General features: G+C 41.4%; 1 protein-coding gene across 3 annotated transcripts; it reads left to right on the top strand.

Moving 5' to 3' along the window:
* The first annotated feature begins 30,698 nt into the window (after positions 1-30,698).
* On the top strand, positions 30,699-51,537 carry INHBA (inhibin subunit beta A). 3 transcript variants are annotated; one of them, XM_086398402.1, is made up of 3 exons: positions 30,699-30,907; positions 35,648-36,204; positions 46,052-51,537. In XM_086398402.1, the coding sequence occupies exons 2-3, from the start codon at positions 35,817-35,819 to the stop codon at positions 46,939-46,941; spliced, it is 1,278 nt and encodes a 425-aa protein (XP_086254528.1). In that variant the 5' UTR covers positions 30,699-30,907; positions 35,648-35,816; the 3' UTR covers positions 46,942-51,537. The 3 variants fall into 3 exon arrangements, with proteins under 3 accessions (XP_086254528.1, XP_086254527.1, XP_086254526.1); XM_086398401.1 differs by lacking the exon at positions 30,699-30,907 and adding an exon at positions 32,973-33,215; XM_086398400.1 differs by lacking the exon at positions 30,699-30,907 and having other exon boundaries at positions 35,536-36,204.
* The last annotated feature ends 20,552 nt before the right edge of the window (positions 51,538-72,089 follow it).

Genomic DNA, 72,089 nt, shown 5'->3' with positions numbered 1-72,089 from the left:
TCCCAGAGTTTACTCAAACTCATGCCCATTGAGTTGGTGATGCCATCCAACCATTTCATCCTCTGTTGTCCCCTTCTCCTCCCACCTTCAATCTTTCCCAGCATCAGGGTCTTTTCAAATGAGTCAGTTCTTCACATCAGATGGCCAAAGATTTGGAGTTTCAGCTTTAATGTAGGTGCTTCCAATGAACACTCAGGACTGATTTTCTTTAGGATGGACTGGTTGGATCTCCTTGCAGTCCAAGGGACTCTCAAGAGTCTTCTCCAACACCACAGTTCAAAACCATCAATTCTTCAGTGCTCAGCTTTCTTTATAGTCCAACTCTAACATCCATACATGAATACTGGAAAAACCATAGCCTTGACTAGATGGACCTTTGTTGACAAAGTAATGTCTCTACTTTGTAAAATGCTGTCTAGGTTGGTCATAACTTTCCTTCCAAAGAGTGTGTCTTTTAAATTTATGGCTGCAGTCACTATTGGCAGTGATTTTGGAGGCCAAAAAATAAAGTTTGTCACTGTTTCCACTGTTTCCCCATCTATTTGCTATGAAGTGATGGGACCAGATGCCATGATCTTAGTTTTCTGAAAGCTGAGCTTTAAGCCAATGTTTTCACTCTCCTCTTTCACTTTCATCAAGAGGATCTTTAGCTCTTCTTCGCTTCCCGCCATAAGGGTGGTGTCATCTGCATATCTGAGGTTATTGATATTTCTCCAGGCAATCTTGATTCCAATTTGTGCTTCATCCAGCCCAATGTTTCTCATGATGTACTCTGCATATAAGATAAATAAGCAGGGTGACAATATACAGCCTTTCCCTGTTTGGAACCAGTCTGTTGTTCCATGTCCAGTTCTAACTGTTGCTTTCTGACCTGCACACAGATTTCTCAAGAGGTCAGGTGGTCTGGTATTCCAAACTCTTGAAGAATTTTCCACAGTTTGTTATGGTCCACACAGTCAAAGGCTTTGGCGTAGTCCATAAAGCAGAAGTAGATCTTTTTCTGGAACTCTCTCACTTTTTTGATGATCCAATGGATGTTGACAATTTGATCTCTGGTTCCTCCGCCTTTTCTAAAACCAGTTTGAACATCTGGAAGTTCACAGTTCACGTAACTGTTGAAGCCTGGCTTGGAGAATTTTGAGCATTACTTTAGTAGTGTGTGAGATGAGTGTAATTGTGTGGTAGTTTGAGCATTCTTTGGCATTGCCTTTCTTACGGATTGGAATGAAAACTGACCTTTTCCAGTCCTGTGCCCACTGCTGAGTTTTCCACATTTGCTGGCATATTGAGCACAGCACTTTCAGAGCATCATCTTATAGGATTTGAAATAGCTCAACTGGAATTCCTTCACCTCCACTGGCTTTGTTCATAGTGATGGTTCCTAAGGTCCACTAGACTTCATATTCCAGGATGTCTGGATCTAGGTGAGTGATTGCACCATTATGATTATCTGGGTCTTGAAGATCTTTTTTGTACAGTTCTTCTGTGTATTCTTGCCACTTCTTCTTAATATCTTCTGCTTCTGTTAGGTCCATACAATTTCTGTCCTTTATTGAGCCCATCTTTGCATGAAATGTTCCCTTGGTATCTCTAATTTTCTTGAAGAGATCTCTAGTCTTTCCCATTCTATTGTTTTCGTCAATGTCTTTGCATTGATCGCTGAGGAAGGCTTTCTTATCTCTCTCCTTGCTATTCTTTGGAACTCTGCATTCAAATGGGTGTATCTTTGCTTTTCTCCTTTGCTTTTTGCTTCTCTTCTTTTCTCAGCTATTTGTAAGGCCTTCTCAGACAGCCATTTTGCTTTTTTGCATTTCTTTTTCTTGGGGTGGCCTTGATCCCTGTCTCCTGTACAATATCACGAACCTCCGTCCATAGTTCTTTAGGCACTCTGTCTATCAGATCTAATCCCTTGAATCTATTTCTCACTTCCACTGTATAATCATAAGCGATTTGATTTAGGTCATACCTGAATGGTCTAGTGCTTTTCTCTACTTCAATTTAAGTCTGAATTTGGCAATAAGGAGTTCATGATCTGAGCCACAGTCAGCTCCAGGTCTTGTTTTTGCTGACTGTATAGAGCGTCTCCATCTTTGGCCGCAAAGAATATAATCAGCCTGACTTCAGTGTTGACCATCTGGTGATGTCCATGTGTAGAGTCTTCTCTTGTGTTGTTGGAAGAGGGTGTTTGCTATGACCAGTGCGTTCTCTTGGCAAAACTCTATTAGCCTTTGCCCTGCTTGATTCTGTACTCCAAGGCCAAATTTGCCTGTTACTCTGGGCAAATTTGTTTCTTGACTTCCTACTTTTGCATTCCAGTCCTGTATAATGAAAAGAACATCTTTTTTGGGTGTTAGTTCTAGAAGGTTTTGTAGGTCTTCATAGAACCATTCAACTTCAGCTTCTTTAGCATTACTGGTCAGGGCATAGACTTGGATTACCTTGATATTGACTGGTTTGCCTTGGAAATGAACAGAGATCATTCTGTCATTTTTGACATTGCATCCAAGTACTGCATTTTGGACTCTTCCATTGACAATGATGGCTACTCCATTTCTTCTAAGGGATTCTTGCCCACAATAGTTGATATAATCGTCATCTGAGTTAAATTCACCCATTCCAGTCCATTTTAGTTCACTGATTCCTAAAATGTTGACGTTCACAAGCTAACAAAGTGCTTCTTGTCAATATCTTTCAGAATTCCTTTTGTAAATGTAAAACCCGCAACATGTGCACCATGAGCTCCATTAAATAAACCATTTTTAGAAAAATTTCAGATGATGATCAGATCACTGTGAATGAGATAGGTTGAGTTCTCCCAGTTATTCTTACTTTTCCCAATAATAATTCCATTTTAGTTGTTAAAACAAAGCCCTACCAAGACCTCTGTGCTTTTTTTACTTTCTCTTGTTCCAGTAGAGGGCACTCAAAGCTCAAAGAAATGCATACCATCATTTTCACAGCAATGGTTGTTTTATCTAATTAAAGCTCATATTTAAATGAAAAAAAGAAATTCTGATTTAATAAGACAAATACCAGTCATGCTTGCACACGTCACTAAAATGAGATGAGATCTTAGAAGTGACTAAATGAGGACGTGCCTCCCCAGACAGGCTTCTTTCATTTCCACTCAGCACATACTGAAAGTAGAAAGGAAATCCTCTTGTCTAAGAAACAGGATGAGCTTTCAAAATTCATGTCTGCCTTGGACCCCTGATTCTCAGTTCCATTTTCATTCTCATGTGACTTTGAGAGAGGTTTTAAAGATGTCTGGAAATCATCTGGTGGACTATGGGAGAAATATCCTTCCATGGAATAATCTGAGAAAGAGCTGATTAGAGAGAAGTGACTTTAAAACCCGAGAAACCTCCTATTGACAATTCTGTATGACCAAACAGTGAGGTCTCTAAGACTGAGGTTGCAGCCTACTGTGCACGGCCCACAGAGCTTCTTAGGGAAGTTTCCAGAAGACCTTGTGCTCTAGAGAGTTATGAAAATGCAAGTATTGTGAATACTTGAGGGGGGACTATTTTCCAAGCAGAAGACTAACTTTGTGTGGCTCTTGTTGCCAATTTGGCAGAATGCACAGTGGAAGATGTGAACAGTGGTAACGTAGCTGTCAGCATTTCATCAAAGATTCTCCTGGAGGAGTTAGACCCTGGGGTCAAATGATTCTCCAGCTCTCTTCTTTGCCACAGAAGCCTGCCATGATCCAAACATAGCAGCTTTTCCAAACACAGAGGACCTTTTGGTTTGGCTTTACACATCCTATGTCGGAATGAGGGTTATTTGCAGGAAGTGAATGGAACCACTCCCAGCCTCCTGAAATGGTGGTGATCCATCAATACAAATTAGCTTCTTAGGTAGAGTTCAGGCTGCTAACAGGAAGTGAGAATTCACTCCAAAAAAGTCTTTTTGGCAGAGACAGTGGATCTGGCATTATAAAGAATATGTTATGAGTTTATGACTTATTTATAACAGATTTTGTAAAGCACTTGTTGCTAGACTCTGCAGCTTTACTGTTTAAACAACTCCCCTTTATCTGCCCCCACCCTCACCAGGCACACAGCCCTCACAGCACTCATAAACTCAGTCTTGTCTCCTCTGGAGTACCTTCACTCTGGGGCTCTTCAGTTGTGTTTTAAATGTGTTAATTCCCTTATGCTTGGGATGCAAATGCCAGTGGGGCAAAAGTCTCGTGAAGCTATGCAAAATGGAGATATTTTTAAAAGTACTTTCCCTTTCTCCTAATACAGTGGCAGTACAAGATAACGGATTTAGAATTTAAGACCTGGAGGGTGTGCACTCATCAATAATGAAAATCACACAACTTTAAGACCATGGGGTTAAATATAGAATGTGTTTTTATGGCTTGGTTCTAACTGTTGGGCATGTCTAACCTTGCCAGATATTGCTGACAGGTCAGGAGGTAGCTGTCTCATTTTGCATTCTTTTTTCTCAGTTTTCTGACATTTGCTTGATTTATAGTGGTAGGCAATAAATTATACTAGTTTGAATCTAGTTTCTAACCCTCTGGCTAAGGATTTCCCATTCCCTGGTTAGGCAAGCTAAATATTTTATTTAAAATAACATCAAAATCATAATAAGAAAATCATTCAAATGAAATTAAATTCCAGTGAATTTAAATAAGCAAGCAATTCCCTATATGACAGCATAGTAGAGTGGAAAACACATAGTCCTGTGAGCAATCTTGTTTCTATAACAAAGGCAAGCCTCATCTGAGTGCTGAAGAATTGAGGCTTTCAAACTATGGTGTTGGAGACTCTCCAGAGTCCTTTGGACAGCAAGGAAAACAAACCAGTCAGCCCTAAAGCAAATCAACCCTGAATATTCACTGGAAGGACTGATACTGAAGCTGAAGCTCCAATACTTTGGCCACCTGCTGTGAAGAGCTGACTCACCGGAAAAGACCCTGATGCTGGGTAAGATTGAAGGCAGGAGGAGAAGGGGACGAAAGAGGATGAGATGGTTGATGAGATGGCATCACCAACTCGATAGCCGTGAGTTTGAGAAAACTCTGGGAGACAGTGAAGGACAGGGAAGCCTGGCGTGCTTCAGTCCATGGGATTGCAGAGAGTTAGACACGATTTAGCAACTGGACAACAACAAGCCACATCTCTGAGAGTCTGAGTTACTCTTTCTCCAACCCAAACAAATAATATCAAGATTCTGTGCCTCTGGGAATGACTTTTGTGTCACTTAGGACACATTCAGCTGCAAATAACAAAAGACAGAACTGAAAGTGACTTAAAGATGTGTATGATCTTATGTCACAGGATGTCTGGGTACTGGCTAATCCCAGGAAAGTTGATTCAGTAGATCAATGATGTCAGCTGTCCGGCAACAGTCTTGGCTTTTTCTTCCTCAAGGTCACAAGGTGACTGTACCCAGTATCACATCTGAGTGACACTTAGAGACAAGAAAATATGTATTTTTGATATTTCCATTTTCTTAGGGGAAAGGAAAACTTTTCCAGAAGTTCCAGACTTTACTTACTGGCCAGAATTGTGCATTGGGTCCATCTTTTTGGCAAATCAGCAGTCCAGGAAAGAATGACCATGTTTGGCTGGATCAGTCAGCACTGACCCCTGTGGCAGGAGGAAATCCCAGCTTGCCCTGGAATATAAGGCGAACATGAAGGAAAATCAGAGTTCAAGGTTCAGTATCCCACTGAGGTGATAGCAGCAGGTCTTAAGTAGGTGCTGGGCAGTGTCTGTGGATTCCTCTCAAGCTCTGTTTGCATGTAACTGTGTACACAGACTCACTAGCTTGTAGGTTTCAGAGTAACTTGAAAGCACAGTAAAATTTCAAACAACAGATTTTTCTGTCCAACTAAATATACTTCCATTAGCTACTACACAGTTTGAAAACCCTCCTCTTTGAATACATTTGCTGTTTGTTCAAAGCACTTAGGAGCACGTATTACATTCTCAAGCAGGATCTCCTACACCCTCGGAATTTAATTGAATCCTTGTAACTAGCGACTGAAAATGCGTGGCACTCCCTAATATAGATTATGGGGGAAAACTGCTCCCTTACTATTCCTCTAGCCTTACTAAGTGGTGATGGTGAGAGAGGGAAGAAAAGTGCAGTGTTGCTTCTAGAACTCTTCATGGTCAAATTGTAAAGTTCACACAATTACGTTAAAAAACTATTGGAGTATAGCTGTTTTAGTATGTTGTGTCATTTTCTGCTGTACAGCAGAAGTGAATAAGCCGTAGCTATACATATATCCCCTCTTTTTTGGATTTTCTTCCCATTTAGGTCACCACAGAGCATTCAGTAGAGTTCAGTGCGCTGTAGAGTAGGCTCTCATTAGTTGTCTATTTTATACATAGTAGTGTGTATATTTCAATCCCAATCTCTCAATTCATCCCACGTCCCCTTTCCTCCTTGGTGTTCATTTGTTTGTTCTCTTGTCTATATCTCTTTCTGCTTCACAAACAGGTTCATCTGCGCCATTTTTGTAATTCCACATATATGCATTAATACATGTACGATATTTGTTTTTCTCTTTCTGACTTACTTCACTTTGTATGACAGTCTTTAACTCTATGTCTTTACAAATGGCACAGTTTTATTCCTTTTAATTTGCTGAGTAATATTCCGTTGTATGTATGTGCCACATCTTCTTTATACATTCTTCTGTTTATGGAGATTTAAGTTGCTTTCATGTCCTGGCTATTGTTGCCCTTGGCATTGGATAATTTCCTTCCAGGAAGATGTAGAAGATACCCTTTATGAGGTATTTTCTGTCCTTTCTGTTTCAGGGAGCCTCTTAGTTCAAGATGGTTTTGTCCACGACTAACGTGATGGTCTTTCTTCCCTTCTCTTCATGTGGATGGTAACTGTTAGGGAAATTAAAATGGAGGAACTCTTGTTCAGGCTTCAGGAGCAGGAAAGCAGGCCTCTGACCTTTCTTCTGGCCTGCCTGGACACTGCCCAGATTCAACGCCTGACTGTAAACACAGCTAGTCAGGTAGCACTTTAGATAAGAAAGGTAGTGGGCCCTGGAATTCTTGAGCCCCTGGAGGTCTGGTCAACCACACCTGGGAGTTTAATGAAATCCTATGACTCACAACATAAAACAAACAGCATTGTAAAAATGTTAAAGTAAAACCAGACCTTCAGTTTTGTGTTCAAACTGATGGTGATACAGTTTGTGGCCTGGAATTATAACAGGGAGCCCCCAGAATTGCAATTTGCAAACTCACTCATAGAATAGATACACTGCATGGGACTCTTTCCCAATTGGAACTCCAGATTGCTGTTATTCAGGACTTCCCAGCACTGTTTTTAAGTGTGGATATTGGTTGGCCTAATTTAATGAGGTATATGTGGTTACTTATTTCTGTTGTTTCTATTTCTCTCTTCTTTTAATGACTGTATATTGAAATTAAGTCAATTAATCCTCTGTTAAGGGCCTTCCTGTAGCTCATATGGTAAGGAATTTGCCTGCAATGCAGAAGACCCATGTTCGATCACTGGGTCAGGAAGATCCTCTGGAGAAGGGAATGGCAACCCACTCCAGTATTCTTGCCTGGAGAATCCCACAGACAGGGGAGCCTGGTAGGCTGCAGTTGGTAGGGTCACAGAGTCAGACATGACTGAGCAACTAGCACCACCACCCATTCTCTATTAAGTATTGAAATTGTTTATTGTGTGTAATGAGTGGTTTTCTTTCTTTCTTTCTTTCTTTTTTAATTAATCCTTTGAACCTGAAAGGAAAGTAAAACTTTAGGCAAAACAATAGTACCAATGAAACCAGGGATCATTTCTGAGCAGCATAAATGTCAGGGGACTGCCACCCTTTATTTTCATCACTGCTGCTGCTGCTGCTGCTAAGTCGCTTCAGTCGTGTCCGACTCTGTGCAACCCCATAGACAGCAGCCCACCAGGCTCCGCCATCCCTGGAATTCTTCAGGCAAGAACACTGGAGTGGGTTGCCATTTCCTTCTCTAATGCATGAAAGTGAAAAGTGAAAGGGAAGTCGCTCAGTCGTGTCTGACTCTTCAGGACCCCATGGACTGCAGCCTACCAGGCTCCTCTGTCCATGGGATTTTCCAGGCAAGAGTACTGGAGTGGGGTGCCACTACCATTCTCCAAATCCCAATAAATTGATGGAGTAAATTACTTGGAAGACCATTTTTACCTCTGGCTTTACTATATCGTCTGAAATATTTCTGTTCCTGGGCATGAAGCAAAAATGAGGCTTTTCTGCTGGCATGAGGCTGGAGTTCCTTCTCAACCAAGTCCAACTGAGATGGAACTGCAATGTGAAGTTCTAGGAGATGGTCATGCTGCAAGAGCAACTACGCTCATAAATGATTAGAGGGATGTCCGAAATACCAAAAGGAGAATCAGGCTGTTCTCAACATTCAGAGGAGTAGGGCAGAGGTGGCTGCCTGTTTGGAATGGATCCAAAAATTCATAGCCAATATAATGTGAGCAAGAGAAAGCCCACTAGGATCAAGGGCACAGGCAGAGAGAAGAGGACCCAGCAACTGTTGCTCATCAGGTCCTTCAGCCTGGTTTCACCAGGAACATTGTAGATTGAGTCTTCCAGATCATTCATAACATCAATTTATTGGGGTTTTAAGAAGGGCAGTGATGAAAATAAGACTACATTTTAATTTTTTAAAAATTTAGAGTGTTTCATTTGTATCATTTTTTTTAGATTCCACATATAAGTGATATCATATGGTATTTGTTTTTCTCTATCTGACTTACTTCACTCAGTGTGACAATCTCTAGATCCATCCAGATTGCTGCAAATGGCACTATTTCATTCTTTTTAATGGCTGAGTAATATTCCACCATATATATATATATATATATATATATATATATATATATATATATACCACATCATCTTTATCCATTTCAAAGGAGTAAGTCAAACCTGTATATTTTCACCCTGTTTATTTAACTTATGTACAGAGTACATCATTGGAAATGCCAGGCTGGATGAATTGCAAGCTGGAATTAAGATATTGCTGGGAGAAATATCAATAACCTCAGATATGCAGATGATACCACAGTAATGGCAGAAAATGAAGAGGAACTAAAGAGCCTCTTGATGAAGGTGAAATAGGAAAGTGAAGAAGCTGGCTTAAAATTTAACGTAAAAAAAACTAAGACCATGGCATCCGGTTCCATCACTTCATGGCAAATAGATGGGGGAAAATGGAAACAATGACAGATTTTATTTTCTTGGGCTCCAAAGTCACTGCAGATGATGACTGCAGCCATGAAATTAACAGACACTTTCTCCTTGGAAGAAAAGCTATGAGAAATCTAGACAGTGTATTAAAAAGTAGACACATTTCTTTGGTGACAAAGGTCCCTATAGTCAAAGCTATGATTTTTCCAGTAGTGATGTACGGATGTGAGAGTTGTACCACAAAGAAAGCTGAGTGCCAAAGAATTGATACTTTCGAACTGTGGTGCTGGACAGGACTCTTGAGGTTCACTTTGACTACAAGGAAATCAAGCCAGTCAATCCTAAAGGAAATCAACCCTGAATATTCATTGGAATGACCAATGCTGAAGCTGAAGCTCCAATCCTTTGGTCACCTGATGCAAAGATCCAACTCACTGGAAAAGACCCTGATGCTGGGAAAGATTGAGGGCATGAGGAGAAAGCAGCAGCAGAGGATGAGATGGTTGGATGCCATTATTGATTCAATGGACATCAGTTTCAACAAACTCTGGGAAACAGGGAAGGACAGGGTGCTGCATCCATGAGGTCACAAAGAGTCGGACATGACTGAGTAACTGAACAACAATAACCGTCAGTGGGCATTTAGGTTGCTTGTTTACTACTTCCTGATATTTTACTTAAGAGCTGTATTACCAGAAGTAATTCACTGAAGCCTCCCAAAGCCTAGTTTACTCATTCATGAAATGAGGACAACAGTAGGACCCACTCACTTCCTCAGAGTGGTGGTGACAGGGGAAGGATTGGTGTAAAACTCACACTAGGTCCTCCATGTTGCCCATGCTTTGGAAAAATTCTAAGCCTTAACCACATTCAATGCACTATTTTTTATTTATTACTGCAATCTCAAGATTTTCAAGGATGTATCATGCAGCACAAGGAACACAGCCAGTGTTTTAGAATAACTGTAAATGGACCATAACTTTTAAAATCATGAATTACTAGATTGTACACCTATGATTTATATCATATTACTATAGATAGACTATACATCAATAAAAAAATAAAATAAAAATTGACAAATTTTATTAGATAACTTTCTCATTTTATTGAATTTTCTCTTTCTTTGATTATGAGTTGGATTAAATAGTCTTTCATAAATGAAAAAAAAAAGATTTTATTACAGGGAAAATTTTACTTATGTGTTAGTTTTCAGGCTTCAGCTAACTTTTTAAAGAAAGTTCTGGTCTCTCTGTCTAGAAAAGCACTGCTTCCGTGAACACACAGTAACCTGTTCAGGGCACTCATCTCAACCATAAGCAGAGGAGCTTACCTGCTTTCTTTGAGTCTCTGTTCCCACATCCACCTCACTAGTTAATGGATGTGTGTGCATGCTAAGTCACTTCAGTAACTTCACTCTTTGCAACCCTATGGACTGTAGCTTGCCAGGCTTCTCTGTCTATGGGATTCTCCAAGCAAGAAAACTGGAGTGGATTACTGTGCTCTCCTCCATGGGATCTTCCCTACCCAGGGATTGAACTGGAGTCTCTTACATCTACTGTATTGGCAGGTGGGTCCTTTACCACTGAGCCAGCTGGGAAGCCCAGTTAATGGATATCAGTAGGAATTTAATTAATTTTAATATCAAGGATGTTTTCCTGTTGAGGAGTTACTTAAAAAATTCCTAAAATGTAAGAGTGAATTTCTCTTAGCCTATATTACCTGCCACTAGGAGAGTTACCTTGGAAAGGGAAGGCTTTTCAGGTCATGTCCAAGGTAAATCATTTTGGAATTCAGACATCCCACAAGGCTGATCCTATTATGCTGTAAGAGGAAGAACTCATGCTGGCAAAGAAAGCATAGAAACTGCTGGATAATAGATCCTAATTGATTGACTTTAACGTCCACCTAAAACGTGCTTTGCTTATATGTTGCATTAAAGCATCTGCCTACAATGCAGGAGACCTGGGTTCAATCCCTGGGTTGGGAAGATCCCCTGGAGAAGGAAATGACAACCCACTCCAGTATTTCATGCCTGGAAAATCCCATGGACCAAGGAGACTGGTGGGCTACAGTCCATGGGGTCACAAAGAGTGGGACACAACTGACCGACTTCACTATTAAAACGTGCTTTGCTTATATGTTGCATTTACTCACACCTAAGTGCACACACACTCAAATCCCTCTACATGGGCTCACGTGCACGAACATGTGCCACTACACTGGGCATCTTTGAAGAGCCTTCTCTCGGCAGAAGGGTGACTTTGGAAAGCCAGCTCATTCTCTTGTGGACTTCTTTGTTACTAGCAGCAAACTCAGCCACTGTGCAACCACAGAGTCGGAAAGTCTCTGGATCCAACCCTCTGGATTCGCAGTCTTACGTCTTAGCATAATTCCCAAAATTTAGGGAAAAAAATAGTAAGTGGAAAACAATTTTTTTTTTCCATAATGAATGGATGCAAACCAAACTCAACTTATACCTAGGATCCAGGAACATGTTCTTGGACTTGGTTACCTGGAAACAAGTCATGTGAAGCAGGGTCCTCCCAGCATGACTGCTTAACCACCATCACGGTGCGGTACATGTACAAGACAAGAGACTCACAAAGAAAATGGAAACATTCAAGGAGACGGTTGGAAAAATTTCCTTTGACTGTGCAGCCAGTCAAGCCATGGAATAAATTACTTGGGGAAACATCTGTGGCTTCCTAAATAGAGGCGTTCAGGAGAAAAGGGAGATGGAACACACACCCCCATTGTCATTATTAAGCAGCATTTATTGAGTGTGGACAGGGTACGCGGTAGCTTTCCAAATGCTGAGGCACCCCCAGTTCCTGTGAAAATGTCTGGAGAAGAGTTGCATTTTGGGCAGCCTTGGCTGCAGTGGAACTCATGACTCATGAAGACCCTGCTGGCTGAATCTGGGGCTCCATGGCAAGCTGACAAACTCTGAGATGCCTCCTGCTCAGAAAACCATGTCTCAGGCTGGCTATGAACACAGAAACATCAGTTACTATTGTGATCATTAATGGCAATGCTAATAATTAGGATACTTAGAATTGTACGTGTCATTTAACTTGTTGCCATGTTTTAAAACATTACTAATCTGACAAATATTTCCTCTCAGGTATTTGATAGAGAAAATTGTGATTGGGACTAGCCACTGAGTTGTGACAATCTCCTGAGTCATTGTGAACAGAAACAGGCCAGTTAACAGAAAATGGCATGAATACAGGGAATCCGCTTTACTTTAGAACCTCTTCACGGATGGAAAATAAAAACACAGTTGAATTGATTCATTGTTTCACAGGAAAAAACATGCTCCTGGTTCACTTTTTGGTTACCTTCGATACTGAAAGACAACCAAACCAAGAATCTGGGGGAGAGTTTCATTAACTCTGATTTCGCTGAGGCTTGATTGGCCAACCTGTGCACTGACCCATGAAATAAAGCAATATACAGAAAAAAGGAAAACATTTATTCCTCTCCAATGTTTGGCTCCTGGCTAGTCAACTGAGCACCCTCATTTTCATTTTCCAGTGGGGCTAGAATATTGCTTTCTTCCCTTCGTTCCTCTCCTTTTCTGTCCCTTTCACCTGTCTGCATCAATCTTGGGACTGTCACTTCTAGAAAACAAGGGGACAGATATTGACACAGTGAATCCTGAAAACAGTGACTCCCTTGGTAAAGCTCAGCCTCTCCTCTTCATTTTTTCTGAAGTTTTTTTCTCCACTCTTCTCCAGTAGCATATTGGGCACCTACCGACCTGGGGAGTTCATCTTTCAGTGACATATCTTTTTGCCTTTTCTTACTGATCATGGGGTTCTCAAGGCACGGATACTGAAGTGGTTTTCCATTCCCTTCTCCAGTGGACCATGTTTTGTCAGAACTCTCCACCATGACCCAGCCATCTTGGGTGGCCCTACATGGCGTGGCTCATAGTTTCATCAAGTTAGACAAGGCTGTGTGATCCATGTGATCAGTTTAGTTAGTTTCTGTAATTATGGTTTTCATTCTGTCTGCCCTCTGATGGATAAGGATAAGAGGCTTTCAGAAGCTTCCTGATGGGAAGGACTGGCTGAGTCTTGTTCTGATGGGCAGAGCCATGCTCACTAAATCTTCAATCTAATTTTCTGTTGATGGGTGGGGCTGTGTCCGGTCCCTGTAGTTTGCCCTGAGGCCAAATCATGGTAGGGGTAATGGCAGTTATGGTCAGATCAGATCAGATCAGTCGCTCAGTCGTGTCTGACTCTTTGCGACCCCATGAATCGCAGCATACCAGGCCTCCCTGTCCATCACCAACTCCCGGAGTTCACTGAGACTCATGTCCATCGAGTCAGTGATGCCATCCAGCCATCTCATCCTCTGTTGTCCCCTTCTCCTCCTGCCCCCAATCCCCCGCAGCATCAGAGTCTTTTCCAATGAGTCAACTCTTCGCATGAGGTGGCCAAAGTACTGGAGTTTCAGCTTTAGCATCATTCCTTCCAAAGAAATCCCAGGGCTGATCTCCTTCAGAATGGACTGGTTGGATCTCCTTGAAGTCCAAGGGACTCTCAAGAGTCTTCTCCAACACCACAGTTCAAAAGCATCAATTCTTCAGCGCTCAGCCTTCTTCACAGTCCAACTATCACATCCATACATGACCACAGGAAAAACCATAGCCTTGACTAGATGGACCTTTGTTGGCAAAGTAATGTCTCTGCTTTTGAATATGCTATCTAGGTTTGTCATAACTTTCCTTCCAAGGAGTAAGCATCTTTTAATTTCATGGCTGCAGTCACCATCTGCAGTGATTTTGGAGCCCCCCAAAATAAAGTCTGACACTGTTTCCACTGTTTCCCCATCTATTTGCCATGAAGTGATGGGACCAGATGCCATGATCTTTGTTCTCTGAATGTTGAGCTTTAAGCCAATTTTTTCACTCTCCACTTTCACTTTCATCAGGAGGCTTTTGAGTTCCTCTTCACTTTCTGCCATAAGGGTGGTGTCATCTGCATATCTGAGGTTAGTGATATTTCTCCCGGCAATCTTGATTCCAGTTTGTGTTTCTTCCAGTCCAGCGTTTCTCATGATGCACTCTGCATAGAAGTTAAATAAACAGGGTGACAATATACAGCCTTGACGAACTCCTTTTCCTATTTGGAACCAGTCTGTTGTTCCATGTCCAGTTCTAACTGTTGCTTCCTGACCTGCATACAAATTTCTCAAGAGGCAGATTAGGTGGTCTGGTATTCCCATCTCTTTCAGAGTTTTCCACAGTGTATTGTGATCCACACAGTCAAAGGCTTTGGCATAGTCAATAAAGCAGAAATAGATGCTTTTCTGGAACTCTCTTGCTTTTTCCATGATCCATTGGATGTTGGCAATTTGATATCTGGTTCCTCTGCCTTTCCTAAAACCAGCTTGAACATCTGGAAGTTCAGGGTTCACGTATTGCTGAAGCCTGGCTTGGAGAATTTTGAGCATTACTTTACTAGTGTGTGAGATGAGTGCAATTGTGTGGTAGTTTGAGCATTCTTTGGCGTTGCCTTTCTTTGGGATTGGAATGAAAACTGACTTTTTCCAGTCCTGTGGCCACTGCTGAATTTTCCAAATTTGCTGGCATATTGAGTGCAGCACTTTCACAGCATCATCTTTCAGGATTTGGAATGGCTCAACTGGAATTCCATCACCTCCACTAGCTTTGTTCATAGTGATGCTTTCTAAGGCCCACTTGACTTTACATTCCAGGATGTCTGGCTCTAGGTCAGTGATCACACCATCATGATTATCTGGATCATGAAGATCTTTTTTGTACAGTTTTTCTGTGTATTCTTGCCACCTCTTCTTAATACCTTCTGCTTCTGTTAGGTCCATACCATTTCTGTCCTTTATCGAGCCCATCTTTACATGAAATGTTCCTTTGCTATCTCTGATTTTCTTGAAGAGATCTTTCTCTTTCTGTTGTTTTCCTCTATTTCTTTGCATTGATCACTGAAGAAGGCTTTCTTATCTCTTCTTGCTGTTCTTTGGAACTCTGCATTCAGATGTTTATATCTTTCCTTTTCTCCTTTGCTTTTTGCTTCTCTTCTTTTCACAGCTATTTGTAAGGCCTCCCCAGACAGCCATTGTGCTTTTTTGCATTTCTTTTCCATGGGGATGGTCTTGATCCCTGTCTCCTGTACAATGTCACGAACCTCATTCCATAGATCATTAGGCACTCTATCTATCAGATCTAGGCCCTTAAATCTATTTCTCACTTCCACTGTATAATCATAAGGGATTTGATTTAGGTCATACCTGAATGGTCTAGTGCTTTTCTCTACTTTCTTCAATTTAAGTCTGAACTTGGCAATAAGGAGTTCATGGTCTAAGCCACAGTCAGCTCCAGGTCTTGTTTTTGCTGACTGTATAGAGCTTCTCCATCTTTGGCTGCAAAGAATATAATCAATCTGATTTTGGTGTTGACCATCTGGTGATGTCCATGTGTAGAGTCTTCTCTTGTGTTGTTGGAAGAGGGTGTTTGTTATGACCAGTGCATTTTCTTGGCAAAACTCTATTAGTCTTTGCCCTGCTTCATTCCATATTCCAAGGCCAAATTTGCCTGTTATTCCAGGTGTTTCTTGACTTCCTACTTTTGCATTCCAGTCCCCTATAATGAAAAGGACATCTTTTTTGGGTGTTAGTTCTAAAAGGTCTTGTAGGTCTTCATAGAACCATTCAACTTCAGCTTCTTCAGTGTTACTGGTTGGGGCATAAACTTGGATTACTGTGATATTGCATGGTTTGCCTTGGAAATGAACAGAGATCATTCTGTCATTTTTGAGATTGCATCAAAGTACTGCATTTTGGACTCTTTTGTTGACCATGATGGCCACTCCATTTCTTCTGAGGGATTCCTGCCCGCAGTAGTAGATATAATGGTCATCTGAATTAAATTCACACATTCCAGTTATGGTGACTTCCTTCAAAAGGACTTTTACCAGGCAACTCCCAGGACTATTGTATTCAGTGCCCCTGACCCCACAGCAGGCTACTGTCGACCCACACCTCCACCAGAGACTCCTGGACACTTACAAGCAAGTCTCGTTCAGTCTCTTATGGAGTCATTGTTCTTTTCTCCTGGGTCCTGGTGCTCACAAGGTTTTATTTGTGCCCTCCAAGAGTTTGTTTCCCCAGTCTGGAAATTCTATAACCAAATCCCATTGGTCTTCAAAGTCAAATTCCCTGGGCGTTCTCAGTCCCTTTGCTGAATTCCCAGGTTGGGAAATCTGATGTGGGTCCTAGAACTTTTGTAACAGTGCAAGAAATTCTTTGGTATAATTGTTCTCCAGTTTGTGGGTCATCTGCTTGGTGGCTCTATGGTGGGGCTAACTGCGACCTCTTCCAAAGAGGAGGCTAATGGACCATGCCACACAGCAAGCCACTGCTGATCCATGCCTCTGCAGGAGACACTCACACACTCAAAAGCAGATCTGGATCAGTCTCTTATGGGGTACCTGGGTCTTGGTGCACACAAGGTTTTGTTTGAGCTCTCCTAGCATCTCTGGGGTTTGATTCTAAACATGATTTTGCCTCTCCTACCACTCTTACTGGGGCTTCTTCTTTGCCCTTGACATGGGGTACTTTTGGGGTGAGAACTAACCTTCTCCTGTCGATGGTTGTTCAATGGTTAGTTGCAATTTTGGAGTTCTCTCAGGAGAAGATGAGTGCACATTCTTCTACTCCATAATCTTGAAGAGCAAGGAGCTCAGGAGGTCACATTTTTAAAATCTGTTGCTTAGATTACTGATCTGTGTCATCATACCTGAAGACTCTACACTGTGGGAGCAGGAGTGGCATTATTCTTTCAAGTGTATCTTAAAGAAATCCCTAAAGGAAATCAGTCCTGAATATTCATTGGAAGGAATGATAGCAAAGCACCAATATTTTGGCCACCTGATGCAAAGAACTGACTCATTAGAAAAGACCCAGATGCTGGGAAAGATTGAAGGTGGGAGGATAAGGGGATGACAGAAGATGAGATGGTTGGATGGCATCACTGACTCAATGGATATGAGTTTGAGCAAGCTCTGGGAGATACTGAAGGACAGGGAAGCCTGGAGTGCTGCAGTCCATGGGGTTGCAAAGAGTCAGACGTGACTGAGTGACTGAACTGAACTGGTAAATCTCTCCTGGTTAGAAGTGGAAGTACCTCTATAAAGGCATCTTGGGAATTGTAGGTTTTCACATATCCTATTGGTACAGAATATCATAGAATCAGTTCTAAGAAGAGTCATACTGAGTCAGTCAGACAGAAAAGGAGAAATATCGTATATACCCTATATGTGGAATCTAAAAATAAATGATACAAATGAACTTATATAAAACTGAAAGAGACTCACAGACTTAGAGAATAAACTTACGATTGCTGGGGGGAAGCATAGGGGAAAGGGATGGTTAGGGAGTTTGGGATGGATGTGTACACACTGTTATATTTAAAATGAATAACCAACAAGGACCTACATTAAAGCACATGGAACTCTGCTCAGTGTTATGTGGTAGCCTGGAGGGGAGGGGAGTTTGGGGGAGAGTGGATACATGCATATGTATGGCTGAGTCCCTCTGCTGTTCACCTGAAACTATCATAGCATTGGTAATTGGTTATATCCCAATACAAAATAAATTTTTTTAAAGAAGAAGAATTCATGCCAGATTCTAGGAATCACTATTAACTCTCCTTCCAGGGTACTTAACCACATCACAGAAGTCAGAGAATAGAGCTGAAGAATTCACATATCCTGTCCAATTGCAAACATAAAATGTGATAGTTTTCTTTGCAATGCAAGAGGAAAAGGAAAAAGAAAACACCAAAGTAAGAACTATACAGTTGAAAAAGAAAAGTGTCCATGAATAACATTCAAGGGAAAAGTATTCTTCCTAAAACTATTTACTAATTGGAGAACATATTAGAAATGTGACATTATAAAGCAGCCTAAGAAAAAGTAGCCTGAAAAGAGAGTGCTATGTGATAAAAGACAATAGAATAACTTAGAAAGAAAGGATGAAAAAATAACTAAGAGAGATAAAAAAGTCTTGTAAAGAAATGAAAATTGCAATAACAGAATTACAGTATGTGCTAGAGACTATATAAAATAAGATTAATAGTGAATAAACTTTAACACTTATGAGTGTGATACCCTGCAGTATCTCTTCCAGAGAGAAAAAACAAAAAAAAACAAAACACCATGATATGAACACTGAGAGAATAAAGATATGTGGTTCATAAAGTGAAAATCCTAGCTAAGAATTAAAGTTGTCCCTGGAGAGGAAACCAGACTAATTATAAGAAAACTTTCTAAGCTAAAAGAAATATCAGTGTGTAGGGTGAAAAGCACAAAACAGACTTCAGGAAATGTTAATAAAAAAAAATCTGTCATATCATTATAATGAGGTTTTGAATTATGAAGATAAATAAAAACAAAATAAAACAGAGTTAGTGAGCATCCATAATAATAAAAAGATAGGACAAGCTAACTTTGAGAGCAACAAAAAAATCAAACAACTATCAGATCTCTCTAGTAGCAAATAGAAGGCTATTTGCTAGAAGAAAGAACATCAATCAAGTGTTAAGAATAAGAAATAAATGCCAGAGAATTTGATTCAATCAAGTTTTTATCCACACATGACAATCCAGAAAGTCATCGTCTGATATGTGCTATGGTATCATCAGGAGTTATAAGTACAATTATGGTGAAATTATGAATAAAGGCTGGTGATGAGTATTTGTAAAACATATTGTTTCTAAAGTGATTAAAATAGCTCTTAAAATATTTACTTATATTCCTCAAAAGCCTTGGGAAACAAGCATTTGATAAGATTTATGGCCTCTCTATTTAGAGAAACTAAGATTTAGTGTGATTGTCATGACAATCAGAATCTCACTAATACAAATGGAGTCAGGATTCTTATTTTCTGATTACTGATGCAGAGTGCACTAATTATCAGATTATTCTTTCTATTTTTGATTTAATTTTCAGAAGTTGCCAAAATAAAAACAAGCAAAAAAAAAAAATCAGCTTGAAAGGTTAGGTTAGTGCCTATGTTTCATTACAAGCTTTCTTTAGATTCCATAAACAATCTTGTCAACTACAACAGAGAAATTCCTTCAGCGATGATGGTTTTTTAGTTTTTAGGTCCTAAGTATGTTCCAAGCACTGTTCTAGGCACTAGGGCTTAAGAAACAGAACTAAAGTCAACAAAACCATGTGTTTGTGTCTCCAACCATCAAGAATTAGGGGGAGGAGGATTTCCCTCGTGGTCTAGTGGTTAAGACTCTGTGCTTCCTTGGTCAGGGAACTAAGATCCCACACCTTGTGGGGCATGGCAAATAAATAAAGTGCAGGCATCAAGAAAGCAGGATCAAATTTCTAAAAAAAAAAAAAGAAAAAAAGGAATTGCAAGAGAAAGCTTTTAGAGAAACAGACCTATCTAGACTCTAGCTAAGAAAATCATTCCTTGGCTATAATTATGATAAATCATGATAATCAAAAAATGTAATCAAAATCATGATAATCAAAAAATCATGATAATTAACATGCCAGCTATGGCAATTAACATAGTTCATCTTGAGTGTGAGGGTGCAACTGTTATAGCATGAGGAAAACCAAAGGTATGAAAGGTGAGCAAATAGAAAAATTGTTGATGGAGAAAACAAATTATTTAGGGCACAGAACAAAAAGTGTCCTTTCTAAGGGCACTTTAAAGACTATCCTTAGGACTATTTTAGAAGTTTAACCCAAAGACGTAAAAGAAAAATTGGTGTTCAGTCACTAAGTCGTCTCCAACTATTTGTAACCCCAGGGACTGCAGCACTCCAGGCTTCCCTGTCCTTCACTATCTCCCAGAGTTTGCTCAAACTCAAGTCCACCGAGTCAGTGATGCCATCCAATCACTCATCCTCTTTGACCCCCTTCTTGTCTTACCCTCAGTCTTTCTCAGGATTGGGGTCTTTCCCAACAAGTGGGGTCTTTTCCAATGAATAGGCTCTTCATATCAGGTGGTCAGAGTACTGGAGCTTCAGCATCAATCCTTCCAAAGAATATTCAGGATTGATTCCTTAGGATTGACTGGCTTGATCTCCTAGCTGTCCAAGAAACTCTCAAGAATCTTCTCTAGCATCAATTCTCTGGTGCTCAGATGTGGCTTGCTTTAGTTATAGAAGCCATATTTGTTCACAGGACTCTCAAGAGTCTTCTCTTAGAGCTCTTTTTTCTTTTGTATGACAAAATATATTCCAAATATTCTGGGTTAAAGTGTAAAATGAAAAAATAGCTTAGAGAAAAATATAAATACATATCTATTTGATTTCCTGATGGAGAAGAAGGTTTACCATAAAGTAAAAGATTCCTAGATTAGTCTATGTTAAAATGCAAATTCTTTTTTGGTCCAAAACACTATAAAAAAATCAAGCAATAAAGAACAAACATAAAAATTAAAATAAATTGTAGCAGACAACAGGTTAGGATTCTTAATATTAAGAATTCTCAACAATAAAATATATTTAAAATTATGTGCATATAAATTTAATGCAATTATTTTGTATTTAAAATATAAAACTATACAATTCTTATAAATAAAAAGTATAAACAATGGGCAAAGGACATGAAGAGCTACTCAAAAGAAAATTGTGTGAATGGATAATAAAATGTTTCATTTTAATTAATAATTTTAATTATTAATTATATTCAGATTAAAACAAGCCATACACCATATCTGGGCTGGGGGAAATACTATGATAACTTCCAGGCTAGATCATGAGCCAAGAGTCATGCCCTTACACTACTGGTTGTAAATAGGTAAAGCCCTTCAGGGGAGCAATTTGGCAATGTATATGAAGATCTGAAATACTTCCATACTTTTATTTATTCATTTTTACAACTTCAATATTTAATAGAGGATTAACTGACTTAATTTCAATATATAATCATTAAAAGAAGAGAGAAATGGAAACCATAGAGAAAAGTAATAGCACATACATTTTCAAATCAGGCTGACGGATCTCCAGACTTCAAAATAGCACTGTGAAGTCCTGAGTAACAGCAATCTGGAGTCCCACTTGGGAGAGTTCAGGGCAGTGTATCCACTCCTTGGGTGAGACTTCAAATTGTAGTTTCAGGGGCTCCCACTTATACTTCCAGACTGCAAACAGATATCATCATCAGTCTGCACACAAAAATGCAGCTCTGGTTTTAACATTTTTGCACAGAATCAAGCAGTGTCCAGGCGGCTTAGAAGCAAGATCAGAGGCCTGCTCTCCAGCTTCTGAAACTTGAACAAGACTTCCTCCATTTTAATTTCCCTAACTTGGCCTCAGAAATGTTTAGGCTAAAGAGCATAGGAATGAGGCAAAATAACAAAAGCAGTCTTCTTAAATCTATGTTGAATAACAATTCCAGATAGTCAATAGAAATAATTGATCCAAGAAACAAGTAATGGGTTAAACAATGCAGAAAACAATTTTTGAACAATAAGGGATTTAGTAAAGAAAAATCTCACCATGAAAGAGAAGTATGTTTTTGTACATCAACTCCTACATCTATTAACTTATTTGCAGCAACAGTAGTAACAACAGAATATTCTATCAAGGTACAGTTAGGCTTGGGTATGAAATTTGGTAACTCTTGGCTTCTTGCAGTTTTAAATAAGCATTCTAAAGGGAAGCTAATACTGGGAATAGAAAGAGTTGGGAAATAACATTTGAGTCCACAATACCTGAGTTTTCCTGGGTGGTCTCCTTCCAATATAAATGATCAAATGTGTTGTGAGTGTGTGCTAAGTCGCTTCAGTCGTGTCTGACCCTTTGTAACCCCATGGACAATAGTCCACCAGGCTCCTCTGTCTGTGGAATTCTCCAGGCAAGAATACTAGAGTGGGTTGTCATTTCCTTTTCCCAGGGGATCTTCTTGACCCAGGGATTGAGCAGGTGGGTTCTTTACCACTAGCACCACCTGGGAAGCCCAAACACATGTTAGGCATCTGGAAAAAGGGGTTCCTAACTGATAGGTCTGAGAAGGCGATGGCACCCCACTCCAGTGCTCTTGCCTGGAAAATCCCATGGATGGAGGAGCCTGGTAGGCTGCAATCCATGGGGTCGCGAAGAGTTGGACACGACTGAGCAACTTCACTTTCACTTTTCACTTCCATGCATTGGAGAAGGAAATGGCAACCCACTCCAGTGTTCTTGCCTGGAGAATCCCAGGGATGGGGGAGCCTGGTGGGCTGCCGTCTATGGGGTCGCACAGAGTCGGACACGACTGAAGCGACTTAGCAGCAGCAGCAACTGATAGGTGGAGATAGTTTCTAAATCATTGGTTAAAATACATACAAATTGAGGAGCTATTTTAAAAAATACTATAGGATTTAGGGAAGATAGTCCATTCACAATAGTTGGTGGAGTTCTCCAATAAGTGAGGTTCCCAAATGCAAGAAGCTGGTCCAGATAGCAGTCCCCCTATCGCTTTGCCACAGTCTGTCGGTAAATCAGTATAGTTATTAACACATGAAATTAAAAGTTATTAAAAGTAACACATGAAATTGGCACATAATACTAGTGTTCAAGGCTTTAGCTATATTTTTAACCAGTCCTGTGTAATCTATCAGACAGATAAAGTTTGTCCATAGAAAGGCAAAGTTCAGAAAACAGGCCTTATTTGCTGGGCAGGTGAAGTTAATTTGAATTTGGGTCTGGCTCATGTTTCACCAGCTGAAAATTCCCTAATAACTTTCTTTGTATTTTTCTTTTAATTGTAGCATATTCTTGAGTATTGAGCCATGGATGAAAATCCACATTACACTCAGGCTTCCAAGAATAATCTCTATCCTGAGCACCCCTGTGTGTTTCTTTTTCTCCCAGATGGCCACATTTTGGGTGTGCCCACTAAGTCAAACCTTTTAAGTCACTGGAGTCTGGATCAACTTTTACTGCTTGGATTCAGATTTGCTCATATCACCAAATTGGGCCGACCAACATCCAGACTAAAAACAGCACTGGCAAGTCCCAAGTAACAGCAATCCAGAGTCCCATTTGGGAAAGAGACCCGGGCAGTGTGTCCATTCCACGGGTGAGACTTCAGATTGCAGTTTTAGGGGCTCCCGCTTATCATTCTAGGCTGCAAACTCACAATACTTTTAGAGGCAATAACTCAACTTCTAGGAATTTATCTGAAGGAAATAATCAGAGATGCATTAAAAAATGTAAAGATATCTGTAACAATAATTGCAAAATTCTGTGAAAAACTTCAATGTACAATAATAGTAGACTGGTTTAAAAATAAAGGCACATCTCTATGCTAGATTACCTCCCAGGCATTAATATTTTTCAAGAACTAATTGGACCAATGAAAATAGTAAATGGAAAGGATCATCATACAAAATTATACTCACAATATATGTTTACAAGCTGATTGAAATTTTATTTTACACATACTCATATGAATGCATGCGTGCTCAGTTGCTCAGTCGTGTTTGACTGTTTGTGAACCCTTGGACTGTAACCACCAGGCTCCTCTGTCCATGGGATTTTCCAGGCAAGAATATTGGAGTGGGTTGCCATTCCCTTTTCCAGGAGACTTTCCCCACCCAGGGACAGAACTCAAGTCTCCTGTGTCTCCTGCATTGGTAGGCAGATTCTTTATCACTTTTGTATATATTCTTTTGTATATATGTATATATATTATATAGGTATAATATATAGATATATGTGTAATATAGCAGCATTTTAATAATGGTTATTACTGGGAGGGATGATTATCCATGGTTTACATCTTTTATATTCATCTATTTTTTTCCACATTTTATACAAAGAATCTCTGTTACTTTCAGAACCAGAACCGATGCTATTTGGTTTACTGCTACCTTCATAAACTTTCTTTCTGTCCTGATGCACCAGAAGAGGGCGCCTCAGCCTCTTCCCACTCACGTAACAGCTGGATTACCAGGTAGGTCAGGGACGCTGCCCAGGTCAGTAAGGATTCTAACTTGAGGTGTCTCCCTTTCCTTGGTAGCCACATTCCTTTTCTGGGTCTCCTAGAAATTTGTATAAAAGAGGTTTATTTGAATGCCCCCATGAAAGTTTCTTCTGATTTGTTTCCAATAGAACCCAGTGTTTTTGACTTGTGCTTGTCATCCTTTTGCTCTGGTTCCACCTTGGCAGCTGCTAGATATCAGGAGTCTTTTCTCAGTAAGAGAACATTAGGGCAAAGCATGACTCTCAGCCATGACTTTGCCTTCCCAACCACAAGCAGATTTGTGGACATGACCAAATTCACACCTACAGCATAACTTCATTACCTGAACCTTCCTTTGCTTCTTAAGAAGTACCTGCTATTATTCATGGTATCAGTTAGGGGGCAGCAGATATCCTGGCATGCTTTGCACTCTAAGGGAGAATTCCAGTTTGAAGATCCTGAAGTTGCTACGTATTGGATGACTATTTTACATGAGGAGTATGGTCTGGCAGCTCTTTCCTGCATCAGCTGATACTTTTGGGGAGCCAACCCTCTCACCAAGTAGAGTGCTTGTAATTTAAAGCTGAGCAAAGGTGAACCCAAGTAATAAACTGCCCTGTGTAATTACCGCACTTGACTTCACGGAGTCAGTTTCATCACTATCTAAATATTACAGAGCCGCAGACTTTTCTTTTGGTCTATCATTCTGTCTCTCACACATGCCTAAGTAAACTTTATTTTGACTCCTTAAAACACTGTCAGGATGGGACTTCAAGTAAAGACAGGAGTGGAAATAACTATAAAGTTGCTTCTGCAAGGGCCCAAGTTTAAGAGAATGAAGTATAACTTGGCCTTGATAAAAACTTTTTTTTCTGATGTATACATATTACAGACATGCTCCTTTTTCAAATATGCAGAGGTAGGGGGCACCCACTGCCCAGCCTGACAATTTGTTCAAAATGTTTTAAAGAAACAACAGTGTTTCAAGTCTGAACTCTTGAGCATCTTCAAACCAGTTTCCTTTTGACTTAAGTTATATGTTATTTTTTAGCTGTCAGAGGTTCCTCATCTGATAAATAGGAGATAGGGAAACTGGGCCACAGAGAGGCAGACTGACTAGTAATGGTCAAGCCAGTAACAGGGTCAAAATGTGCAGTCAGGGCTGGCCGGACCAGTTTGCCTTAATGCCTTTTTATAGCGCATTTCTCATCTTTTCAGAGCCCTACACAGCAGTTTCCAGAGAGGTCAGTTCAGCCAGCAAAGCCTTTTAGAGAAAGAAGTAATACTAGTGAGTAACATTAACTCTGTGCCAGGCATTTTTCTTTATGCCTTGCAGGTATTAACTCATTGATTCCTCGCAACAATCCTATGAAGGAGAGGCTAGTATTATTAGCACTCAATGAGAGCTAAGTTAGCAATATGGAATCTGCCCAGCATCCTGCAGCTTGAAGGCAACCCAGTCCGTCTAGCTGCAGGGCCTACAACTTAACTACCTACCGCCTTTGAGCGCATCAATCCAATGGTGCTTTTCATAATTCAGATCCCTGGGGTGCAGAGATTGTGTCCTTGGTGATCATGAGACCCTGGGGAGCCGCATCTACCCACATCCTTCTGGTCCTCTTTAAGATGAGCTGTCCTGTCCAGTCAGAGGCCAGAGTAAACCAAGAGTTAACTGGGATGTGATGGTTCTAGAGACCAACTCCATCTTCATCTTAAGACCAGGAAAAGCTGTTTTGAGTAGGACCTTCCTCTTTGGGACAAGGAACCTTGGTGAGGTTTGGCTCCTATATGCCTCCACCTGAGAGCTAAGCTTTTCTCTGGGAGTTTGAATTTGAAGGTTAGGGATGGTGGCTCAGAGGGGGAAAGTGTGAATTGGTAATCGCTTTCATATGACTCTTGAGAGATGTTATAATAAAGCTGAGTAAATTGGAGCATGAGTTAGCCGGCCCTTTGCCTAATGATGTCACCCACTTTCTGCTTCCTCCAGCCTATGATTAATAAAAGGGGATTATTACAGTAACTCACTCCTAGTGGGCAGTAGTGACTTCAGCACCAGCTGAGCAAACTGACTACATTTAGTCGTGCGTGTGCATGTGGGCATTTTTTTTTCCCTGTGACTAACATGAAACTAACAGCATCTAGTAAAACAAAAGCTCCTTGAAATTTGGGGAACTTATTGGGTGAACTTTTTTCTTCAGGGATCACAGTTTTAATTACTCTCATTTCATACTTAAATGAGGCAAAAGGACAGGATTGGCTTCATGTCCCCATTTATTAAGTGATCACAAATTCACCCTTGGCTTGTTGGAAAAGAAGTGTTCTGAAGTTTTTTTTTCCTTCTAATACATTGTCTCTTTCTTCCTCCATCATTTGATCCTATCTTTAAAGAGGAACTTGGTGAGTATCCAGAAAAGGGGGACAGGGGCTGTAAGTTAATTTTTGAAAGTCTAAGGCTAGTTGTAGACTCCAGAGATTTCAGTGAAACTCTCCAAATATTGTGTTTAATTATAGTGTGCTTTCCCAAGTTGATAAAGACTAACAGAAGTCCTGCCTGCCAAGGCACCATTGCAAACTTGACCTTCCTAAAATTAGGGTGGGGCACCTGTAAATATTTACTAACCAAGCCACAGTGTCAGTGTCTGTGAAAGTACACTGTGCCCAGAACAAGGGCACTCCTGTCATGCAGGCCTGGATGGGCCTTGGGGGTGCTCCAAGAGAGGGGTAGAACCTTTGGACTCTCTATCAGCACAGGAGGGAGGCAGCGATTCACTGATTAAAAAAAAAATACACACAGGACTTTCCCCATTCTTTTCTGTGTCTTTCCTCCAAAGCTACAACTTGGGAGCAGGTTGTGGATGGGCAACATTGGATTAGGATCAAGATTCCTTCTTTTATGAGTCTAATGGCATCTGTAGGCTAAGCTTCTGAGTCCTTCAGGCAGCAACATGGAACTTTCAACCCAAGGGGATCCAGGTGAGAACCACAATTACGACTATTTGTTATTCATTCCTTTGCAAGCATTGTTCATCATCTTCTGGGGCAATAGGAAGAGCAACCAGATGTTCCCTGATTGGATTAGAACTGACTTTTGATAAACACTTTTGAAATATTATGTTGGTTAGTAAGGCCTTTTAGTGTTAGTGTTGCTTTTATTTCTTTTTCAATATCAATTTTTTCTCTAGAGGTTATAACTGTGTATTTCTCTCTCTAGATTGAGTTTTTCACCAGGACTAAATGATTACTTCTTGGGAAGAAATCCAGGCTTTTCTGAATCATTTGGAAGTGGATGGAAGTCTTTGGTTCTAAAATAACCATCTATTGCATAGACTAGATTCAGGTGTTGGCGTTGATGAGATGGCGTCTGAGTGTATAAGACGTTCCCCTCTTGCTATGTTCATCTCAGAACATTCTCTGACTGACCCTCTCCTCTCTGGATAACCCAGGTCACTTAGGAACTAAGTGATAAGCCTGGAGAGCTGGCCTTATTGTGCAGAGATCAGCATTTCACATGTCAGTAGATGGATCCAGCCAAATTCCCTTTTGTGGGTTTCACTAGCCTTTGTTGATGATGCTGATTATTTTCTGTGATATGGGCTCCTTCACAATATTTCCCCCAGTCCTCACAGGACAGCAGCACCTGAAGGGGCATGGCCTTCCTTGAACATTCATCCCACTTCCTTTACAAAGGAAGTTTGGCGAATATAACGTTGCTTGGAACATGCATTAGGATTTAGCAAAGCACTGTTTTCTCTCTGTGGATATTGACTGTGTGTCATTCCCCCAAGGTATTAAACAAACAAAATCAGCCACATCATATTTGCTTGCTCTGGGAGCAAGGCATGGTAATCTCACTTTTGCAAATTTCACTTCAGGGAATTTTCTAGTGAGTGGATTTCTCAGATACTGACTTGCTCAAATGAATAACTCATTCCTCATTCACTTTTTGTTTTCCATTACCTGTTGCCTCCTAACAGCTTGGGTGGGGGCCAATTCATCTCGCTTTGCTGCCAGTCACCAAGATTCTGCTTTTGGTTAGAACACAAAGCCAGAAGCAAATACTTGGAGGCCTCCCTGGAAAGTTGGTGGGGATGCTTGAGAAGTACCCTTGCTGTGTCAATATCTGCTCTGCTGTGCAGGCTTCCGGTAATCAGGAAGCCCAAGACAGACAAGGAGGCAGAATTACTTGAATGATTCCTTTCTTGCATAGATGCCGAGGCCCTTTGGAGCATGGATGGGAAGGAAATTAGGTGAAACTTTGGAACAATAACTCAAAGTCAGGGTTTCTCCACTGCAGAGGAGTTACCATTTGGGGTTGGATGATTTCTCTGCTGAGACGGCTGTCAGGTGCATCATTAGAATGTTTAGTGGCATCCCTGGCTTCTACCCACTAGAGGCCAGTAGCACCTTCCTTCCCAGTTACACCAAGCAAAAATGTCTTCAGACATGGCCCTATGTCTCCTGGGGATCAAAATCATCACAGTTGAGAGCCACTGCTGTAGATGGAGTGATAACAGTTTATTTACTGAGGTTTTTCTTTCTGTTTTTTCCTTAATCATGTTAATTCCAGCATCTGGGTTCCCTTGGTTCCCTGGGTTCCAGGTAAGGCACTTCCAACTACTCTTAAAATAGAGTAGTTGCACATAGCACAAGGCCTTGTGGGATATTCTGGTGGTTCAAAAGAAACAGGATGCTTAGGAATAAGAGTTTTAGTTTAACTATTTCTGATCCTGTTGTGTTCTAGTGAATTTTGGAGGACTTTTTATTATAAATTTATTTGATTGAAGTATAGTTGATGGGCAATGTGTTAATTTCTACTGTACAGCACAATGAATCATTTATACATACATATGCCTTCTTTTTCATATTCTTTTCCATTATGGTTTATCACAGGATATTGAATATAGTTCCCTATATGGTAGGAAGTTGTTGTTTATTCATTCTATAGAACAAGAGTTTGCATCTATTTATCCCAAACTCCTAATCCATCCCTTGGAGGAATTTTCATGTTTCACTCTTCCTATCTATTGAGTTGTATTTATTCATTGATTTGACAAGCAAACAGCTTCCTAGTTCAGTTTAGAATGTGAAATGCTCATTCTTCCTTGTCCCAAATCTCTCTTCCTAACCCAGCGCCCAGGAGATGGGCAAGCTCTGGCTGTCCAGGAAACAGGCAGGGATTGCCAGTTCTCTATTCAACCCAAACCATTCGATGAGACTCCGGAAATCTCCCGGCAGCAAATACCACTCTGGATCCCGCCCACGTTTTCTGGATCCGGAGAGGCTCTGCCTCTCGAGGGAGTCACCACTCCCCACGGAGGCAAGGTTTTCCTGCCTGGAGCCCAGAATAACACGTCAAGCTGCTGAGAACACCTCGAATCTTATTGATTTCTCCCTCTAGTCACGTTTTCTGTTCGGTTTCCCAGACGGGGGGATGAACCAGAAATCATGCTTTTGGGGGAACAGATTTTTCATAGGAAGGAACTAAAACACCCTGAATCGTCAGCAGCCTAGTTAGTGCTGTGAACCCCCAGCCTCGTACCATTTCGACTGAATCAGATGACAAGGTCCCAGTCACCTGCTTGGGGCGTTCACGCCTCCTAGTGGGTATTTTTTTTTTTTTTTTAACAGAATAACAGAGCCAAAGCGTGAGCAGCAGCTAAAACAACAGAGCCATGAAAAAAAAAAAAACAGTCCCCTTTTCTAGGCCTGTCTCCTTGTTCCAGGAGTAGTGAGCAAAGAGACCAATTAATAGCATGGATGGAAGCCGAAGGACAGACGGTTTGCTTGAGAAGGAAAACGAACATTCTCGCTCCTTGATCTATGCCAATTTTGCACGGGGACAGCTGCTGCCACGGGTAAACTCCACTATAGGTTAGCCGTGCCCCAAGGTGTGTGTCACCGCGGTCCCAGGATGGCACAGGGACTCTGGTCTCTCCCTCGCTCGCACCGTTGAGCTCTTATCCTTAAACGAACTTGGTTTTTTGACCAGCTCACTAATTGTGATTGAAAACACCAGCTTTCCCAGCAAGGCACAAGCCCTGGAGTTTAGCAGCAGCAAGACAGGCCCTAATTGCTCCATTTACATAAAAGTAGAAACATACAACTTCTAAATATAGATCTCTGGCACATCGCGCCTTTTGCAATTACAGTAAAATAAGGTACCACAGTTTCCCTCCCGGCTCCTCGAAGCAAGCTGCTCCACCGGGTTCTCCAGGGGCCGCTCCTCCAGGCGAGAACAGAGCCCTGCAAAAGGCTCCAGCGAAGAGACGAGGAGCTTTGTGAAGGAGTCAGTAAATCAGGCCTCCTGCACTAGGTGAAAAGCGCGGTGGCAGCCGGCCACCGTGCTAGCGCAGTGGCGGGGAGGACCGGGCTCTGCGATCCGAAAGGGGACAGAGCTGGCGGGGCGGGAGCGCTCCCCGCGCGTCTCTGTCCGCCTGGGAGCCAGCCCGCAAGTCCCCTTCCTGGTCCCTGACATTGGCCGTGGCTTTCAGTCTTGGCACTGATAACTGGGTTCAGAGATTCCCAGCTGCACTTACTGATCAGTGATTTCCCTCCCCCCTCCCTCTCTGAATTCTCTAGCTGCCAAAAGGGGGGAAAAATCAAGAGCTGCTCTTAAAAGAAGTTGCCCTTGCTGGTGCTCCGGGTAAAAATAGAGGCGGCCGCTGCGCAAGGCTTGGCCCAGACTCCAGCCCCGCGAGCCGAGCTCGAGCAGCGGCCGCGATCCGGCGTGATCCCCGGGAGCTGCCAGCAGGTGTTGCTCAAGGTACAGTAGCAGGCCGAGCAGCGGGACCGCAGGGCCGGGGTGGGGGAACTGGGGCGCGGGGGGAGGGGGCAGGAAGTGAAAGAGAAACCAAGTCGAGGAAGGAACTGGAGATGCTGATCAGGAGCTGAGCGGACCAGCTCCTCCACTCCCCGGAGCCCTGGAGTCCGGCAGGGAAAAGATCGTTCCCCCATCCACAAGAGTCGACAGAAGTTATTTTAACCTGCCTGCTTCCTCTACCACCTCCACCTCATTTCCACTGAGTGAGGAGGCATTTCCCGCGTGGCTCAGCTCTGAGGTTGGGGATTCAGGTGGAGAATGATATCACAGCTGGTGGGCTGACCTAGGCAGGTGGGCACCTTGGTGGCATCCGTGGCCAACGCGATCTGAATCACCCGAGAGAGAGGGTGGCTTCTGTGGTCGGGGTGCTGCATATTCTTGTGACACATATGTTCAGAGAGAGGCACCAGGAAATCTTTATCACCCAATATTTTCTGAGCACGTGCTTGATCCTGCAGTGGAGTAGGTGGATCCCACTTTATAGATGAGTACACTGAGGGCTGAGGTTATCTGGTTGGTAAGCATTAAAACTGGGGTCTCATCCAGGTTGATTTGTGCCCCGAAACTCATAAACATGGTGCTATTTCCAGGACACCAGGGTTCATGTGGGGAGGAGGGGTGAATTTAGATGCCCCACCACCACCCCCCAGGTCTCATCCAAAAAGGATCGGGAAGTTCCTTTCTTATAGAGAGGTTGGATCCATCCAGTTCAAACCTGATGGGCAGCTTTGGAGTTAACCAACACTGATCCTGTTTCTATCTTTCCTTCTCAGATTCCTTCTGTTTCTCTACAACCTAACATTTTATTTCCTACTTCATTTCTGAATATGCAATTCTCAGACTACTCTGCCCCACCCCAATATACAGTTCAGCACCTACACGTGCTCTGTGTTTAGCCAAGACAGACCCCTTGAGACAAACTTCTGGTGTCCTAAAGGAACCTGCTTAAACTGCACATCAGGAGACCAGAGTCTCTATATTTTGCTTGTGGGCACAGTGAAAAGTTTATTTTATGCATGTTAAATCCTGCATACAAAACAACATATCTGGTCATATGGCTTTCATTAGCTCCCAATTTTGCACGTTTTATTCAACTTGTCATGAATACCCGACTTAGGCTTTAGCTATGCTTCTTCTAACAACCCTTCCCCAGCATTCTTGTCTGAGAATTCCTTCCTCCTATGTTATCCCTGACTAGCTAACTCTGCCTCCTCCCTCCCCCAAAACACCCTGACCAACTTAACTCCAGTTTCAAGAAATGTTCACTTTTTTCCATTAATCTCACGTTGTATTTGTAACAATTTAGAAATCATAGGACTTGAAGTTCTGATAAAGAAGAATCATGTAGGAGATTTTTTTTCTTTTCTTTTTCTTCTAGTTAGATTGGGATTCTAAAGGCTTGGGAGGCATACTTATAAAGTTCACTAGCAGAGAGTGACTATCTCCAAAGTTCTCAGTGATAAATGATTTATAAAGCAGGTATTCAATTTCAAGATGTAAAATAATAGTGTAAGTCAAGAGAGGGAAGAACATCATCCCATAGGGATACATATTTCCCTTGGCTTTTTCTCAATAAAACATCTTATTTTAAAAAATTAAGTTTTTCAAGATGTTAAATAATGCTGTAAATCAGGGGAGAGGCGATCATCCCATATAGGTACACCTATTTTCTTATTTTTTTCCTCCCTGGAATATCTTATTTAAAAAAGTAAAATCAGAATCTCTAGGAAGAGCACTGTGAACTTTCTTCCCTGTAAGAAACAATAAAATACTTTGTAAATAGAGGCAACTTCATGAAGTAACAGATGCTTATGTGAAGATATAAAACTGAGCCTGAATATAAGAAGAAGTGTGTGCTCAATTGGTCAAAGAAAAGTTGAAAGTTGGACCCTCAGTGAGACAGAGTTTTTGGATTCCAGGATTGTTCCAAAGGGGAGTCCAGTCAGTCAGACATTTCACTGGCTCACTGATCGCCCAGTAGTGTTACTGAAGCCAAGAAAGGCTTTCCATTAGATAATGAGTTATGAAATATGTCTCACACTGGAAAAACCAGTCATCTGCTGATGTCATGCTGATTCTAACCAATCCCAAACAAAGCCCCAGCCCTCCTCTGCTTGACTGGTACCCATGTGTGACTGTACAAATAAGTAGTACAGTATAAAACTCCTCAGTGCCAATACCATGAAGAGGAACCCGGACAGCTCTTACCACATGAGACAAGAGTCTGCTGGTGAAAGAGAGGACCGGAAAGGTAATGCTTTTTAACTTAACTTCTGAGCTCTTTCCACATTCCTAGGCAGGATGGTGAGCAGGACTTTTACAACTTCTTGGCACGTCCATGCAGATTGTGATCTGTACCTTTTTATGTGTTCAAGCAAGTGAATAGTGTTTTTAACAGTAGAGCATGCAGATAGATTATGTGTTTCTACAACCCAATTCAGCATCTCTAGGCAAGGACTTGTGTCAAAGAGAAAGCTAATTTTTAAGTTACATTCACAAATAGTAAATTCAGGGAATACACACAAACTCACATACAGAGAGGGTCCTGATGATGAGTTACATTTATCTAAATGCAGGTATTGGGACTCTCAAGTTGTTTGGAGTCATTAAACTTTGAGTTCTATTTCAACCTCTCTTGTAAAACTTAATTGGACTGCAAAATGCTTTGGGTACTGCATATGGGACGCCAAATAGGTAGATTATGTTATAAACCTTCAGTTTCAAAGATATTTTATTAAGCAATTATTAACACAAATGCCACCCTTTCCCCATTCTCTTTCACCATCCCCCACTAGAAGAAAATTAGACTCTTCAAGGAATGTTGACAAAATCTGAACAGTAATACCAGGGTAACTGATGTTCCTAGAGGTAAAAATCCTAAAGGTGGCTGGTCACAGAGAAAGTCTCACAGGCAGATGCTTTAGAAAAGGGGGATGGGGTATCCAATTCAGAAAAGCTTTGTTACCTGTGCAAACTGTAATTTTAACTTAGTATCACACTGGTCTCACCCTCTTCCCCTCGCTCTCAGTTCTTATGCTTCTAGTAATATTATTTATTAACTTTTCCCAACCAAAGTGCATTGCTTGACTATAATGCTCTGAACACACTAGGTGTCAGATATAAGCTGACTGTATCTACAGAAACTGAGAGGGCTTGCTTATGTGTGGGAAAGAAACTGAGAGGGAAGGAAAGCTTTAACAGATGGACCTCTTAAAGATACTTCTGCAAGATAAAAGCAATAAGACAGAAAAATGAAAAAAAGGAGGGGGGCGGGGGGAGGAGAATAAAAAAAAACTCAGAGAGGCATTGTTTAAAAATTCACATTTTTCTTTTTCTGTGAACACTGAAATCCATGATGATTTCATCTGTGCTGTTCCTTTGAGAGAAAAAGAAGCCAGTCTGTTGACTGGTCCAGGATGCGGGTAAGGGGCAGGCTGAACAAACTACCCCATGACAGAGAAAATTATTTACCAGTATATTTTAGAGATTCTTCCCCCCGCTAGGACCAGTTATTCAAGTCATAGGAGCTCACTGTTTGTATAAAATAATGTGGGAAAAGCCAGCGGAATTCTGCATTTTACCTGTGAAGTCAGAGCTAGTGGTGGTGAGCTGTCATCTGTGAGTGTGTGTGCTGGGCAGGAGGGGTGGCCACTAAAGACAGGGCACAGAGCCTCACTTCACATGACACAAGCGTGTAACCCGCTGCCTGCCTGTGGATCTTTCAATGCCCCGCTGCCTTTTGCAGTTGGAAAAAGTAGAGTGTATTACATGACTCCAAACAAAAGTTCTGTTTGCACTCCCCTCTGATCGCCTGCCAGTGTTGATGGCCCTGAACATTGAGATATGAATGAATGGGGGAAAGGACAGTCTGCAGGATTCCCTTCAGCCGGAACAGTCAGCTGGCCCCAGTGCCACAGTGGCCCCTCTTCTTGACCTTCACCACCTGCCTGCCCACCTCTGGGCACCCTGAGCCCCACCTTCCAGGCAGTGGCCAGGCAGGGTGGAGGGGCACTGGGGCAGGCTGTTTCAGTCTGGTCCTCCCTGTTGATGGAGACAGGGCGTTGCTTCGGGCTTTGCTTGTCCCTCTGAAAGAGGAAGAAGGTGAAGCAAGGGGACTGGGCAGAGAAAGAAACAGGGTCGGGGGAAATGAAGAAGAAGTAGTAGAACCGAGTCAGGAGAATTTCCTTCAGAAGGGAAAGTAGAACTCCAGAGAATGGTGATATTTGAAGAGAGGTGTGTGTGTAAGGGAGCAGAAGGCAGGCAGCCTGTCAGAAAGAGCTGTCCCTCCCCTTCCTAATCACAGCCTTTACTCACAGACAAACTCCCTCCCTCTCCCATTCACTCACTCACTTAGGGCCAATCGCTCCGTCTCTCCGTCTCCCTCTCTCTCTCCCCCTCTCTCTCTTTCTCTCTCCCTCTCTCCCTCCCTCCCTCCCTCTCCCCCTTCTCTCCCTCTCTCTTCTGTCTCCCTGTCTCTCTTTCCCTCCCGTCCTCTCTCTGTCTCTGTCTCCCCCCCCACCCTGTCTCTCCCTCCCTTCCTTCTTCCCTCCCTCCCTCCCTCTCTCTTACTCGGAGACAGTCAGAACTCTCCTCCCTGACAGCCACAAACCTACAGCACTGACTGCATTCAGAGAGGGAACCTGCAAACAAAACTTCACAGAAAACTTTTTGTTCTTGTTCCAGAGAATTGACTGAAGAGGAGAAAGGAAAAAAAAAAAAAAAAGAAAGAAAGAAAGAAAGAAAAAAAAAACAAAAAGGAAAAAAAAAAAAAAAAACAAACAAACCCTGTGCGTGAGGGGGGAGGAAAAGCAGAGCCTTTTAAAAGGGCAACACAACAACTTTTGCTGCCAGGATGCCCTTGCTCTGGCTGAGAGGATTTTTGTTGGCGAGTTGCTGGATTATAGTGAGGAGTTCCCCCACCCCGGGATCCGAGGGGCACAGCGCGGCCCCAGACTGCCCGTCCTGTGCGTTGGCCACCCTCCCAAAGGATGTACCCAACTCTCAGCCGGAGATGGTGGAGGCCGTTAAGAAGCACATTTTAAACATGCTGCACTTGAAGAAGAGACCCGATGTCACCCAGCCGGTACCCAAGGCGGCGCTTCTGAACGCGATCAGAAAGCTTCATGTGGGAAAAGTGGGGGAGAACGGGTACGTGGAGATAGAGGACGACATCGGACGGAGGGCAGAAATGAATGAACTTATGGAGCAGACCTCGGAGATCATCACGTTCGCGGAATCAGGTGGGTGCCTGCCCGGGGATGGGGGTGGGGGGCACACTGCTCTGACAGCCCTCGGCGGCGACGGAACTTCTTGCCCTCCAGCTGCACCCTGCCTGGGAAGGTCATGAGTTATTAGGGGACGGTAGCGGATGGACCGCGGTGGGGGTAGCGGGGTGGGGAGCGGGGTAGAGACCTCCCAGAGCTGGGGCGCTGGGGTCCTGGGCAGGAGATGGCTAGCTTACACTTGCTCAACTCAGCCGGTCGTCCCGGAGGAAGCTCTCGGCCCAATGTGGAGCAGGAAGGCAGTCTGAGAGAGGCTCCCTCGCCCTGCCTGCCCGGGGAACTAGATCAGAGGAGCCGGAGGAAAGTCGGGGCATTTTCTGGTGCTGGAGGGAAGCCCGGAGGCTTCCGGACCCCATCTGAAGTTTTTACTGTGGGTGGGTGGGGTGGGTGGGGGGATGGCGGCAAGCGCAGGACCGGGATGGCATGGCCCAGATGAAGTCATTGTCTTAAAAACATCCCCTTTTCTTTAAAAGTCCAATCAGGGGCCACATCGAGAAGCAGGGCATATTAGTGACAGTCATTTTTACCTTTAGAAACTCTGTCTTTAAAGACACAAGCATCATAATCTAGGCAGTGAAGAATGACTTTGGGGGATGGGGTGGGCTAGGGAACAGATGACATTGAACCATCAGTCACTTTTGGAACACTGACTTTTGCTCTCTGAACTAAAAAAAAAAGTTTTGTTCTCTGTAAAGTTACTAAGAGCTCTCTGCCAAGGAATGCAACCTTGACAAAGTGCTCTCAGATACTACACTGAACTCCCACTCAATCCTTAAGAGGAAGAACTTTAATAAATAGATTCTAATCGTTGGCTCAGGACCACGCTAACCTGTTGCTGAAGAAAACAATACCTGTCAAAAGGGCCTGCTGGAGACCAGGGGTCAGGTTATTTTTACAGTTATGTGACCCAGATCCTTTTGCTTGTCTACAAGCCCCTGTGTGCTGTGCCTGGGCACACACAGATGTGTTAATTTCATGTTACTTTCATGGTAATGCCAAGCTAAAGAATTGCATCTCTTGCCAAATCCATTTGAAAGGAATGCCATTGTTTTGTTTGGTAGAGCATATGGCCAGTAAAGTATGTGCCGGGACTCCCAGCATTGCTGTTTAAAAGTTTGCCGCAGCAGTATAAACAATTAAGGCAACACTCAGAATTTCCAATCCTGAAAACCTGTTGACTCAGATGTTATATTTTCAAGAAAACCACGTGAGACCAGGGCATCCTTCTGGGGGATGTCACCCAGACATTCTGGGGTGGGGGGTGGGAGTGGAGCAGATAGCCTGCTGACTTGCCGGCTCCCCCTCCTAGGAAAAGCTCTGGTGTCCCGCAGGCCATTTAGCTCTCACCAGAAGCGTCTTTCCTTTCAAAAAGGTCTGACTTTCTTCCCTTAAAGCTCTTTTTCAATGCAGTCCCAAAGGACTTTTGACTTTATCTTGTGAAGCTTACTGAGGGAAAGAGGCAGGTTGGAGTCTTTCTGAGCTGCTACCCAATTTTTCTTAACATTTTCTGAGGTCCTGAGCGGGGAAATGGATTCCAGTGGTCTAGGCGCTGCTCCTTCTTCTGCCACAATAGGGACCCTGTATATGTTTTTATATACTAATTGCCACACAGAATGGCCTTAATTGCAGCTCTTCCTCAATTGGCTTTACCCACATCATATGACTAAGCAGGCCTATGCCTTTGGCCACTTTTAACTGTACACCTGATGCTCGCAGTGCACCCGCTTCCTGACTTCTCCAACTTGTAAAGCAAATCACTCCTTTGGCATTAAGAGATTTTGCAGGGAAAGAATTTGAGTTTTTGCCTTCTTTCTTACTTATGGCCTTCATCTCAGTGCCAATCTTTTTGTCAATTATTTGAAATCTTGTCATTTTTCAAAAAACCTTTTCTGGTACCTGTTTGGTTTGAAAGAAATTGAGCTACTTTTTGAAAAGGTGGATTCATTTAACTCACGTGTTGACTACAGTTTAAGGTCTATGATGGAAAACTCCTCCGGGTTGAGTTTACAGCTTGACTTGGGGCAAGTTGCTGGCTTCTTAGAAAAGGTTTTTGACCCTTGCTCATTTTTCTCATTTGAGAAGTCTCACGCATCAACTTTAAGGCGATTTAGTATGATTTCACAAAAATGATTGCTATATGGACAATCTACTCTCCAAGTAGAGTAAGTACTCTATGAGTATTTTGCTGCTCCTTTGCTAACCCAGAAGAGAGATTTATCATCAGAACAATTGTCGTGAATATATAAAAATGTCTTGTTGCTTTTGGAATAATTCAACCTTAGTAATTCTCAAATGACATCAAACATCAAGATTTTTAAGAATAGCAAAGAACATTCAGTTTTGTTTTCTTTAGATACCATTCTGTACAGCATAGAACTCAGTGTCACCTGCATGCATGTCACAAATGCTCACCCATACACGCATTCTTCAGCCTCATGATTCCTCACTTGAGGAATCATGTTTATTGTTCCCTCTACTCATTATGACGGTTGAATAAGGCCGAGACATGGACTCACAAAACTCAGGTGCCAGGAACTTTTTGAACTGAGTCTGCCCCTTGTATTCAGGTGGAAAGCACCCACCTTGGTAAAGCTGATATGAGTTGCTGTTGACTAAGCAGTACAGCATTGCCCTCAGCTTCTCTGAAATGTATTCTCACAAACAACAATGATTTTGTTTTTATATCTGTAACCCCAGATTGCTTACCAAGGTGACTGCATTTTTTGCAAGGCTGGCAACAGAATCCTTTGTTGTTTAACACCTTAAGGAACAGGAGGAAGAGATGGGTAGAGTCAAGCCAACTATCACCATAATTATCATTGAAGCCAAATTAGTGGTCTTCTTGACTTCTCTCTCTATTTTCTCTTTTTATGATTTGTGACAAAAGCTAGTCAGTCAAAGGAGGATAATGGTATATTTGAGTCTCATGCTGATTCTGGTGATGAGGTTAGCAATTGATAGCACTTACTGAAGAAAGTATAGGGAAAGAAAGACAAATCAAGCACCAAGAAATAGAAAATATGCACACAGCCAGGTGTTGTTGAAAGCAACACATACATTTCCTTCCTTGGAACATTCTAGTTAACAGAAGATTTGAGTTAAAATGTACATACACAAATGTTCCCAGACAGAGGTCTGAGGTGGCTTGCTAGGATGACTGTTTTCCTCCACCCCAGGAAAGCCATCTCAAGGTGGAAATGACTCCCACTACCCCATGCCCATCTTCTGAACTTGCTGGGAATTCACCCTCACAGAGGTTATACACTCTCTTCTCTGAATAATGAAAATAATCGGCCACAAGAGGGCGCATTCCAAAGACTTTTGCTCCTTACCAGTTAATCTTCCAGGGAAACAATTTCACCTACTGGAAGCCCCAGCCTGCATCGCCCTAATCTTGCTGATTAACAATCCGCCCTCCCCGCCCCGCCCTCCTTCCTTCCATCCTGCAGGAAAAGTTAAGATTTTATGGGTTGAGAGGAACATGACTACCTGTAACATATTACATGAGACAGAAGGTAAGGAAATAGGAATTCTAGTGATACATATGGACATTCCACAGCTCTATGGAAGACAGAGGAATGATAAATTTCAGAAGCAAACAAAGCAGAGCGGGGAGAAGTGTGACCGTGAATCATCAGCAATCCTGATTTGCTCACACATCTCTCCCTAATACGGCCGCCTGGGCTTTGACAAAACACTTCTTCCGTCTCCCCTGATGTGGTTGCCTAGTTGGCCTGTTTTATCAGCAGTTTTTACCAGCGACAAAGGACAAGTGACTTCAGACAGGGAGGAGAAAGTCTATTTATTTAATGCCTTGTGGGAACAGCACATAAGGCTTTGGAGGATGCGTTTGTTTCTGCACGGAGAGTGTAGAGAGAAATGGTGGAGAAAAGATGTGAAAAGAGATGGATTAGTGGTTTGGGCCAGAGGAGGAGGTGTATTGGAGTGCGTGTGGGGGAGGATCAGGGTAGAAATTCAGTTTTCATATTTGGAAAACCCAGAATCATACCTTCCCAGGCATTTTGCGTAAAAAATACGTGTTTCTCTTGGCCCCTCTTCTGCTAAAATGTACTCAGGCACGATGTCTTAGCTGTAGTTCAGAATGCTTTATACCCGACTGGTTCCTAGCTCCAAAACCCAAAGTGTAAAAGTTCTCAGGAACTTTGGAAGAAGTCTCTGAAAGTCCGAGGGTTAAACCTTCAGAATTTTTTTCTCCTTTTCGGCATCTAAAATCCCTTCCTCTCTAAATATTTAACCTTTTTTAAAATTGCCATTTTAAATGAAAGATGCAGGAATGTGGCCGAGCATTTACAATTCAATAGCAGATCCTAAGCAAAGATAGTAAGTCTTTAAAAAAAAACAAGATAATTTATAACCAAAGTTCTGCTTTGGCAAGACCCTCTCCTGCAGGTTAAAGGAGGCATAACCTTCAAGGCCTCACTTGCTGCTTTTAGCAGAAATCCTTGGGAACAGTCCAGATGCAAAATTAGTGCTTCAGGGAACACACATGCTGTATTCTCCCATCAGTGACTGTACCATGTCTAGGCACAGGGAAACGCTGATGAAGAATGGAAAATGAAAGTAACAGCTGTGTTTTACAGCGAGCCCCCCCACCCCCATGTGGTGAGTTTAACTCCTCCATAAACAACAAGGCTCTTTACATTAACATTAGAGACTTAATTATTACCCACATGGAGAAGGGCAGCATACTTTAAGTAGGACCCTGGTGAGGAGAACAAAACATATCAAAAATGAAACACTGCATGTTAGTATCATTTATTTCATCAGAATTGCTCATGGACCCATGATCCTGAAATGCTGGTGGGGTTGGGTAGGGTAGGAGCAGCATTTTGTATCCTAGTGTGGGGGAGGGGGAACAACCCGGAACTTGGCTGCTTAACCCTTGGCATGCCTGCCTATATCCTTCAGTGAGTTATGAACACATTTGAAAAATTCTGAAAGCATCAAAGCAAAGGAAAATGTGCTTTCAGGTATTTTCACTTGCAGGTTTCCAAACTCATTCCTCCATTCAATGCCTCCCACTCAGAAACATTTCTGAGGTGTTCCCTACAAGGTGCAGTAATCATCTCTCCTATCCGTTTTTAGACACTTTTTTTTTTCTCCCCTTGGTATGTGTCCACCAAACTCAAGAGAGGTTTAAGTGATGAAATATTATCACCCACATGGGTTTGCGTGGGACTTCTTAGTGAATTACTCAGGCAGAGCAGGCTGTGATACAAGCGTTGCTCACAAGCCTCGGGAGGGAAAAAATAGCACAGAGGATGAAAAGAATATTATCATAGAGTAGGTAATGAAAGGTTAGCAAAGCCAGCAGCTATATCTAGTTAGGTGGGAAATAGTGTAGGAACCCGGTACACACCTGTATAAACGAATGCTGTACCACAAAGCACTATGGGAAGATTTCCATTCCAAGATTTTATAGCAGGAGATATTTAAGTCAAGCCTGAAACTGACTAGTAATTGATCCTAAACACCGCAGCCTTAGGCAAACTCCTTCCATTTTTCGAATTGCTGTGCGTGGAGATTTGAGGATTGGAGCATCCTGAAAGCATCATTGCAGTATAGCCATCTGTCTCAGATAAAACACAGATAAAGCAAATGTAATCAAGTGACTACTTATATTTTTCATGCCTAAGAAATTTGAGGGTTGTAATATCTTTCTGAAACCTACAGCCCTGGTAAATATGAATTCCATCCAGCACCTAGCTCTCTCATTCTGTGCCCCCACCACTTCTGCAAGGAAAGCTAGATGTAAAAGAAAAAATAAATGCACTGCTTAATAAGTCAGAATATAATAGAACTTTGAAAATGTACCTGCATATAAGGTAGACATTAGGAAGCCTTGAATCTCTCTCTTCCCCCTGTTCTCCTGAGCATTATGGCAACGGCATTTTCGTGAAATTGAATCTCAGTTTTATTTTTTTTTTCCCTGATAAAATATCATGCAATATACAAATAGCAGTTCCAGAAATGGACACCAGGAGAAGGAGGCGACAGGCATGTCAATTAGTAGGGGAAAATCCAAATGTCAGAAATCTGGGGGAGAGATCCAGCACGCAGGCAATGGAGGCAAATACAGGGAACCAAGTCTTTCTGCTCAGATCATTAAACTGATGCATATTTCAGCACTGCGCCTCTTCCCAGTACGCAGGCGATGCCATGCAGTTAATTATCAGCCAGGACCAGGATGAAAGTCATTTTATGATGACTCTCTGATCCTAATATAACAGCACCTGACAGATTGAGTCCCCTCTAATGAGTACTCTCTTTGTACAATCCTCTCTCAGGAACACTAAATCATTTGCTTCCAAGTACAGCTGCCTGTGGAGAAGGGGTAGGGCTATATTGTGCATCAGAAACCACCTCTTGAGAAATGAGGGGCTGCCCTGTAGGCTGTCCCTGGGAGCAAGGGGCCTCAGCTCCTTGACCCTGTGGAGGCAATTTGCATGTGCTGTCAGTGGTACAAGTCAGCCAGTTAGCGTCTCACCACCTCTTCCCAGCATCTGTAGACTTCTCTGGATTTTATTCAAGGAAAGTCCAACATGGGTGGGTCTGCACTGCCAGCTGGACCCTCTGTTTACCCAGGACCATCTACCTTCACCCTCAGCTCCTGCCCCGCTGGTTGAGGAAGAATTGTAGCAGAGCAGAGCCTGCGGAAATGAGTTACCTGAAACCCAGAGCGCCCTCCCAGCCTGGGGCCAGTCAGACTCTCCCGTTTCACACTCTTTCCTAGAAAAGCAAATCAGAACCTTGTGCCCTCTGGCTCCTCTAACTTAGCAGCTACTCTATCTCTGTCTTTAGAGTGGCACCCTGTGCGGTTCAGGGTTTCAGAAGTTGGCCTGTGTGGAGGCAGAAGGGAGACCAGCAGGGAGCTTGTTAACATTCTCTGCGGGGCAGGGTGGCTGTGCCCACACTGGAGGGGACCACAGGCTCCTCCACGCCTGTTCACGGAGCCTAGGGCAGTTTCCAGCTGCCTTTTCCTCTCATCTCTGGAGGACCCTACAACTCAGAATCTACAGCTGATGATCATTTTAAAGTTAAGTGATGAAGCTCTGCTTTGTGGTCTCTTCTCTTTTGTTTTCTTAAAAGATAAACAGTAACAACCACCACCCCCCAAACCCCACCAATTTTTAGCAAAGGGGAGTACTGGATTCCCGTTTTGAAAAAAAAAAAAAGTCCTCATGCTTCCTTAAAAATGACAGTTTTCTCCTCTAATTGTTCCCCGCTCTGGTGATCTAATCATAAACCTAACTTCATGATTCATTTCAACTCCTGCCAGAGATGCGAGGTCGGAGGCAAAGGAATGCTGCTCACCAGCACCACCACCATCAGAGCCAATGTCCTTTCAAGTTTATACAGGGATACCAGAGAACCCTTCCTATACACATGCAGCCCTGCTGGGGCCCCGGCCTCAGTGAATTTACCACTAGCACTATCACACTGTTAAATTAAGAACAGAATCTACAGCTCTCCCTACACGGAATAGCCTTTCTGCTGCAGAGAACTTGAAACCATGCCTAAAATTTATGGTCCCGTAAACATCTCAGGGCTGAGAGTGATAAGTATGGCTGGATTTCCGTTAGCTATAGAAATCCAGGCAGGGAGACCCCCTAGGGAGTTGCAAGTTCTAAGAGGAACTTTCAGATGGTTCTCAGATTTGTGCTCCTCCGGATGCATGTACTCGAACAGTCGGAACCAGGTACACAGGGGCGGCAGTTGAGAAAAAGAGAACTTGTTGCAGATACCACCAAGTGGTAGCAGGGGAAGTGAGGGACCTCACTTTAATCAATCAAAGAATTCTACTCTGGACACCCAGTTCTTACAGTAAGTGTTGTTGCAGGAATATAGGTGTTTGTAGTAAAAGAAGGAAATGAATGACTTTTTCTCATTTTAGAATTAGGCAAGAACTGAGTGGTCCCTGCATTCAACTGCTCTGCCAATGTAGGGGTCTCCTCTCTTATTAAGAGCTGTTGCTATTTTTGGACTCTCTAAGCAGCATTCAAGGGCTTCCCTGGTGGCTCAGCAGTCAAGAATCTGCCTGCAATGCAGGAGACATAGGTTTGATCCCTGGGTTGGGAAGATGCCCTGGAGAAGGAAATAGCAATCCACTCCAGTATTCTTGCCTGGCAAATTCTATGGACAGAGGAGCCTGGTGGGCTATAGTCCATGGGATCACGAGAGTTGAACACAGCTAAGTGACTAAATCTACAAACTGCATTCTAAAGGAAAGGAGGCAAAACTGAGGGATACAGGGGTAGGAGGTGGATCTCTTCTAGTTCAGTGCTAAGGGTGCCTCCATTTGTTAATAAAGAAGCAAGTAATTGACTACTTCCTGCTAATTCCTGGGCTGTGACAGTGAATGAGATAGACAGGACCTCAGACCTGGGGTGTCCTAAGCTGGACTGGCAGGAGAGTGGGGGTGGAGGTGGAGGGAAGAGGGGTCACTTCTAGGGGAAGATGGGTCATCCCATCTAAAAGTCAAAGCTTTATTAAGGGCAGTCACTATGGATGGTGTTTGGGGAGCAGGGGTCTTTTAGGTAGAAAGAAGAGCAACTGTCAGTGCCTGGAGATGAGAGCTGGTATGAGATGTTCATTCTGTGAAGCTGGACCACAAAAATGGGGTAGTGGGAGAGAATTGAGCTGGAAGGTGGGAGAAGCTCAGGTAGACCCCAGAGTTCCATACAGTTTCTGGGTTATATTGAGGACAGTAGGAACTCAGAGCAGGACTGGACGAAACAAGTGATGGGAATGAATCCACCTTTCCTTTATCAGCTTAATGGAGAAATGATGGGAGAGGGGCCTGACTCCATGCTGGCCTGACAGCTTGCACATAAAAGAAATGGCTGTTGCAGTGACCCAGGAAAGGAATGGTGGGGCGTGAAGCAGGTTGTGGCCATGGAGGAGGCAAGCCCCGTGGGTACATGCTAGGAAGTGCTGTGCGTGCTTAGCTGCTCAGTCATGTTCGACTATTTGTGACCCCAGGGACTGTAGCCCACCAGGCTTCTCTGTCCATGGGGATTCTCCAAGCAAGAATACTGAAGTGGGTTGCCAAGACCTCCTTCAGTGAATCTTCCTAACCCGGGTCCCCTGCATTGGTCCCCTGCATTGCAGGTGGATTCTTTTATCATCTTAGCCACCAGACTCTACAGGCAGTCTTACATAGCAGGGGTGTTTGCATATTTGTTTCAGGGATAATAGTGTTTCCACAGCTTGCTAGAGCTTATACTATGTCTTCATCTATCTTATCCTGTTGGGTCCTTCCAAACCTGTGAGATAATGGGCCAAATGTCACTATGTTATTCCCATTTTATAAAAGGTAAGACTCAGGTTAAGTAGTTAGTCAGCAGACCCAGGCTCCCAGACACACTCAGATCTAGTCTCTTCTTTCTAGAGTAAGAGTTGATGAAGTTTTTTCTGAAAAGGGCCAGAGAGTAAGTCTCTTAAGCTTTGTGGGCCAAATGGACTCTGTCGCGGCTACTCAAATCCAAGTTCTAGTGCAAAGCAGCCACAGACAACCTGTAAAGAAATGAGCCTAGCTGGGATCAAAAATTCATGGGTACTGCAACTTAAATTTCATATAATTTTCACATGTCACAGCATCTTATTTTTCTTCAGCCATTTAGAGATGTCCAAACTGTCCTTAAGATACATAGGCCTTCATTCGCAGAGCCTGGTTAGAGATGATTTGTAACAGAGGCTGCCATGCTTGCCAGAAATTAGGAGGTGGCCTTGAACTTGACACTAACATATCCCTGCTCTCTTTTATGCTGTGTTTCATCTTTAGGCACAGCCAGGAAGACGCTGCACTTTGAGATTTCCAAAGAAGGCAGTGACCTGTCCGTGGTGGAACGTGCAGAAATCTGGCTCTTCCTGAAAGTTCCCAAGGCCAACAGGACCCGGAGCAAAGTCACCATCCGTCTCTTTCAACAGCAGAAGCACCTGCAGGGCAGCTTGGATGCAGGGGAGGAGGCTGAGGAAGTGGGCTTGAAGGGGGAAAAGAGTGAAATGTTGATATCGGAGAAGGTGGTGGATGCTCGGAAGAGCACCTGGCACATCTTCCCTGTCTCCAGCTGCATCCAGCGCTTGCTGGACCAGGGCAAGAGCTCCCTGGACATACGGATTGCCTGTGAGCAGTGTCAGGAGACCGGCGCAAGCCTGATGCTCCTGGGCAAGAAGAAGAAGAAAGAAGAGGAGGGGGAAGGGAAGAAGAGGGATGGAGAAGGAGGGGCGGGAGGGGACGAGGAGAAGGAGCAGTCGCACAGACCTTTCCTCATGCTGCAGGCCCGCCAGTCTGAAGACCATCCTCACCGGCGCCGGCGGCGGGGCCTGGAGTGTGACGGCAAGGTCAACATCTGCTGTAAGAAACAGTTCTTTGTTAGTTTCAAGGACATTGGCTGGAATGACTGGATCATTGCTCCCTCCGGCTACCACGCCAACTACTGTGAGGGTGAGTGCCCCAGCCACATAGCAGGCACATCGGGCTCATCCCTCTCCTTTCACTCGACGGTCATCAACCACTACCGCATGCGGGGCCACAGCCCCTTCGCCAACCTCAAGTCGTGCTGTGTGCCCACCAAGCTGAGACCCATGTCCATGTTGTACTATGACGATGGGCAGAACATCATCAAGAAGGACATCCAGAACATGATCGTGGAGGAGTGTGGTTGCTCATAGAGCGCCCAGCCCGGGGGGGATGGGAGCGAGACGGTCCAGAGAAGACAGTGGTGACACGAAGACATGTTTAAGGTTTCTGACTGAAACAACCAGGAAAAAAAAAAAAAAAAGAAAAAAAAAAAAACTGAAAGCAAAACCTGAAACAGATGAAGGAAGATGTGGAGAAATTCCTTAGCCAGGGCTCAGAGATGAAACAGTGAAGGAGATGGGAATTGCGGGGGAGAGGGAGAGTGGGGTACCTTTCGCTTCTTCCTCCAGCATCCAAGGGGTGACAGCAGTTGCTCAAACGGGAATATCATCCTCTCCTTTTCAGTTCCCTTTCCGTATGAGCCTCGAAGTCAACCTGTCTGGTCTGCAGTAATGTGGGCTGGCACAACCCAAATAGCATCTAGAAAGCCATGAGTTTGAAAGGGCCATTTATAGGCACTTTCCCACCCAGTAACCCAGGTCGTAAGGTATGTCTGTGTGACCCTCTCTCTGTGTATATCAGCCCATGCACACACACAAAGACGCACACACCCCTCGCAGACACATACATACCCACCACACACACACCCCCCACTACACACAGATGAACACACGTACAGACCACACACCCCACCACGTACACGTGAACACACACACAGACCTCATGCACGCAGAGACACACATCAAACACACACAAAGGCATTTCCACAGCACACACACACATACACATATTCTGGTAAAAGAACACTAATGTGCAGGTGGTCACACCTTCTTTTTCTGCACCACTTCCGCAACAAAACAATAACCAACATGAAAAAAAAAAATGAGAACAAGAATGGGAAGCATGAAAGATCAAGGAAAAAAGAATACCAAGTTACATTTCGTTAAGGTGCTTATGATCTTAGAACTATGCAACCTAATAGGTTTGAAACTGTTTACCTGAGAGAGAACAAAAAGAGAGACTTTTTTGTATTGGAAGTAACCTGATTAATTTTTATTTTCTTCAAGGAGAGATACTTGAAAGGAATATGTTTGTCCATCTGTTGGATCCAAACATTTCTATATTTTGTAAATGTTGTTTTTTTTTTATCGTTTACTATTTGCACTACAATGGTGTTCGACCTGTCTAATCCTTATTTAACAAGTATTTTCTTTGGGTGGGGGTGGGGTGGGGTTCAGAGCTGCACTTAATGTGAGCTATAAAAGAACTGCTACAGCACACAAAATAGCTATTTTTATTATTATAATTATAATTATTATTATTATTTTGTACCTTAAAAAATAGACACATACACCAAAGACATTTGTGTGAGCCTTTAAACAGTCTGTCTGTGGTTGGTATCATTCACCATCAATGAGTCAGGGGTTGGGATTCAAGGTTGAGTAAGGTGGATTGTGTTCAGGCTTGAGAGACCTGAAAAGTTTGGTTGTTTTTTTTTTTTTTTTTTTGACTCCTTTTACATCCATGAAACAGGACATTTCATACTGGATGTACAGTAGTTGTACACTGTTGGATATCAAGTTCAATCAGATTCATGGAACGCTCCGTGCTCGTATGTGTATATACAGTGCTCGGGCACATGCATGTCTGTGTGTATGTATACATGTGGCGCATCGTGTCCATACACATTTTAAGCACTTCAGGCTGTCATTTTTTAATGTTCTTAAGGCAATGAATGTTTGTGTGCAAAACACAGTATTTTTAAGAAGGATAGGCTATCGTTTTTGCTTTTACTCTGAACTAGGTGGGCACATTTCAAAAATTGGGATGGGAAAAGCCTGGGAATTCCAGTGAATATTCAGCAAGACCCTCTTTTAATGTAAGGGATCCAATTCCCTCCTCTTTCTTGTCCTCCAACCCCATCCTACAAGTTTCTTACTCCCTGCAGGGAAAACAAAACTGGAAACTCGTGTTCAATCTAGGCTGATTATTTGGATAACATATGTATTATCTGTTGGAATCAATCTTAAATCAGAAGCTTTTTCAGAAAAAAAAAAAATTAACCTGTAGGCCAGGATAAAAGAGGTGGGTGCATTTTTTAATTTGTTTTTTTATGATTAAGGTCTGGTTGTGAGAAATATTACCTGCGCAGCTGGACTCAATAATGTTGCTGTCACTAGTTAAACGATAAATAATTTGGGGGAAGGTGTTTAAGAGCATGGGAGTAAGAAAAAGAATGGGAAACAGGAATGAGGGCAGTAGTAAAAATCCCTGATATTTTAATTTACAGCCCAAATTCTTGATGTATAATTGGCATGCATTGATTCAGATACGAAAAGAAAAAAAATCCACTTTGTTTTATAAATATCAAAGTACATGCTTAAAGCGAAATTGTTACTGATTTATTCTATGATATTTAGCTTGCCTAGGTCATATGTAATTCATTTATGTGCTTTTTAAAATACAGAGCCTTACTTATACTGACTTGTTGAAATTTGTGAAAGTTGGGGGGAAAAAAGGTCTCATGGGGGAAATTATGTTTGTTAGAGTTCTGTAAAATATTGAAGCTTTCAGCCCTATGCCAATTTGTAGATTTTAAAAAAAAATTAATAGTAGGAAAATAAAGTATCAGTGAGCAATCATTCCCAAGGTGGTTTAGCTCTTCTTGAGAAATAGACCAAATCAGTCTGCTACCTACTAGGCTGTATGTAAGCCGATTTAATGTTGTTACCTGGCTGTACAAGCTACAGTCTAGAGGTTCATCCTATGCAGGAAACCCCACATGAGTGCATAAGAATGGATTCTAATTAAGTATGAGATGGAGTGCATGCAACATTGATACTTCCTCACCCTTAACCATTGACTAGGAAATTGGGCAGCTGAGTGTCATGAAATTTTCTTGAAAAACTTTGAGGGCCTTTTGAACTCCTTATTTGGCATTGGAATTAATAGAGGAACCTATGAAAATAGTATGGGAAACCAAGTCCTAGTTCACTGTGTAATAGCAGAGATGGCCCAGGCAATAGACAAAGCGAAAAGAGGTTGAAAAAACAGCTGATCTCTCTCTGTGGCTCCCATTCATCTCAAATATGTATGCCATCTACTGAAGCCTTTAAATCCTGGATGTGTTGAGGGTACAATGGAGTTTGATAAGTGGCCACAGTAATTAATAGCAGAGCTAAATGAAATTACATATGACAATATTTTAATGGGAAATTTTCATTTATTAAATTACACATCTCCAAACTTTAAAATATTTTATTAAATGTATATGGCCTTGAAATAGAATGATAAATTACAACTATCTTTGATAATCTTGGAAGTTATGCAACTTTGTAAACAGCCATGCTGTTTATGGAGCAGTGTGAGGTCAAAAGAAAAACTTTTAAATTCCACCGGACTATGTCTTCCCTATCTGTTTTCCTAAAGCAAGTTTAGCTTCATCTGATTTGTGCTCTTTCTGAAGGGCTCATCTCTAGGCTCTTAAAAGTCTACCCACATCCACTCTTCAAAGATCTGAAAAGCATGTGTTCCCAAATAATTTTTAAGAATGCTAAATATGTTGTAGATTTGATTGACTTTTTCTTTTCCTTTTTTTTTTTTTCGCAAAAAGTAAGGTGAATTCCAGAACACTGAGTTGGGATTTTCTTGTCTCTGAAGACCAATCAATTCCATACTTATTTAAGATTGATTCCACACTCTGATTTTAAGGAGAGTATCTACCTTCTCCTCTTAGATAGAACAAGTGAATTTGTTTGTCACCCTTGAGAGATTGAACGTCAAGGTGACTCTAAAATCAGAAAAGGCAAATGCCTTAGTGCTATTAAGCTTAGACTCAAATTATCATGTTCACTTGAAAAAATGATTTCCTGTGGGCCTTTTGGCAACTTCTCTTTTCAATATAGAGAAAAACTTAGTCACCCTGAAAACCTACACAATAAATGGAACTTGTAGATGTGGGCAGAAGTCTTGGGGGTGGACACTGTGTATGTTTAAATTAAACCCTTTATCACTGAGAAGCTGTTGTATGGGTCAGAGAAAATGAATGCTTAGAAGCTGTTCACATCTTCAAGAGCAGAAGCAAACCACATGTCTCAGCTATATTATTATTTATTTTTTATGCATAAAGTGAATCATTTCTTCTGTATTAATTTCCAATGGGCTTTACCCTCTATTTAAATGCTTTGAGAAACAGTGCATTGACAATGGGTTGATATTTTTCTTTAAAAGAAAAATATAATTATGAAAGCCAAGATAATCTGAAGCCTGTTTTGTTTTAAAACCTTTTATGTTCTGTGGTTGGTGTTGTTTGTTTGTTTGTTTGTTTTATTTTGATTCTTTTTTTTTTTGGCATATTACATGCAGTTCTTTAACCAATGTCTGTTTGGCTAATGTAATTAAAGTTGTTAATTTATATGAGTGCATTTCAACTATGTCAATGATTTCTTAATATTTATTGTGTAGAAGTACTGGTAATTTTTTTATTTACGATATGTTTAAAGAGATAACAGTTTGATATGTTTTCATGTGTTTATAGCAGAAGTTATTTATTTCTATGGCATTCCAGCGGATATTTTGGTGTTTGCGAGGCATGCAGTCAATATTTTGTACAGTTAGTGGACAGTATTCAGCAACGCCTGATAGCTTCTTTGGCCTTATGTTAAATAAAAAGACCTGTTTGGGATTTATTATTTTTATTTTTATTTTTTTGTCTTATTGATTTCCCAAGATCAACCTTGCACACATATTGCCATGTCTTTTGCTGGGTGATAATTTTGTTTCTACCATAATTATCTGGAAGAGTATGAGGAAAATAGATCACATGGGAGAGACAGAACAAAAGCTGAACTCAGAGAGCTCAAATAGAAAAAGAATATATATTGCTGTGGCAGGCAGAGATTTGTAATGGATTGCAGGTACTTGTGAAGTGAAAGTGAAAGTGGGTTAGTCATATCCGACTCTTTGCAACCCCTTGAACTGCAGCCTGCCAGGCTCCTCTGTCCGTGGAATTTTCCAGGCCAGAATAGTGAAGTGGGTAGCCGTTCTCTTCTCCAAGGGATCTTCCCAACCCAGGGATCGAACCCAGGTTTCCCGCATTGCAGGTGGATTCTTTACCATCTGAGCCACCAAGGCAGGTACTTGGACCAGAAATATTTAAATTATATACATTTTGTTAATTTCCCATTTCTCAATGGCAAAATTCTTGTAAGTAACATGAAATAGACATTTCCTCTTTCTCTCCCTCCAACTTTCCTCCTTCCTTCCATCCCTCCTTCTTCTTCCTTCTCTTTTTTCTTCCTCCTTTTCTTTCTGGAGTTGCATGGGACTACCAGGTCTCAAGAACTACACACACAGGAAAGAAACAGACAGGTACCAACCGGACCCATTCAGAATCACACAAGTACAGTCCCAAACTGATCCTTTTCTTTCACTGTTTTTTTCATTGGTATTGGTGCCCATCTTAGAGATTATATGGAGAAACTAACTTCCGTGAATGCCAATACAAATAAACATGACTTCATGCTTCATGTTACTTGCAGTTCCCACCTCATTGTTTCAACCAACCAGAACACTAGACATTGATGATCCTGCTTTTAAAGATGAATCTGAGACATGGTTAAATAACATTAATTAGAACTAGTATTCCAAGCCAGATCTGTATTCAAGTCTCAGGTTAATCTTTTCTTTCTGTTTTATACTTCTAGTGTTTTTTTTTTTGTTAACTTCCTTATGTTCCAAGGGGAAAAAAGCTGATGGAGGAGGTGGAGGTTGAGTGTTGAACACACTTATATATATATTTTTTAATGCAAATACTTTACAACTGCCAGACAATTTACTTATCTCCAAGAAAAATGCCCAATTCATGTAGATTCATGTGTGTGTGAGTGCTCCGTCGCTCAGTTGTGTCTGACTCTTTGTGACCCCATGGACATAAGCCCTCCAGGTTCCTCTGTCCATGGAATTTTCCAGGCAAGAATAATGGAGTGGGTTGCCATTTCCCACTCCAGGGATCTTCCAGACCCAGGGATGGAACCTGCGTCTCTTGTGTCTCCTGCCTTGGCAGGCAAATTCTTTACCACTGTGCCACCTGGGAAAGTTCCAATTTTTTAAAATTGGAAAATGAGAATTGCTATAGTTTTGCTTTGCATTTATTAATTTCTCTTATTTTTTTTCTGCTTATATTTTGCTGGAGGAAACCTTTTGTCAGAAGTATTTTACTTTATAGGCCTAGCGATGTGTGTGTGTACACACACACAGGCATTAGCCTTCATTTCCCACCAAATTGAATAATGAATGCATATTAGGAACTGAGTAAAATCCCACTGAACTACAAATGGGTAGCACTATTATGAAATTTATAATGGACATTTTAAACATTATGGACATTATCATAAGTAAGAAAAAGAAACGAAGAGAAAACAAAAGTCAGTTATAGAAAATTATATAATTATGTATATATGTGTATGTATAAAAACATGTATGTATTTGTAATATATATATTACATATCTAATACACACACAGAGACATATGTTTGGGGCAGAAAGAGAGAGAATATGTCATTATTTAAAGGCACCATCTAAATCCATTTCATATAGAGGTTTGATCCTTTTTCAGAAATCAGTTGTCTGAGGAGTTGTCCAAACTGAAGGGAAGAGAGAAGTACAATAATTCTTTCCTGCATCAAAGCCATTGTCAGCTTCCTTAAAAAAAAATTTAGTGTTTTTGCATTTATCTTAAAATAATTTTGATGTTTTCCTTTCTTTGGTCCATGAAAAGGTAGGATCCATAGAAATTCTCCATTATTACCCTTTCAGGGTTTCTTTAATTATCATGTCATCAGTGCCTACAGTTAAAAAAAAGACAAATTGTTTATCTACAAGCCCAGCATCACAGTGCTGTTTCAAGAGTTCTTAGAAATAAAAAATTAATTGCCCTATTTGACCATGTCCACTTTTGAGAAAAGTCTGTCATCCTAGGAGTCCTACCATGCCTTTAATTCACTAGAGGGATAGAGAAGTACTTTTCCTGCAGGAGACTTGGCAGATAAAATCTGAAAGTGTTTTGGGAAATATTAGGTCAACTGATTGAATAAAAATGATGAAGGATCTTCTTTTTTAAAAAACTGATTTCTGCTCGGAAAACAGTCAGAGGAAGCGTTGCGGGAAGGTTTAAACACTATTAGAAAAAGAGCATCGAAAAAGCCTCCCAAGGCTAGGGTTAATTTGCAGCTGTGATTCTCACTATCATGGTGGTGGTGTTGCCTGCATTATTGTCATATGGGGGACACAGTGTTCTAAGACAAACTCTATAATGTGGCAACGGAGGTCCCATGGAGTACGTCTTTCATTACTGAAGTTGTCCACACAGTTCAGGGCCATAGCCTAAGCTGTTTGAAAAGCTTGGTACTCACAGGGGAGAAAGACAATCTTTATGGGGAAACTGTTCCATTGTGAAACAGAGAAAGAAAGAAAGAAATAGCAAACAGCGCTAATCTATGCCAGAAATGGCAGGCCTGAGGCAGGGGGATGACAAAGCACTGGGCTTCAAAGTGTTTATTGTCCTAGAGCTGCCAAGCACTTTGAAGACAATCATCAAACCCTTCTAAATGGAACCAGGGAGGTTTCTCACCATTGATCTCAGCAACAAATGTTTGTGTTTCATGGTCAGTTTTTTTTTTTAATCCTTCAAAGACTCTAAGTAGAATTGTCATTAAATAGGCTATTTTAAAAGATAAAACTAATTTTCCATCTGAGTAATCATATCCCAAACATGATCAAATGCCAACTAGAGAAATGGCTTGAAATGGTATCCAACAATATATTCAGTAGCTATTATTATGCCAAGTTATTATAGGGGTTCAGGATCCTGAAATCAACTAACCATTATGTTCTCAAAATGATGAATTTTCACCAGTCTCCATAATATCATAGGCTGGTACGTGTTGCCAAGGAAGTTACTACCAATGGCCTCTTAAAAAATGGCCTCATAAAAAAATGAAATGAGCGGACACAGCCTCTTCCTTTTGGACTTGGGATAATAAGATGTGAGTTACATTGAAGACTCTAGCTAATTAGATTGATTTAATCATTTATTTTGGAGAAGGCAATGGCAACTCACTCCAGTACTCTTGCCTGGAAAATCCTATGGATGGAGGAGCCTGATAGGCTGCAGTCCATGGGGTCGCTGAGAGTCAGACATGACTGAGCGACTTCACTTCACTTTTCACTTTCATTCATTGGAGATGGAAATGGCAATTCACACCAGTGTTCTTGCCTGGAGAATCCCAGGGACGGGGGAGCCTGGTGGGCTGCCGTCTATGGGGTCACACAGAGTCGGACACGACTGAAGTGACTTAGCAGCAGCAGCAGCAATCATTTATTTGGGCTTTCCAGGTGGCCCTAGCGGTAAAGAACTTGTCTCCCAATGCAGGAAATATAAGAGACACAGGTTTGATCCCTGGGTTGGGAAGATCCCCTGAAGGAGGGCATGCAACCCACTCTAGTATTCTTGCCAGGAGAATCCCATGGGCAGAGAAGCCTGCCAGGCTACACTCCATAAGGTTGCAAAGAATCAGATGCAACTGAAGCAACCGAGCATGTGCGCCATCGTTTATTTAGCCAGTATACCAAAGCAGTCTGGGGCAGAGGAGTCAAGAGCTTTCTCCAAGTTCAGTGTTGGCCAGGAGGTAGGATGGCCCTGTGACTCCTCAGAAGCAAATGCTCCATGGCCCCGTCAATGTTCCAGGAAGGCAGGTGTCAGCATGGTATGGAGAACCAGGATCAGCATGGCTTCCTCTTTCTAAGAGAGCTTGTTCTCATCCTAGTACCTGGGGCCCCTCCAGCTCACTCTTCACAACCAGACATTGTAGGGTTAAAGTTAATAGCTTTTATTTGGGGGCTTTAACCATTTCACAAGACAGGAAATGAAATCTAAATCCATTTAATATGAAACAAGTACCCAATTGTGCTTCTGGTCTGATCCATCCATCGTTCGGAAGCCTGATGTTTCATGTAGTCAGTTCAGAACTGGGAGAACATAGGTTAACCACTGAAGGTAAATTCTATGGAAATTACTGTAAAAAAAAAAAAAAAAAAAAAACCTTTGAGACTATTAAAATGTGGCAGAGAAGGAGATGAAACTCAGGGGTGCTGAGAATGAGGTCAGTTGTGACTTAGCCTCACCTTGGAAGTGATTGGATCAATGTACATGCTGGCCTCTAGGAATCAGATTGCTTGAGGTTTCTTTTTCTCATTTTCTTAAAGAAAGAGTAGGTACCTAGGGGAAGGTAGAGTGGGGAAAGCTGCAACCTCCCCCTTTCAGACTTCCAGGACCTGGGTCTTGATCATTGGAGAGAAGAAGCTGCAGGCAGAAAAAGAATAAGTCTTTACACCAATGACTCAATGTAAAGGGACCATTCCTTTGGTCCCCAAGTAACAAATCGTGATACTATATGGAAAGAGACCATTTCCTCCAATTATGCACTGAAAATAGCTCTGTGGGTAACACATGGAAAATGGTCCAAAAGCTTTGAGAGCTGTGAAATATAGGACATTCACCAGATTTTGGCTTTGGCAAGGTGGCCTCTGGAAGAAGTGGCATTGTGATGTATTCCACTGGCGGTGTGGAAGAACCCAAGAGCCACCTTGTAAAGCTGAATGGGCAAATTATGGCACATGTGAAACAACTGAGGTTTCCCAGGCATAAGTGGAAAAAATTTAGGGATGGGTTAGGTGGCACAATGGTAAGGAATCTGCCTGCCAATGCAGAGGACACAAGAGATGTGGGCTGTATCCCTGCGTCAGGAAGATTCCCTGAAGGAGGAATTGGCAACCCATTCCACTGTTCTTGCCTGGAAAATCCCATGGACAGAGGAGCCTGGCAGGCTACAATCCACAGGGTCTCAAAGAGTTGGACACAGCTGAGCACTGCGCAGAATGGACTTAAGTAAGTTCGTCTTCGAGAAAATGAGGTAAGAGCTCATTTTTTTTTTTTAATTCAGTCTGTTTGTTTAGTTTTAAAACTCTCATTAGTATATTTTTTGTTTACTGGTGAAATAATCCATACTGTTTATGTAAATTACAAATGGTACAGAAGGATGTGAAGTGATTTAATGCCACCATTTCTATTATATTTCATGCCGCCATCTCTGCTTTTACAGTTCTTCTAGGGTGGAGAAAACTGTGTTTATGCTGGTTTTATAGTGACACAGAAAAAGTGTGGTAGATCCTCAGAAGAACTATTTTTAAACCCCAATTCAAACAAATCACAATAAGTATTTGTCTTACTAATGAAAGTCTTTAAAAGCAACTCCTTATAAGAACTCTAGGAGGTGGACCTTCCTTTTCAAAGATGGACCATAGCCACATTTTGCAGGTGAGAAACCTGTGGCACAGAATCCTAACATGTGACAGCAGTAGGGTTTCCATCCAGGGAGGCTTTGAACCCTCTATTGCGCCCTCATATGCTTTATTGCTTCTCGACCAAGAGTGCAACTGCTCTTACCCCACGATTCTGCCGACGCCACACAAGTGCCTTATTCTACTTCTGCGTGTAAGTTGTGTATTAACAGTTGTTATCACCAACTACTTCTTCAGCCAGTAGGTAACCTGCAGAGTGGAGGCATTTTGGTGAGGAGGAAAACGTGCCAGAGCATGAGTCAGGAAATCCAAGCTTCAGCCTGCTTCTGTCACTGAGTAACTCTGTCTTGCTCAGTCCCATTTACATCTTTGGCTTTCATTGTCCGTATCTATAAAAAGACCAGAGTTAGAATCTCCCCAAGTGCATCTCAGCCTCAAGATTCTAACATTCAAACTGCCTGGATCAGGGTTAGACACACATCTTTTGACCAAAGGACCTACATCTCCCATTTAGCCAAAGAACCTGTAATAGATACTACCCTAAGGACGTAGCTAATCAAAAGATACATTTTTAAAATGAATGTCATTCTGTTTTTGATGTCCCATTCACTGCTTTTGTTGTAACGGCAACAACAGTAAAACATTTGGTTTAATTACTTCTTGTGGAAAAAACAATTGTCAAAAACGCTCAACCAAATTGGCTAGCTGTTGCTTCAGAATTACTCATGTTGCTTTGAAAGAAGAGGTCAAAGCAAAGAGATAATGTTTGGCTACATGACAGATATATTTATGTACAACTTAATGTTTTTAGCCCATCTAGCTATTTTTTTAATGCATTTATATATTTCTGGACTATGTTTTACTCTACACATCATTGGATTTCTACCTTTTTTTCACTATAAGGAGTGTGTATTTTTGTGTTTTTATTTTCTATCATTCCTCATTTCTTCTGGCTTTTTCTAAAAGTCAGAGATAAGGTCATTAAGAATAAAACATTTAGGCAAAGAAAGTTTCAAATGGGGCTTCATGGCCAAGGTCAGAAATTCTCTTAGTGTACACAATCACCTGGAAACCTTGTTTAAAATATGTATTTCTGTGATCCATTCACGGAGATTTTTGAGACAATGGGTGAGGAATAGGATCCAGGAATCCATATTTTGTAAAATATGGACATTTGTAGGCAAAGTAATGTCTCTACTGTTTAATTCATTGTCTAAGTTTGCCATAGGTTTCCTTCCAAGGAGCAAGTGTCTTTTAATTTCCTGGCTGCAGTCACCATCTACAATGATTTTGGAGCCCAAGAAAATAGTCTGTTGCTATTTCCAAGTGAATGGAGGTTTACAAATTAGAAACGTTGGGACCTACCACACTGTATTGGTGGCCCTGAACTCATCTTTGAGAATAAGTAGATGGTGCCTTAGCACAAAGTGGCTAAAAATCATACCTATCCAGCCTGGATTCTTTCTCTGTTCTAATAATCTTTTCCAGAAATGTGGGTAGGAAAGGTGAGCCCAGGGTGAAGAAGAAGACACTTTCTTCGAAAGATTATTAGTAGCTGTTATCTAATTAGAGATGGATATGGCTTTAAGCTGTATATATGAAAGTGAAAGTGAAGTCGCTCAGTCCTGTCCGACTCTTTGCGACCCCATGGACGGTAACCTACCAGGCTCCGCGGTCCATAGGATTTTCCAGGCAAGAATACTGGAGTGGGCTGCCATTTCCTTCTCCAGGGGATCTTCCCAACCCAGGGATCGAACCCGGGTCTCCTGCGTTGCAGACAGACGCTTTACCATCTGAGCCACTAGCTGCTGCTGCTAAGCTGTATATATAGGGCTTAGTTATCTTTTCCTAGCTCTTTTTTTTCTCTTTAGATTTAATATGAAGGTAATTTTAATAATCATATAAATTCATATATGATAAATTCAACCTGGTTTCACACTGCATTCACCTTACTGGAAATTGACAATGCACAGAAAAACAGAAGATGAGTGGATAGTGAAGGGAGCACCAAATGTATTCAGTCCAGGCTGCTTTTTCTGTACTTCATAATGTGACCTTGAACTAGATGCTCTGATTCCAAATTTATTCTTCTGTATGGTGGGGCCAGTGATGCCTATTCTGCTCATATCCCTGAGGTCCTATGAGAAGGAGGTACATCAAAGTGTTTTAGTGATGGAAGAACCAAAGTAGTGATGAGACTTCTCTTTCCATTTTCTTTAATCAACAAACACAATCTCCTAAACCGTTCATTTGTTTATAACAAATGGCTTGGGAGATTCAATAATTCAACATTAAATTATTGAGTTAAATAATTCAATACACAAAACACTCAGCACCCTGCTTTGAGATGAGTGGATGAAAAAGCCCAGTCAGTTTAAATATAGCTTTTAAAGAAGGATCGTGACCAAGTTTCATTAAGCTGGATTTTTAATAGCACTTTATTTTATACATTTGAAAAGATATCCCTCCATAAAGTAGAATCAATCACAAAATCTCTTTGGATTGATGTACTATATATTGGGGCTTCCCCTGGAATGTGAAGTCAAGTGGGCCTTAGAAAGCACCACTACGAACAAAGCTAGTGGAGGTGATGGAATTCCAGTTGAGCTATTTCAAATCCTGAAAGATGATGCTGTGAAAGTGCTGCACTCAGTATGCCAGCAAATTTGGAAAATTCAGCAGTGGTCACAGGACTGGAAAAGGTCAGTTTTCATTCCAATCCCAAAAAAAGGCAATGCCAAAGAATGCTCAAACTACCTCACAATTGCACTCATCTCACATGCTAGTAAAGTAATGCTCAAAATTCTCCAAGCCAGGCTTCAGCAATATATGAACCCTGAACTTCCTAATGTTCAAGCTGGTTTTAGAAAAGGCAGAGGAACCAGAGATCAAATTGCCAACAACTGCTGGATCATCGAAAAAGCAAGAGAGTTCCAGAAAAACATCTATTTCTGCTTTATTGACCATGCCAAAGCCTTTGCCTGTGGGGATCACAATAAACTGTGGAAAATTCCGAAAGAGATGGGAATACCAGACCACCTGACCTGCCTCTTGAGAAATCTGTGTGCAGGTCAGGAAGCAACAGTTAAAACTGGACATGGAACAACAGACTGGTTCCAAATAGGAAAAGGAGTACATCAAGGCTGTATATTGTCACCTTGCTTCTTTAACTTCTATGCAGAGTACATCATAAGAAACACTGGACTGGAAGAAACACAAGCTGGAATCAAGATTGCCGGGAGAAATATTAATAACCTCAGATATGCAGATGACACCACCCTTATGGCAGAAAGTGAAGAGGAACTAAAAAGCCTCTTGATGAAAGTGAAAGAAGAGAGTGAAAAAGTTGGCTTAAAGCTCAACATTCAGAAAACTAAGATCATGGCATCTGGTCCCATCACTTCATGGGAAATAGATGGGGAAACAGTGGAAACAGTGTCAGACTTTATTTTGGGGGGCTCCAAAATCACTTCAGATGGTGACTGCAGCCATGAAATTAAAAGACTCTTACTCCTTGGAAGGAAAGTTATGACCAACCTAGATAGCATATCGAAAAGCAGAGACATTACTTTGCCAACAAAGGTCCGTCTAGTCAAGGCTATGGTTTTTCCTGTGGTCATATATGGACGTGAGAGTTGGACTGTGAAGAAGGCTGAGCACCGAAGAATTGATGCTTTTGAAGGTGTTGTTGGAGAAGACTCTTGAGAGTCCCTTGGACTGCAAGGAGATCCAACCAGTCCATTCTGAAGGAGATCAGCCCTGGGTGTTCTTTGGAGGGAATGATGCTGAAGCTGAAACTCCAGTACTTTGGCCACCTCATGCGAAGAGTTGACTGACTCATTGGAAAAGACTCTGATGCTGGGAGGGATTGGGGGTTAAGGAAAAGGGGACAACAGAGGATGAGATGGCTGGATGGCATCACTGACTCGATGGACGTGAGTCTGGGTGAACTCCGAGAGTTGGTGATGGACAGGTGATGGACAGATGGTGATGCGATTCATGGGGTCACAAAGAGTCGGACACGACTGAGCGACTGAACTGAACTGAACTGAACTGTAGACTCTAGAAAAATGGCACAGATGATCCTATTCACAAAGCAGAAATAGAGACACAGATGTAGAGAACAAATGTATGGTCATCAAGGAGGAAGATGGGGATTGGGAGATTGGGATCAACACATATAGACTATCAATGCTCTGCATAAAATAGATAACTAGTGGAAGTGCCTTTATTGTACCGCTCTCCAGATACCCAGAGCAGAAAACTATTCTATTTGAAAAAGCAGAGAGAGGCCCATTGAGAGGGTACATGGTATTAGAACAAAGGAAGCTGAGTTAGCTGTCAGTAGAGAGAAGTGTTGGAAGATATTTCCAATCACTATAGTTATGCATGCCCTGTAATACTTGGCTTCCAAGGTTCATTGCTGTTTTTTCTTCTCTTTTTAGCCTGTGAGTTAAAGAAATTAATTCAATTAAATATATATCATAGTGGTGAACAGAATAACTTCCATGTTAGATAACAGAAATTTTAGCACAGCTATTTAGTGGCAGTATGACAGTGGGGCAAGTTATTTAAATTCAACAACCATGTTTCTTTCTCTTCTTTACATTTAGGATAAAAATAGTATTAGGTAGATATTTTTCAAGTGGGAAGACATCTAAATAGAGCTCAGTGTCTGATGTGGACCCCTGCTAAAAATATCTTATAATATTTTTATGCCTGCATCCTCCAAGAGTGATCAGAAATACCTCTTTCAGTCAGACCCTTAGCCCATACATTCTAGAACTTGAGTTCTGGCAGTGGCCCCACTGAGCATTTTGAGAGTTGATGTTGCTTGCTATGACACCAGTTGTAGAGGGTTATTATTGTTTTTAACCCAAAGAGCTTTCTTTAATAACCCTGTTATAACTAACATTTTCAGCTTAGTCTACCTCTTGAGGTAAAAATTCTATTAGTTTAACATACAAATTAAGGTGATACATAGTTTTCTTGAATTGATAGAAACTGAAGTGCCCCATAGAGATTTTTTTTCATAATTGAAGAATAATCTTTTAAATATTGAAAAAGAAATCAATGTTAGTTTGGACATAAGAAGTAAGCCTTTGATAAGCAGGTTTAAATAATAAGGACATTTGTTGCTCAAGGAACTTGGAACCAAGTTTTCTTGCATAGTATGATCACAGCTCCATTTCTTTATAATTCTCTAATCACTTCCCACATCAGTATTTTGACTTTTTCATCCAGCTCTTGGTCTCAACACAGCCTTTGGCAAAAACCTGGGCATTATTCATTTTCATTTGCATTCAGCATAGAATGCTTCCCATAACTTTATTTTAAAAACAATGAAGAAATTTCACAGAAGTTACTGAGTGAGTAAATCTTTCCTGGTGACTTTTTGGCTCAAATGGACACAGGCCAATCACAAGGACCGGAGACTATGATTGACTAAGACACATCAGACTCAACTTTCTGAGAATGGACAGTTCCCAAAATTGCATTGCTGCTGGGTATGTGGGGTTATTAAGGTGAATGGTAAAGATTCAAAAAGCAAAAGCACCAAACTTTTATTCCCATATTCTTGGCAGAAATCTTTATATGTGTCCCTACTTTCCACATCCTAAAATACACTGCACTGATCACAATTTAGCCTTGTCTTTTTTCGGAAGATAATATATAAAGATGATCATTCAGTGCGAACCTTATCAACTACTATTTAGGTGAGTAGAGATGATTTGCTCTTAAACTAACTAATTTCTGGTTCTTTTTGAATTTTATGGCTGCTCTTCCGAATATTTCATATCCTGAGTTGCTGTAATGCTAACAACTTAAGCTTTTGTGGCAGAAATCCATCCTTTCCCAACTTTACTTTGCCATGAGAAGAAGTAACACAGAAAATCTCTTAATGGATTTCACTTAACTGACTCTGGGATTGATGAATGATCTCGATGTTCTGTATGAAATATATTGTCTGATACTCTCAGAATATTAAATATATGTGGCCAGTAGGTCACTCTACGGTACGTGTGCTATTTTGCCCTCACTGTATGCTTGCAAAGTTGTATGCTTATGAGCTCTATCCTTATGAAGGCTTAATTGTGTTTGTTCCCAAATCTGTTTATGCCAGTTGTAGTTGTGATTGTATGACATAAAAACTTGAAATCTGAGAAAAGTGAAAACCAACCAGCCAAACAAAAAAGACTGGCTAACAATCAAATTAATTGTTTCTGTACAGTTAAAGGAAAATTACTAAAAACATGTTGTTGCTAAATTAGCCAGGAGAGAGACAGCCATAGAAGAGTGAAGAAAAATGATAAAATATTAAAAGATTCTACAGTCATGAATTTGTTCAGGGACCTTTAAGTTCTTGTTCTTCTTTAAAGAATCCGCAACTGGAAAATAGTAGAAGATGCATTTTAAGTACAATTCACACAAGAAAATGGTGGCAACCTCCAATCAGCAAATCCACTCGCCAAGAAAAGGCCTTGGCTGTATATCAAAAGCTTGGGAATGAATGTACAATGACATACTTTAAGTTAAAACCAAATGTTAAAAGTACATGTTCTTTTGTGTAATTACCCTCTTTAACCAACTTCTTCTGTTAATCAACCAACTCCACGTCAGGCAAGAAGGCTTTATGGTCTATTGTGTGTGTGTGTGTATTTGTCGCCCAGTCGTGTCCGACTCTTTGTGACCCCACGGACTGTAGCCCACCAGGCTCCTCTGTCCCTGGAATTTTCCAGGCAAGAATGCTGGAGTGGGTTGCCATTTCCTTCTCCAGAGGATCTTCCCGACCCAGGGATCAAATCTAGGTCTCCTCCATTTCAGGCAAATTCTATACTGTCTGAGCCACCAGGGAAGCCCTTATGGTCTTGAAGGGATGAAATTGTGGAGATATGTGCATATGCATGGTTAGGGGCGGGAATGGGGCAGCCACTGGGTTACAGGAATAAGAATGCTATGTCCTCAACCAACGTAGCAAGACAATTTCTAGAGTTAATCACAAATCATAAAATGCATGTTGTTGATTACCTTAAAAAAACTATTCAAGAACTTCCCTGGCAGTCCAGTGGTTAAGACTCTGTGCTTCCAAAGCAAGGGGTGGGTTCACTTCTGGTTGAAGAACTAAGATCCCACATGTTGCACAATGAGGGCAAAAATTTTAGAAAAGAAAAAAAAGAATAGCTATTCCAACAAAAAGAGCTAATGATGTTGAAAAGCATTTATCTCTGGATAATAGGACTGTAATAGTTGGTGGAGAGGGGATTACCTATGGAGAACTAATGCTTGCATTATCTTATTCTGATTTGTTCTGTTCTGTTCAGTTGCTCAGTCGTGTCAGACTCTTTGTGACCCCATGAATCGCAGCACGCCAGGCCTCCCTGTTCATCACAAACTCCCAGAGTTCACTCAGACTCAAGTCCATCGAGTCAGTGATGCCATCCAGCCATCTCATCCTCTGGCGTCCCCTTCTCCTCCTGCCCTCAATCCCTCCCAGTATCAGAGTCTTTTCCAATGAGTCAGTCAACTCTTCGCATGAGGTGGCCAAAGTACTGGAGTTTCAGCTTCAGCATCATTCCCTCCAAAGAAATCCTAGGGCTGATCTCCTTCAGAATGGACTGGTTGGATCTCCTTGCAGTCCAAGGGACTCTCAAGAGTCTTCTCCAACACCACAGTTCAAAAGCATCAATTCTTCGGTGCTCAGCCTTCTTCACAGTCCAACTCTCACATCCATATATGACCACAGGAAAAACCATAGCCTTGACTAGACGGACCTTTGTTGGCAAAGTAATGTCTCTGCTTTTCAATATGCTATCTAGGTTGGTCATAACTTTCCTTCCAAGGAGTAAGCGTCTTTTAATTTCATGGCTGCAATCACCATCTGCAGTGATTTTGGAGCCCCCCAAAATAAAGTCTGACACTGTTTCCACTGTTTCCCCATCTATTTCCCATGAAGTGATGGGACCAGATGCCATGATCTTAGTTTTCTGAATGTTGAGCTTTAAGCCAACTTTTTCACTCTCCACTTTCACTTTCATCAAGAGGCTTTTGAGTTCCTCTTCACTTTCTGCCGTAAGGGTGGTGTCATCTGCATATTTGAGGTTATTGATATTTCTTCCGGCAATCTTGATTCCAGCTTGTGTTTCTTCCAGTCCAGTGTTTCTTATGATGTACTCTGCATATAAGTTAAATAACCAGGGTGACAATATACGGCCTTGACGTATTCCTTTTCCTGTTTGGAACCAGTCTGTTGTTCCATGTCCAGTTTTAACTGTTGCTTCCTGACCTGCATACAAATTTCTCAAGAGGCAGATCAGGTGGTCTGGTACTCCCATCTCTTTCAGAATTTTCCACAGTTTATTATGATCCACACAGTCAAAGGCATTGGGATAGTCAATAAAGCAGAAATAGATGTTTTTCTGGAACTCTCTTGCTTTTTTCCATGATCCAGAGGATGTTGGCAATTTGATCTCTGGTTCCTCTGCCTTTTCTAAAACCAGCTTGAATATCAGGAAGTTCATGGTTCACATATTGCTGAAGCCTGGCTTGGAGAATTTTGAGCATTACTTTACTAGCATGTGAGATGAGTGCAATTGTGAGGTAGTTTGAGCATTCTTTGGCATTGCCTTTTTTTGGGATTGGAATGAAAACTGACCTTTTCCAGTCCTGTGGCCACTGCTGAGTTTTCCAAAATTGCTGGCATACTGAGTGCAGCACTTTCACAGCATCATCTTTCAGGATTTGGAATAGCTCAACTGGAATTCCATCACCTCCACTAGTTTTGTTCGTAGTGATGCTTTCTAAGGCCCACTTGACTTCTCTTTCCAGGATGTCTGGGTCTAGGTCAGTGATCACACCGTTGTGATTATCTGGGTCGTGAAGGTCTTTTTTGTACAGTTCTTCTGTGTATTCTTGCCACCTCTTCTTAATATCTTCTGCTTCTGTTAGGTCCATACCATTTCTGTCCTTTATTGAGCCCATCTTTGCATGAAATATTCCCTTGGTATCTCTAATTTTCTTGAAGAGATCTCTTGTCTTTCCCATTCTGTTGTTTTACTCTCTTTCTTTGCATTGATCACTGAGGAAGGCTTTCCTATCTCTTCTTGCCATTCTTTGGAACTCTGCATTCAGATGCTTATATTTTTCCTTTTCTCCTTTACTTTTCACTTCTCTTCTTTTCACAGCTATTTGTAAGGCCTCCCCAGACAGCCATTTTGCTTTTCTGCATTTCTTTTCCATGGGGATGGTCTTGATCCCTGTCTCCTGTACAATGTCACGAACCTCATTCCATAGTTCATCAGGCACTCTATCTATCAGATCTAGGCCCTTAAATCTATTTCTCACATCCACTGTATAATCATAAGGGATTTGATTTAGGTCATACCTTAATGGTCTAGTGATTTTCCCTACTTTCTTCAGTTTAAGTCTGAATTTGTTAATAAGGAGTTCATGATCTGAGCCACAGTCAGCTCCTGGTCTTGTTTTTGCTGACTGTATAGAGCTTCTCCATCTTTGGCTGCAAAGAATATAATCAATCTGATTTCGGTGTTGACCATCTGGCTATGTCCATGTGTAGAGTCTTCTCTTGTGTTCTTGAAAGAGGGTGTTTGCTATGACCAGTGCATTTTCTTGGCAAAACTCTATTAGTCTTTGCCCTGCTTTATTCCGTATTCCAAGGCCAAATTTGCCTGTTACTCCAGGTGTTTCTTGACTTCCTACTTTTTATACCAGTCACCTATAATGAAAAGGACATCTTTCTTGGGTGTTAGTTCTAAAAGGTCTTGTAGGTCTTCAAAGAACCATTCAACTTCAGCTTCTTCAGCATTACTGGTTGGGGCATAGACTTGGATTACTGTGATATTGCATGGTTTGCCTTGGAAACGAATAGAGATCATTCTGTCATTTTTGAGATTGCATCCAAGTACTGCGTTTCGGACTCTTTTGTTGACCATGATGGCTACTGATTTGTTAATAGTGTGCAAATTTATTCTTATGAATATAAAAATATTAACCAGGAACACTTACCAGTCCTGTCTTTATTGATGTGGCAGCCAACTTCCAACATAGCCCCCAATGAACCTTGCTCCTTGGTGTTCGTGCTCTTGTGTAATTCCCTCCCACCCCATGTGTCACATTGTACCACGGTTGATCTGTATGATCAGTAGGATACTGCAAAAGTATTGGTATATAACTTTGGAGATAAGTTATAAAAGAACCCTTAGCTTCTGTCTCTCTATCTCTGTCTCCCTCTTCCTTTCCTTCTTGCTAAGATCACACTTTGGGAAAGCCAGCTGCCATGTTAGGAGAAGCCCTTCAGAGAGGCACACATGGTGAGAGCCTCCTGCTAACCTCTTTAAGTCTCATTCCTTTTTAAATAAGTTTAGATAATTATACCTTCCCCTTGAGTTTAGATATAAAATACATAAAGTTCAAAATAAGAAATAGACCCTCAATCATAGCTTATCATTAATATTACTGATATAGTTATTAAAGTTTCCCAAATAATTCAGCTAGTATGTGGCAGCGATAGATTTTCAGAACAGGTGTATCTACATGGTCAATCCATTGCCTGTCTGCTGTACACTGGTGTCAACTGATGCCCATATGAAATTTGGGTACATTTTTCTCTTCTTTGTTATACATTTGCATGGATTACAGCTATCCCTGTAACTCTCCTCCAGTGACACCTGCAAAGAATGGACCTCCTGTTGGGTCAAGGGGGTGCATGGGAACACAGAGACAGAAAATGAAAGAACAGGGCAATCTCTACAGAATTACATACTCATAGGAAGAGAGAGAAAAGAAATATGGCACATATTAACTCAAAGTGAAGGGAATGGAAGAAATGCCATCTTGAAAGTTTTTGAATAAAGAAAGAGGGGATGGGTAGAACGATTTGGGGTAGGTGACTGGTTGCAAGGAGAGAGAGAAGCCAGATGTGCTTGCCTAGGGGAGTGATTCTGATTAGCAGTATGGATAAAGATCATTTTAAAAAATTTTATTGGAGCATAGCTGATTTACAGTGCTGTGTTAGTTTCAGGTATATAGCAAAGTGATTCAGTTATACATATATTCATTCTTTTTCAGATTCTTTTCTCATAAAGGTTACCACAGAATATTGAGTAGAGTTTTTTGTGTTATATAGTGAGTCTTTGTTGATTATCTATCTTATATATAGCAGTATGTATGTTAACCCCAAGCTCCTGATTCATCCTTCCCCCCTGCACGTTTCCCCTTTGGTAACCACAAGTTTGTTTTCAATACCTGTAAGTCTGTTTCTCCTTTGCAAATAAGTTCGTTTGTATCATTTTTTAAAATTAGATTCCACATAAGAGTGATATCATATGATATTTGTCTTTCCCTGCCTGACTTGTATGATCATCTCCAGATCCACCTATGTTGCTGGAAATGGCATTATTTCATTCTTTTTGAAGACTGAGGATATTCCACTGTATATATGTACTACACCTTCTTTATTCATTCCTCTGTTAATGGACAAGATCTTGATGTACATCACTAGGAGAAAAATCAACCAGGAACTTTCTGTGGATTTGAACCCAGAGTGTGGGAAATGGCCAGGTTTGTAGTGATGGAGTTAGGGCTAGGAAAACTGTTGAAATTGAGCCCAACTGATGGGAAATTGTAAGAGTTCATCTTAGTTGGGAGATGGAAATGAGGTGAGTGGAGCAAAATGAGCAGTGCTCCCAACAGAGAGAGGTCAGAGGAAAGATGGAAAGAAGCAGAGGAGTGGGATGATATGAAGAGCCCAAGAGGATCTGCTGAATGATTATATTTGGTCTTGTGATCAGTCTCAGGAGATTGGTTGTTTTCTTTTGGCTTTAAGGAACATAAACCCAAATATGGTTTAAAAAATTAGCTGTGTACTTAAAACTATTAAATGAATTGAATAGGGTAAGATATCCTCAAGACTTGGGGTAGAGGCATCTGATGTCAGTGGTACAGAATTTGGGAGAGGATCATTTTTCCTCCCCTGTACCTGGTCACCAGCCACTGTTCACTCTGCAAGTAAGTTGACAGCCCACAGTGGAGGACAGCTGTACCTGGTGGGGATGGTACTCTCTGGGAGGACCTAGCAGGATAGGTAATAGGGAGACACCTTGGTGAGATGACAAAGAATAAGAAGGAGAAGAAAGATTTTCAGAAACCCAAATGAGAAGCAGAAATGACAGGCAATAAATGCTGTATTCACTCCATAGTGTGACTTCCTGAAAACAGGAGCTCTGTTCACCTGGCTCTAACGCTGAAGAGTGTCTGACACAAAAAGCCCAATAAATACTTGAATGAATAGCACACTTTATTAATCTGTCCAACATGGAGTTGAATATCTTATATCTGTGTCTGACCACAAAAGAAAGAGATCTTGTCCCAGTATAGACTTGGGAGTAACTAAATCAAAGATTTAAACAAAATTCCAGGGACAGACTGAAGACAGCAACCTAAAGGGCATCAACATTCAAGGACTGACCAAAAAAGGAGAAGACACGGAAGGTCCAAAGGTGTGGATGCAGAAGCAGAAAGAGTGCTAGGAAAGAATGGTCAAGAAACCGCATACTGAAGAAGCGGGTGCTCAAAAGGGGCACAGTTCCCAACAATTGAAAAAAAAAAACTAAGGAAGATATTGACTGAAAAAATATCTTTTGAATTTAGCAACAAGGGGGTCATTTGTAACTTTTGAGAGAGTCATTTTGTTAGAGTAGTGAGGCAGAAATTAGATTATTCTGCTTGAAGAAAGCAATGGAAAATGAAGAGATGGTTACAGTGAAAATATTGTTTTAATGAGCTTAACTGTAGGAAAACCACCAGACAGCCTTAAGAGAGGAGCAGAAAATGAGAGAGAGTTTTTTAAATGAAAGATTTCAGCATGTTTGAAGTTTTCACCCGAATATCAAATTGGACTTCCCTGACTCTTGAGATCAAAACAAGATAGACTTGAAGACCTTCCTCTAGGGATTGTCGTAGTTACTGTTGGGAGAGGAGATTATTGATTGTTTATATTCTTATGATGTCCTCTGAATCCGACCTCATATCTTTCTTAGCTTCCTCCATTATCACTGAATTGACCAAACTGGAAACTTAGCCCTTCTTTAAGTTCGTTAAAATCTATACATGTTGGCATTTAAGGGGTATTGCTGAATGTAAGCTAGTACCCATTTTGTATGTCCCAAGTAAGCCTAAGTTCCTAAGCTTAGGTTCTACTTTCTAAGATTATCTTTCTTTGGCTCTACACATTAACAAGAAGTCCTTGCTCAGTCCTCTTTGGGTTTGATTATACATGACCTTATTATTATGATAAATATCCATATGATTTCATATGATCCTCTTCTTCCAGTAACCCCTTGAATATTGGTGCTTCTCAGTTGGTCACGTTTGCCTTCTCTTTCATACTCCTTACCTGACTGAGACTTGTAAACCATCACTCTGCAGATCATATCCGGGGAAAACAAGATTTTTCTTGACCTGCACACTATTTTTTAAATCAAAGTTGTAAATTTGAGATATTTATAGATTCACATGCTGTTGTACAAAATCATATAGAATTCTCATGTACCCTTTCCCAGATTCTGCCAAGGGTATGCATAGCTATGGGCAAAAACACATCAGGATATATGAACACAGCAGCAGTCAAGACAGAACAATTCTTTCACAAAACAATCTTTCCTGTGGTTCTTTTATATGCCACCCACTTAGCTTGCATGTCTACCTTTTCTTAACCTCTGGCAACCATTAGCTTGTTTCCGACTTCGGGAATTTTGTCATTTCAAGAACGCTATATGAATGGAATCATACAGGATATAACCTTTTGAGATTGGCTTTTTTTTTTTTTTTTTTTCCACTCAGCATTATTCTCTGAAGTTTCATTCAAGCTTTTCTTTGTATCAATAGTTCAGTTTTTTTTTTTTTTGCTGAGGACTATTTCATTCCCTGAATGTACCACAATTAAACATTCACCCACTGAAGCATATCTGAATTGTTGCTGGAATTTGGCTTTTATGCATAAAGGTGCAATTAATGTTCATTTTGTAGGACAATGAATCGTCCATTTCCCTGAAGTAAATACCCAAGAGAGCAGTTGCTGGGTCATGTGTTAGTTACACGTTTAGCTCTATGAGGAACTGCCAAACTGTACCATTTTACATTCTTACTAGAAATATGAGTCATCCAGGTTCCTTGTCTCCCTGGTAGCATTTGGTGTTGTCGTTTTTTCCTTTTTTTGCCATTCTGATAGATTTGTAGTGGTATTTCATTGTAGTTTTAATTTGGTTTTTCTTGATGGCTAGTGATGTTTAGTATCTTTCAATATGTTTATTTGCCATATATATAACCTGCTTTGATGAAATAGCTCTTCCTGTCTTTTCCCATGTTCTAATTTTATTGTTAGTTTTTTCATTTTTGAATTTTGAAGGTCCTTTGCCAGATACATTATTTCTCCCATTCTGGAGCTTGTTCTTTTATTCTCTTAAGAGGATAAGGTACCTCAGAGCTCTTGTGAGGAGGTCTTTCACAGAACAAAGATTTTAATTTTGATAAAGCCCAAGATATCAAATTTTCCTCTTATGGATCATGGTTTTAGTATCAAGTCTAATAATCCTTTATCCATAGTTCTTGAAAATTTTCTCATACTTTTTATATATTTAAAAAATTCTAATTTTACATGATATATTTGTTAACTGTCTATAGATACTTGGAATGCATTGTTGCATAAGGCATGATACTTAGACTGAGCAGTGCCTATGTCTGCGTACCAGCACCATTTGTTGAAAAGGCTATCCTTCCTCTGTTGAATTACTTTTACATCTTGTTCAAAACTCAGTTGGGCATATAATTGTGGGTCTATTTCTGGGATCTCTGTAATGTTCCATTG

This window comes from Bos grunniens, chromosome 4 (assembly GCF_055505025.1).
Source record: "Bos grunniens cultivar Pamir isolate PY7600 chromosome 4, Bosgru_T2T1.0, whole genome shotgun sequence".
Classification (NCBI taxonomy): domain Eukaryota; kingdom Metazoa; phylum Chordata; class Mammalia; order Artiodactyla; family Bovidae; genus Bos; species Bos grunniens.
This window is presented reverse-complemented; position numbering and strand designations above follow the sequence as displayed.

Coding starts and splice junctions, on each gene's coding strand:
- INHBA (XM_086398402.1), top strand. CDS start 35,817: ATGCCCTTGCTCTGGCTGAGAGGATTTTTGTTGGCGAGTTGCTGGATT. Junction 36,205..46,051: donor CATCACGTTCGCGGAATCAG/GTGGGTGCCTGC, acceptor TTTCATCTTTAG/GCACAGCCAGGAAGACGCTG.